Here is a 72,089-nt window from a genome sequence, read left to right as displayed (position 1 = left end):
AATTTGGAACAGCTTTGCTGTCATTGCATGAAGAATATCCCAGTACTCACTCTTGAATACCATCAGTTGTAATGGGGATATCATCCTGGCTCTTTCCAATTTGTCAACTACGACTTTTACAGCTGCAAACTTTTTCCAGTGAGATACAGAAGCATGAGAACAGATAATTTTATAGTGAAGCCAGTGGAAGAATTGATTATTATAATAAAAAAGAAGCGCTAAACCTACAAGGGTCATACAGCGCAGCAAGGCAGGGAAGGGTGCAGGGGTATTGGGTAGCAAGAGGGAGAGGGATTATTATTAGGTCATGCAGTGCAGCGGGGCAGGGGATAGTGCAGAAGTAGAGGGTAGCAAGAGGGAGAGGTAGAAAGGGCTGTGAGGAGTGTTAGAGGCATCATCAAAGTTTGTGTAGTAAATCAATCAAAAAGTCAACGAGAGTGTCTGGGTTAAAGAAGGGTCCATCAGCAAGAAGGGAAGATAAAATAAGGGCATTAGAGCGGTGACGACGTCGGAGGTAAATTCTGCGTGCTCGTCGATAGAGTGGGCAGTCCAACAGAATATGGTTAATAGAAACTGGAACCTGACAATTCTCACGAAGTGGAAAAGGGCGCCTCTCCATGAGATACCTGCGAGTAAGACGAGTGTGGGCCAATGCGAAGACGGGAGAGTGTAGTCTCCCAACCTCGACATTGATGACAAGAAGACAGCCAGAAACCTATACTTGGTTTAATAGAATGCAATTTGTTATGTAGCAGATCAGACCAACGTTGTTACGAACGGTTGCGAAGGTGGGTAGAAATCACAGCAAAATAGTCTGTGAATGGAAAACCTCCATATGAAACTGGAAGGTTATACTGCTGATCGCACACCAGTATTTGCCTGTTCATTGACCTGTACGTCAACATGACCGGGGACCCAGAAAAAAAAATATCTTTGTGCTTGCTAGAGATACGGCGTAACCAAAGTTGGATACAAAGAACCAGGGGATGAGATGACTCAAATTTTCGTATAGCCTACAAAGCACTAAGGGAGTCTGAAACTTTACCACAAATGGCGACACAGGCATAGACGCAATACGGATAAGTGCTACGAGAATTGCGTACAATTCAGCTGTAAAAATGCTAGCCGAGGCCGAGGCTAATAAATGCCCTCGTACCACGCTGTCTGGAAACAACGCTGCAAATCCGAAACTGTCAGAAGACTTGGAATCATTGGTGTACACTGCCATGGCATGAGAATGAGACTGTTGGTGATTAAGAAAAAGAGAGTGAGAAGTAACGGTAGGTATTTGGGCTTTTGCGCACGGCGGTGGGAAAGAACAGACACGAGCCGTCAGAACTTCCGAAGGGAGAAGGGAAAAGTTAGATGCTACATGAACATAGAAAGGTGGCAACTGAAAAGAAGACAAAAACAAATTTAGACGAAGAAAAAAGGGACGGAGTAAACAGAGGCGGCGAACAAATAAGGAACTTCTACTAACATCCATTACCACCCTATATATGGAAGGACTGCGGAGGTCATGAGAGCGAACAAAATAGCGGAGGCAATGAGCATCAGGGCGATCGGTCAAGGATGGAATATTCGCTTCTGCATAGTGGCTCTCAACAGGTGAAGAGCGAAAAGTACCGAATCATAAACGTAATCAATAGTGATGAATGTGATCAAGGCTAGAAAGAGTTGCAGGAGAGGCCGCTGAATATATGTTTGCTATAATCTAGTTTCAATAAAATTAGGACAGAATGCAGTCGAAGGAGAGTCCTACGGTCAGCCCCCCTCCCCCCCATGAAAGATGAGTGAGGATTTTAAGGAGGTTCAGCCAGCTATGACAAGTTGCCTTCAAGGAGGTAATGTGAGGTTTCCAGGATAACCGACAGTCAAACAGAAGGCCGAGATACCTGACAGTATCACGTTCTGGGATACGCGAACCATACGGGTACAATGGATTATCAGGGATGATAGAACGTCTAGTGAAAGTAATTTCGTGTGTTTTAATACTAGAAAATTTAAACCCATGAGCAGTTGCCCAATTGGAAACACGGTTGGCCGCATGCTGGAAACTGCAGTGAGGCGACAGTCAGCGCCTGCACAAGCTATAGCAAAATCATCAACACAGAGTGATGACCAAATATTAAATGGAAGAATAGATGCCAGATCATTTATAGCAAGGAGAAAAAGTGTGGTGCTCAGGACACATTCCTGGGAGACACCTTCAGTTTGGACAAAGTCCGGGGAAAGCATATTATTAACCTGAATCGTTCAAGACACTGTACACCGTGTACGTCAGGCCCATATTGGAGTATGCAGCACCTGTTTGGAACCCTCACTTGATCAAGCACGTCAAGAAATTAGGGAAAGTGCAAAGGTTTGCGACAAGGTTAGTTCCAGAGCTAAGGGAAATGTCCTATGAAGAAAGATTAAGGGAAATCGGCCTGACGACACTGGAGTACAGGAAGGTTAGGGGAGACATGATAACGACATTCAAAATACTGCATGGAATAGACAAGGTGGACAGACAGAATGTTCCAAAGAGGGGGCACAGAAACAAGGGGTCACAATTGGAAGATGAAGACCCAGATGAGTCAAAGAGATGTTAGGAAGTATTTTTTCAGTCATAGTCAGGAAGTGGAATAGCCTAACAAGTGAGGTAGTGGAGGCAGGAACCATACATAGCTTTAAGATGAGGTATGATAAAGCTCATGGAGCAGGGAGAGAAAGGACCTAGTAGCACTCGGTGAAGAGGAGGGGCCAGGAGCTGAGTATCGACCCCTGCAACCACAATTAGGTGAGTATGGGAATGTCTCTCGGATACGATGTTCTTAAGAATAAATGGTAGACTGCCTCGGAGGCCTAATGAGTGAGCTTGGGTCAAGATGTTACATCTCCACGTTGTGTCATATGCCTTCTCAAGATCAAAAAAGATGGTGATAAGATAAGATAAGATAAGATTTCGTTCGGATTTTTAACCCCGGAGGGTTAGCCACCCAGGATAACCCAAGAAAGTCAGTGCGTCATCGAGGACTGTCTAACTTATTTCCATTGGGGTCCTTAATCTTGTCCCCCAGGATGCGACCCACACCAGTCGACTAACACCCAGGTACCTATTTGCTGCTAGGTGAACAGGACAACAGGTGTAAGGAAACGTGTCGAAATGTTCCCACCCGCCGGGAATCGAACCCGGGCCCTCCGTGTGTGAAGCGGGAGCTTTAGCCACCAGGCCACCGGGCCACAACCAGGCCACCAAGTGGTTACTGTCAAAGGCATTACGTACATATGTATCTAAACGGAGTAAGGAATCAATAGTAGAACAGCCCTTACGAAAGCCATACTGACTAGTGGAGAGACTACTGTGTGTCTCTAAACACCACACCAAACGTCTATTTAGCAGACGTTCCAACACCTTGTAAACCGCACTAGTGAGAGCAATGGGACGATGGTGGGAGGCACCAAATCCCGAAGTACCTGGTTTACAAAAAGGTAGTACAATTGCAGATTTCCACAGCTGGGGCAGAACTCCTTGCGACCAAACAAGATTAAAAAGACGTATGAGTACCGCAAGGGCTGAGAGATGTAAATGCTGGAGTATACAGATACGAATGCCGTCCGGCCCAGCTGCCGATGATCGGCAAGAGGGTGTTGACTAATTCTTGAAGCGTAAATGGCACATTGTAAGTCTTTTCTCCACTAGAAGAAAAGTCTAAGGGCTCAGACTTTCTAGCAAACTTGGTGGAAAGAAAGGAGGGGCAGAGATGGAGCCCCTGGGAGATGCGGACAAGATGATGACCAAGTTCAGTGGCAATGTTAAGAGGGTTAGCTATAGCGACACTGACAACCCGAAGAACTAGAGCTAGGTCGGGAGTGTATTTGCCACCCAGTTTCTGTACTTTTTTCCAGACTGCACTCATAGAGGAAGCCGAAGTGACGGTAGAGATATAACCCCGCCAACAAGTGCGTTTAGCTTCACAGATGTCATGGCGGACGGCTACTCTCATCCGCTTAAAATCAAGGAGGCGCTCTGTGGTACTACTGTACCGATATCTACCCCACGCAGTGCATTTCAAACGTACCTCACGAGCACAGGCAGGAGACCACCAAGGAACGTACCTGTGAGAATGCCTGCCTGAAGTTTGTGGTATAGAATGTGAAAGTACGGTTAAAACTGAGGTCGAGAAGAGATGTAACAGTTCATCAATGGAAGACGAAAAAGGATCCTCACTAAAAACAGTTTGACGCGAGTAAAGGTCCCAGTTCGCTCGGTCAAATTGCCAATGTGGACTGCGAGGTGGTGAGAACAAATGAGAAGGTCGACTGGAAAATGATCACTGTCATGCAAGTCCGGGAGGACAGATCAGGTAAAGTCTAGTGCAGTTGAGGAAGAGCAAACCTAGAGATCGATGCGAGAGAAATTGAGTACGAGGATCACAATGGGTGAAAGTACCCATATTTAAAACATGGAGGGAGAGAGAAGTAAGAAAAGCCTCCAACTGAATTCTGTGAGGGTCACAGCGAGACCCCCCCCCCCAGAGGAAATGGCGAGCATTAAAATCGCCAAATAACAGAAGGGGTGGCGGTAAGGAAGAAACCAGAAATGCAACATCTGGGATAGATAATGCCCGAGGAGAGAGATACAAAGAACAGATTGTATACTACTTATTCAAGTGGATGCAGGCTGCAGCGTAATACAGCGAAGTACGAACAAAGAGCTGATGGTATGGAATATCGGTACGTATAAGAAGTGCACTTTCATTAAAGGTTCCATCGGGAAAAGGATCCGAGGAATATAATAAAACATAACCCAAGACCAATGCATTCACAGCTTGCTCTTCCTGTTTTCTCCAGGTTCGTCCCACGAGCGCCTAGCAGCTTCGTTAAGCCCTGGCTCTTTTTCTTCGACTATGGACTCCTCTCCACCGCTATTCTTCGCATATCCGGTCTTCCCAGCTCACCCCAAATGGGGACTTACCTAAACTCTCTTGATCTTGATCTTGCAAAGAAAGGAGTTGTGCAGATGGAGAAGAGTGAAGAGGAGCGACAGGAGGTGGATCGGTGTCCATCAATGGTTTAGTCTCCGCAGACTTCAGTTTAATATCTTTATTATGCACCCCATACCCATCCTGTGGGCGGTAGTCAAAAGATTACAGAAGTACATAATGGGTCCAGGGACTGGGCCTCAAAGTTTTGATAGCTGAGGAAGTTACAAAGGTAATGAACTCACAATTTACAAAGGTAATGAAGTCACAATTTACGAAGGTAATGAACTCCAAGTAGGTCTGGTCACAATCATGACAAGTTACAAAGGTATTTAAAGATTACAGAGGTACGTAATGGGTCCAGGGACTGGGCCCCCAAAGTTTTGATAGCTGAACTAGGTACAAAGGTAATGAACTCAAGTTACAAAGGTAATGAATCCTGTAAGTAGCTTCAATTGTTTCAGAGGACAAGGACATTGTATGTGGGACGATATTGGAGACATGAGGAGGGTGAGTAAAGATAGGGGCGACGATTGAATTTACCAACGTTGGGGGGGGGGGACGAGAGGTTAGAGGTAGCTTGAGAAGCAGCTTGGGAAGGGACAAGAGAGGGAGGTACGGTACGAGGGGGGTGGATGGACTTCCACTCTCTCAACAGAACGAGTAAGAGGTAAAGATCCAGGTACTGAGACTGGAAATGAAAGAGATTTACCCTTAGGGGATTTGTTGGACTTTGAAGGAGTAGAGAGGCGAGGGAGAGTTGTGCGAGGTCTTGTAGACATAGAAGCTTGCGTGTGAGATGAAGATTGGAGAACAGTAGGAGGTGAAGAGGTAGGGACCAAGGAGTCCAGGACTGCAAAAAGTTAGATACAGATGTGACTGTGGAAGGTGTGTTTGCAGGAGAGACTGCAGGGAATCGGGACCCCAGAGGTTGGGGTCTCTTGGAAACTCGAGAATAAGAAATATGGGGAAGTCTCCCTTGGAGGCGGAGATGAGACTGCCATGGTGTAAAGCCCTCTCTGATTATTATAATCAAAAGGAAGCGCTAAACCTACCAGGGTCATACAGTCTCTCTGAAACAATGGATTTCACGTTCGTTCAAATAAACCTGGCAACGACGAGAGTAAGATGGACGAGTTTTATGATAATTAGGCAGGAGGGAGGTAGGGCACAAGATGCATTGGTATGGTCATCGGCACCACAGACTGGGCATTCAGCCACGGACCTGCAATATTTTACAGGATAGCCAAACCAAGAGCAATTTCTACACTGTTGTGGTGTAGGGGTCACCTGTTTGACTTGTAAACGGTGTCCCGCAATATACATCGATGATGGAAGCTCACGGCAGTCAAAAATTAAGCAAGCTACATTGCAGGGGTAGCGTCTCCGCCCGTGGGCAGGTAATATACATGTGTCTACTTTAAAGATCGGAAGGTCTTGGAGCTCAAGCTGTTCCAGAATGTCATCACCACATGTCTGGAAACTACGTTGAACAATGGTATGTGGTAGAATGACAGTACCACTGCAAGAATTGAGTGATGTTCTTCAATTGTCACAGGAATGGAATCTGTGGTTGCAAGGAGAGAAAGATCGTGAGCTTGGCTACCATTCTCTACTGTGACGATGCGTGCACAGCTCGAGAACATGAAACGGATTACGACCAACATGGCATAGGAGCGCCTTGCTGACACTATAATCAGAAAGTTATTATGAAGATTTCGGTTGTAGAGTGAAAAACTTCGTCCAATGTTTACTATAATGTGCAGTATGTAAAGGAAGTGATTGTCGTGTTGGTCTTTTCTGAGTAGAATGAGAATCAGTCGAAATAATGTCATCAGATAGTCGTGGTCGTTTAGATACAGGACTGGAGGTGGTCCATGATGAGGTGGTATAGGGAAGGGGGATTGCAGGGTAATTAGGTTCGGTCTGAGGAAGACCAAAATGTCTAATTCCTCAGACCGATAGCCTCTTCACCGCGCCAAGGAGCCCCTTGAAGAGGGGAAGAATTGGAGATGCAGTAATTGTAGACGTGATCACATATGGGCGGGGCCCAGGGATAGCTCAAAAGTTTTATATACAGGAGGGGCTTTGTAGGTGGCAATGTGGCTGTAAGAAGTGAGGCCTGGAGACTTGGCAAAAAGCACTGTTGTTGCTGTTATTGTTAATGTTGTAGTCATGATTATTGTTGCTGTCACTGTTGGTCTTGTGATCATTACTGCTATGTTGTCCTTGCTGTTATTGTTATTATTATTGGTATTATTGTAGCTGTTGTTGCTATTGTTGTTAGACTTTGGAGAGGTGATGTAATTTTGAGGAGGGCCTTCTTCACTGCTCCTGGCAGGGCCCACTAATGGAAGTAGATCGTGTCCATAGTGGGCCAGAACGGGTCATGGCGGCAGTGGTGGTGCCAAAGGAGGAGGGGAAGGCCCCCAAATTCCCTCAGTCCCTTAAACACCCTAAATAAAAATAACAATAATAATAACAATGTTGCTTCAAAATAGTCTCCTAACTCCTTCCAACCAACCCCTAAGTCCCTCTAGTACAGAAATTCTGGCACGAAAGCAACACGTGAAAAACTTGGGAATAATTATGTCAGCTGACCTTTCTTTCAAAGAACATAAGACAAAAATCACGACAGCCAGGAGGATGACGGGGTGGGTAATGAGAATCTTCAAAACAAGGGAAATAGTGCCAATGGTGACATTTATATCGCTCGTGGTCCTTCATTTGGAATATTGCTGTGTTGACGGCCCCTTACAGGGCAGGAGAAATATCAGAGCTGAAGCAAATACAGAGATCGTTTAAGGCCCAAATAGCGTCAATAAAGTATTTAAATTACTGGGAACGCCTCAGTCTTAAATATGTACTCATTGGGGTGAACGAGCGATAGATACATAATATATACTGGAAGGTGCTTGAGGGCCTTGTCCCAAATCTCCACACTGCCATAACATACTGGAGCGAGAGGTATAAGAGGAGGTGCAAGATAAGATAAGATTTTGTTCGGATTTTTAACCCCGGAGGGTTAGCCACCCAGGATAACCCAAGAAAGTCAGTGCGTCATCGAGGACTGTCTAACTTATTTCCATTGGGGTCCTTAATCTTGTCCCCCAGGATGCGACCCACACCAGTCGACTAACACCCAGGTACCTATTTGCTGCTAGGTGAACAGGACAATAGGTGTAAGGAAACGTGTCGGAATTTCCACCCGCCGGGAATCGAACCCGGGCCCTCCGTGTGTGAAGCGGGAGCTTTAGCCACCAGACCACCGGGCCAAGATAAACCCAGTGACAAGCAGGAGTGCAGTGAGCACAATAAGGAAACCCTATCAATATTCGTGGTCCCAGATTATTCAGCATCTTACCTGAAGATATCAAAAACACTGTTGGGACAAGTGTATTAGTCTTGAAGAGGAAACCGGACAAGTACCTTCACCAGGTGCTAGATCAATCAGTTTGAGATGGGTATGTGGGGCTGCAGGCCACCAACGGCAAGGGCCTCATTAACTAGGCAAGCACCAGACGAGCCTGGCCCATGGCTGGGCTCCGGAAAGAGAAAAACTCTGAGAACTCATCAAAGGTAAGGTAAGGGACTACCATTTTTAATGTATTTTTACACAAATTTAATGCAAATTTGCATATCCAAAAAGACGCAAGTAGCAACTAATAAAACAATGATAAACGATAATTGCGGAGACTTCGTTAAATAGAAGGAAAGTACGGGAGATAATCAACTTCAATCCAAGGTAAGGATAAGTGCACTTCCTTAAGGGTATTAAGAGCTACAATGAAATTTGTTCCATTCGCAGATAGAATGAGCTGCCACATCCAGCTAAAAAAATCTAACTAGTGACGCGCACAAAATTAAATGCCAGATATGATACCAAAGACTGATGTGTGTTTCCAGCAATAATGGATCTTCCTGGTACCCTATGTTGCACTCTGTCAATCCCGTCACCGGTTTCATCCTAGTCCCTAAGCTAATATCTTGGCAAAGATAATAATCTACACATAAGCAGTGGTCAGGGGCGGTTCCAAGGTGAGGCTTCAACCTCACAAATAAAAAAAAAAAACAGCGCTGCTTCAAGCTAGTTTAGTCCCATCCTCTGCAACCAGATAGAAATTCTGGTCCAGGCAACCCCTGGCAATAGTCCTGTAACCCTCCAATCCTGCGTGTGCCTTACCCTTCAGCACGAGGAGGGCCACCTCAGTAGCATCAAGTACATTAAGGAGAGGAACGCTAAACCTGTAGGGGTCGTATAGAGCCTGGGGAATAGGAGGCATTCAGTTTCGATGCAAGAGAGCAGGTCCCTTTCCTTTGATCAAGAGCTCCTCACTGCCTTCATGGAATTTCCTTTAATGGGTGGAGTCATCACGACCCAATCTACTCCCTTCTTTCTTAACATTCAACTTGACGAGGAAACACTTTAAAATACCCTCATGCGTTACATAAAATTCCACCAGCGACTCATTTTTCCCAGGCGCCTTCACCTTGCCTGAGCTATTAGTGACGTACCTCACTTCATGCTTTCTTCCCCATCGTTTTCCTTCCCCAATGCGCTCCGTATATAACAATGTATTTCAGTCGCTGCACGATATGAGAGGCATCCCTGTATTGTATAACCCCAGCCCCCTGTACTTCAATGAATTGGACTGGAACAGCGCAGCCTCCGACGCAAGCTTGCATTGCAGCTTAATATCAGCACCGAAAGTTTGAAGCGAATCAGAAGAGGCATTCAAAACTCATCGTATGGAAATTAATATCACAATTCCTTCAATAAAAATGTAGAATTAGGACACAGTCCAAAAATAATTCAAACCATCCATTATGAAATGCCAACTTTGAAGTTAAAGTGAAGAGGTATTCTCTCTTGAAACTATTATTATTATTATGAGCGCTAAACCCCTAGGAATTATACAGCGCTTGTGGGGAAGGGGGGGGGATGGAAGACATTCAGGGAATTGGTGGGAAGATCCAATTCCCTACATCAAGAGCCCCTCACCAGCATCAAGGAACCTCCCTTGAGGGGCCTGAAATTATGAAAATTTATCTTCATTCAGTCTAAAAATGTCTTAATGTTTTTTTTATTTACATTGTTTCAAATTCTCTACAGACCTACATGAACAAATATTAGATTTTATTTTTTTTTAATTCAGCTTGTTAAAACTGATGGAAAAAATCGCAAATCTGCACCGACGCCGCCCAAAATAAATACAAAAATACTTCCAATTAAGATACACCAACAGATAGGGTTTGAAGATGCTCAACAGAGGCGTTCGATACTTATTATATGAATAACAACTTAATAAAATTAACAAACTGAAATTTACACAGCTCAAAATTAATGCAAACTTCTAATGAAGCCCACCAACGATGAAAGTTTGAAGCCGATCATAGAAGTCATTCTCCAATAAATGATCAACTCCAACGATTTCCAGTTACAATAATTAAAAAAAAAATGTCAAATTTGCAGCTACTCAGACTAAACTTATGGAATATCCTTATTATAGAATGAGTCAATATTATTTTGAAGCCGATCAAAAGAACCATCTTTCGTTAGTGAAATAAATATTTAACAAAATTGGTAAATTAGGATATGGCACTAGCAGCACAAAGCTTGCGTTCCAGAAACTACACCTGTAGTAAAAATTTAAAAGCCTACCAAAAGAAACATTCTCCAGTTATGACATGGACTCCAACGATTAATTTTTTTTTAACTGTACGGACAAATTTTCACCACAAACAAAACTTAATAGGTACTATCCTAGCAGTATGAGGCAACAACAGTTAAATAAGTTAAATATTGAAAGCAATCAGAAGCAAATTGAAATTAAACATGATTTAACAGGAACAGTTTCACATTTTACACAATGGCTGTTAGAAATTATGTGGAGTATCTTCCACAAGTACACAATCTCGAATTAACCTTAAACTCACACACTGGGGAGAATCCTTGATACAAAAACAAATAGTAACTTACTGATGATGATGTATCTTGGAGACTTGTGGGAGTTTAGGAACATTATTGTCGCAAACAATATGTTCCTCTATAACTAACTTCAGGACCCTGGATTAGGAACATATGGTTCCTAAATATTTATGAAAACTTAAGCCAGTATAACTAGCTATTTAATGAACTGGATGATTATAAAAAGTGATATAGGCTTGACAGATTTAGGTACTTTGTTAGATCTAATTTTCTAATTATGAAACCACACAATTTACATAACAAATTAGTACACTTACCAATTTATTGCAGTTGGTATATCCTAACGTCTCTCAACAGGAAGGCAACATAATATTAGCCAGTACCTAGCTATCTTACCTGTTATGTGGGGTGTAATACACACTGGTAAGTGTACATTAATTACTGGATGATACATGGTGGCAGGCAATGTTGTGGCTCCAGATACCGCTCGTTTTTCACTTTAAGATCACGCTTCATTATATATCTGGACCCTTCTCGACGTATTTCTCCTTCAATTATCTTGTAGTGAAGGAATTACACTGGTACTATTTCTATCGGCCATGATACACTCAATAAATATTCACCACTCACTGGTCAAGTGTCCACGTTACGCCATATTTGAATCCTCCCCAAAACGTTATTTTGTACACATTTTTATTTAAATTCACTGACACTTCCACATGTATAATACATTTTTTTAATCAGAATATTAACGTTACGAATATTACAACAATTGCAATTTACTAAATTAATGTACTACAATAAATAAGGAAATTATAAGTGATGTTGATTGCCCTGTGGCTTACCACCTTCCAAAAGTCCCAACAACACCACGCACCTGCCTTATTATATAAGCATTACTTTCCTGTCACTTACCACACACAAATCCTAGGAAAATTATAAAAAAAATTACACAGTGGCCAAATCTGCATCTATACTTAGAATTTCACTTCGCCAACGCCAACGCTCGAGGGTTTTGGAGTTTATCGGAGCCATTCAAGGATGATGAGAATGAGTTCAACAATTATGGTCATCAGGCAAGTGTTGTGTTGTGTTGTGTGTGTGTGTACTCACCTATTTGTACTCACCTATTTGTGGTTGCAGGGGTCGATTCACAGCTCCTGGCCCCGCCTCTTCGCTGATTGTGTGTGTGTGTGTGTGTGTGTGTGTGTGTGTGTGTGTGTGTGTGTGTGTGTGTGTGTGTGTGTGTGTGTGTGTGTGTGTGCGTGCGTGCGTGTGTGTGTGTGTGTGTGCGTGTGCGTGTGACTCAACAATCAATATTTGCACCATTATTATTATATTATTATAATCAAGGGGGAAGCGCTAAACCTGGAGGATTATACAGCGCCTGCGGGGGGGGGGGATGTGGAAGGCATTCAGGCTTAATTCGGGGAACTGGAGCACAGATCCAATTCCCTAAATCAAGAGCCCCTCACCAACATCAAGGAACCTTCCTTGAGGGGAATATTTGCACCAATAACTCATTACAGTTGTGACCGGGTGTGGAAGTGTGAATTGCTCATTACTCTATAATTTGTTCATGATTGTAGCCATGTATAAACGTAAGTAACCATTCTTACAGTATTCTTTACCTTTGTAACTTGTGAGTTCATTACCTTGTACCTAGTTCAGCCATCCAAACTTTGGGGCCCAGTCCCTGGACCCATTACGTACCTCTGTAATCTGTAAATACCTTTGTAACTTGTCATGATTGTGACTAGACCTACCTGGAGTTCATTACCTTTGTAATTTGTAAGTTCATTACCTTTGTAGATTGTGAATTCATTACCTCTGTAACTTGCTCAGCTATCAAAACTTTGGAGTCCAGTCCCTGGACCAATTATGTACCTCTGTAATCTTTTGACTACCGCCCACAGGATGGGTATGGGGTGCATAATAAACATATTAAACTAACTAAAACTAACGGGCAAGTGAACAATTGCTCCAAAAATGACGGGCTACAATGCAAAACCACTGAAAATTTGAAGCCAATCTGATACGCGCTATAAAAGAAAATATAAAGCCTGAAGAAAAAGATTTCAGGCAAGGTCTTTCCTCTGGGATATTTGATTACGTAATTCAGCCTCCGCCTCTTCCCTATCAGTCCTTACTCTACTACTACCCCGAATGTTCTGAATCTATTTGCATATAACTCTATTGCTTCCAAAACCTGCCCCCTTTTGTACCCATCCAATATTATTATAATAATCAAGGGGGAAGCGCCTGTGGAGGGGGATGTGGAAGGTATTCAGGCTTAATTCAGGGAACTGCAGCACAGATCAAATTCCCTAGATCAAGAGCCCCTCACCAGCATCAAGGAACCTTCCTTGAGGGGTACCCATCCAACAAGGTGACTCGTAGCTCGTAATGGAAGGACCAGGTTCATCCCCGGCACGAATTGAAATGTTTTCCCTGTTCACCTAGCAGTCAGTATTATAATAATCAAAACTAAGCGCTAAACCCACCAGGGTCATGCAGCGTTATTAACAGTCAGTAGGCTTCTGGGGGTTAGCAGATTGTTGTAACTCATACCCGAAGGATGTTAATCTTGGGGCACTGCTAAACCCAACGGTCATACAATGCTGCTTTGATATAAGCAGGGCAATGATAACAGCTTTTCACTTAAATTAAAAAAAAAAGTCAAACCAAACCTATATACTGTATTCATGGGAAAAATGAACCTTAAATCAGCTCCAGGAAAAATGGGAGGCACTCGGTTCAATCCAAAGAGCAGCACAGGTTCAATTCCTTAAATCAGTAACGCCTTAGTCATCGACAACCTTCCTCGAGAAAATGGTCACATTAATATAATGAAATTAAGCGTTTAGAAAAGGCCATACAACGGCCAGAGAGATATGTGCAAAAATGGGGTGTGTGGAAGGGGAAGAGAAGAAAAATGTGTGCATAGGTAGATTATTATTATAATCAAGGGAAGCGCTAAACCCGTAGAATTATACAGCGCCTGGGGGGGGGGGATGTGGAAGGCATTCAGGCTTAATTCGGGGAACTGGAGCACAGATCCAATTCCCTAAATCAAGAGCCCCTCACCAACATCAAGGAACCTTCCCTGAGGGGTGTGCATAGGTAGAGGTTAGTGGCGGTAGGGAGAGTACAAGTGTAAAACCTACATTAAAGTCTGTGCAGGGGCTAGTTTGTTGGAGTCTCCCAAACACGACAGCAATGGTTAGATTGTCAGATACCAGGGATGGTCATAACACCTGAGGAAACGGTTGAGACTAATTCGAGCTAAGGAAGAGTCTGAAGAGAAGTTGCAAAAGTTGTTGGACGAAATTGCGAAATTAACAATAATGATGAAGGGAGAAAAGGTGGTTAGTGCACTGAGGCATCTGTGAAGACAATGTTATCCATGGAGGCAGATGGAAATGAGAGTACAGTGGTACCAACAGTGTGAAGCATGGGTTGCGAAGGTTGCAGCGGATGGAGGCAGTGACGAGTTTGAAGGCAATGTGGTAATTATCATGCAGATAATTCGTAGCTTAGTTACTATTGTTAACCAAGGGGGCTGGAGGACTTTAGTCAGTTTGGATACTCAGAGGATACCAGAAACACGGCTGGAACAAGTGTAGAAGCCTTCAAGAGGAAACTGGACAAGTATCTTCACCAGGTGCCAGTCAACCAGGCTGTGATGGATGTGGGGTAGTGGGCCTTCAGCAGCAACAGCCTAGTTGACCAGGCAAGCACCAGACGAGCCTGGCCCATGGCTGGGCTCCGATAGTAGTGAAACTCGAAACTTCAAAGGTATATCAAAGATAAGGTATAGAGCAAAATGGGACGATTTATGTACAAATAGGTAGTGGAGGGGTAGCACAGTAGGGGTCACCCTAGGAAAGATTGGAAGGGGTAAATTATGGGGGAGCGCTAAACTCGTAGGGATTATACAGCGCCTAAGGGAGGGGGGTACATGGCATTCAAGGAACCCCTTCGTCGAGGGTAAATTATAATCGTAACTAAGCGCTAAATCCTTAACGGTCATAAACCGAGGGGTGTGTGCATTATTATAATCAAGGGGAAGCGCTAAACCCGTAGGATTATACAGCGCCCAGGGGGGGGGGATGTGGAAGGCATTCAGGCTTAATTCGGGGAACTGGAGCACAGATCCAATTCCCTAAATCAAGAGCCCCTCACCAACATCAAGGAACCTTCCATGAGGGGACGGGTGTGTGCAGTGGGGTTTGATATCCAGCAGGCGTGAGCGTGTTCGTGGAGGCAAATGGTTTTTGGGAATTGAGCTGGCATGTGAGCAGGGTTAACTTTTTCATTCGGGAAAAACCGGTTAGCCGGACTCCAGCCCTTGAGGTGGGTAGTAGTGCCTGCATTCTACAGGGGTGGGGATATTTTGCGGTTTAGATGATAATGGGGAGCGCTAAACCCATAGGATTATACAGCACCTGTAGGATAAAGGCATTCAGGCTGAATTCAAGAAAGTTGGTCCCAGATACAATTCCCTAGAACAAAAGCCCCTCACCAGAATCAAGGAACCTCCCTTGAGGGGGGGGGGGGTTGCAGTTTTAAGAGGGGCATCTGAACTACAGTATTGGCATGCCTCTGGCAAAGCAGTGGAGTCGATGATTTGAGTGTCAACCTGCCTCAGTGGGAGGTTATAAATTTCCATCACTACTGTTCCTATTAGTGTATTATCAACTGCCAGCAGTATATTATGATCAGAACTAAGCACTAAACCCACCAGGGTCATACAGTACTCTACAAAGCACTATAGCATACTTATTGACCTATATCTGGTCTAACCCTTAAAATTTAAGCTCTTTAGAAAATAGCAGGACCCTTTTATCGAGATACCATTGCAAAAGTGTTTACAGCGAGGCTAGGCTCAATTCCTTTGATCAGTTATCAGCATTCTGGTAATCAAATTAAGCACTTAAACCGTAAAGGTCGGACTACACTGCAATGCAGGAAGAAATGTGCAAAGGTTAAGAACAGCGGAGGTACGAGTAAAATTAGAGGGTATTGGGGAAGGGCTAGTGCAATAAAAATTGGCAAAATAGGTTAGTTTAATTTGAAGTCAGTTTGGGCATCTAAGTTAGCTCTATCATTCAACATCAGAAACTTCAAACATAATAATAATGGGGGAGCACTAAATCCACAGGATTATACGTCTGTGCGTGCATGTGAGGGAGGGGGGGGGGGGAAGAAGAAATGTGTAAGGCATTCAGTTAACTAGAACAGATTCAATTTTAGATCAAAATCCCTCACCAACATCAAGGAACCTCCCTTGAGGGGCAAACTTCATGCAAAACTTCCACTCAAGGACTGCAATTTAGATTAGATTAGGGATAGTTTCAAAGAACTTCAACACTTCACCTCTGCAGTAATGACCCCTAGTAGAAAATTGTTTTTTTAATTTACGAACTGAAATTTCAAATAGGAAAATTAAAATAAATCATCAGTTATACTTTTTTTTTTTACTTTCTCCCACTTCATTGCAATCACAGTAACAGTAAATAAAACCTTAATATTATATATATCTGTGGTATGATGCTTCTGCGATTACAGTTTGTCCAGGTAATTAGAGAGATCAGGCAGGCCTTCCTTCAAGCCCTTCCTCTTCCTAGTTTCCATAACAATATTGTAGGGCTTGCTGTTGCTTGTGGCATCAGTAGGGCTACCTGGCATTTCTTGCCAGTGATCGAACACACATTGAGGGAATGCCTGACCACCAGTGTTTGAACGAAGATCAGCAGTGAATCCAAAGGACTCATTGACAGGTAGATGAGCCTTAACAACAAACATTGGTGTTCCTACCACTTGCATCTCCTCGAATACAACACCACGCCGCCTGTTGAGTACACCATAGATGCCACCAACAGCAGCCTCAGGGCACTGAATTTCACAGAGGTACACAGGTTCTTGGAGACGGGGTTCTGCAGTAAGGACTGAAGCATAAAGTACACGCCGAGTAGTAGGAATGATCTGGCCACCACCACGATGAATAGCATCAGCATGTAGAGTAACATCATGAAGGTTGAAGCGAACAGCTCTCATGTTCTCGTCACAAAGTACACCTTCCTTTGTGGCCCACTGGAAGCCAGCTACACAAGAATCTTTAATCTCGTTGAGATACTGCACTCCCTTGGTAACATCCACAAGAATATTTGCTCCAGTTGATTCTGGGCCAAATGTCCAGATCTTCATAGCATCTGTGGCATCAAAATGGTAGTTCTCGCAGAGGAATGTCTTCCTAGCCTTAGGATCATCACGTGGTGTAACCTTACCATCCTCAATATCAGCAGCCAAGCCATCAGGCATAGGCATGGCCTTCATATACAAACGGTTGTGCTTGTTAGGAGACTTTGACAAACACAGCTCTGTTGATTCTGCCCCAACAGTCTCCCTATATGAGACTACTGGATCAGTCTTCTTCAGTGGAATGCAAGCATGGTCTTCCTCAAGATCCTGCAAATATGCAAAGAGATCAGTCTACACATCAGGCAATACCATAAATGAAAACTTTTACACAACTAGGGTTACACTGTTTACTACTTAATTATGAAAATATTAAAAGTTCCCAAGTCGCAAAACTTAAATTGCTTCCATCAAGATATTAAAAACCTGCAATATTTTCTGACCTACAAGACGCCCCAATTTTGGCAGGCAATTTAAGTCCTCCCTGACCATCAGGTCATTTTAAAGCTTTTTATCTATTCAAATATATATTAAACCCAACTATTTTCCTGTTCATAATGCTCATGATATTTATTGCCACATCCTCAACCATGCATTCCTCTGGGTCATCAAGGATCTCACAGTCAGAGGTGTGTTTCCTAGTATAAAAGATCAAAGATCATTGTGCCATCAAGAGCACTGCTAATGCAACACTTTAAATGACAGTAAAACTGCAGCCATTTTAATTTCACTCCAAGCATTTTTGACCCACTGGCAAACCTGAGCTACTGTAGGCTTCATCTGACTTGTTGGTGCTAGCTCATGCTATGGGAATCATCCATTTGTTTCATGTACCCCTTAAAATGCTTGTTTATCAATAAATCCAGGGGTTGCAATTTACCTATTAATCCTCGAGGTATTATAGTTAGTAGTATTTTTGATGTTTACTCTTGGTGGCCTTCGTTAAGCTAGACTAACTGGTCCCACATGAGAAGAGACAGCTGCTTGCTGGCACTACATATCCAAGCAGCTGAACTGACAAAGTGCAACCCAAAACGTATCCTTGACCATGGCCTTGAGTATACAAAGCTCAGGGTGATTTTCGAAGACTTTTGGGGGGAAAATAAGGTGGGCTTTTTATGCCAGAAAATACAACACATGCACAAGATTAAACTATTCCTTGCGTTCTCATGAACCCATATCTGTAGTTCCAAATAAAACCAGAAATGATAAACTGACACCACCATCTTGTATTCAGGGAAGGGAAGTACCCGTTGACATTTACGAAGGATCACTGACTGCATATTCAGGAAGGAAAGGAGGGAGGTAAGGAGATGGGAAGAACTGCCCACAAAATCCACCCCTGCATTAATTGGTAATGGCAGGGAAATGAGTGGCATTGTGACAATTCAATGAACTAGCTTTATCATGCTAATGGCTCAACCCTTTCAGGGTTTCGGCCGTACTAGTACGGCTTACGCACCAGGGTTTTTGACGTACTAGTACGCCTAAATTCTAGCGCCCTCAAATCTAATGAGAGAAAGCTGGTAGGCCGACATATGAAAGAATGGGCCTATGTGGTCAGTGCGTGCGGTATAAAAAAATTCTGCAGCACAGTGCGTGATGAGAAAAAAAAAAAAACTGACTTTTTGGATTAAAACAGCGACTTTGCACTGTATTTTCGTATGGTATTCATTGTTGTATTCTAGTTTTCCTGGTCTCATTTTATAGAATGGAAGACATATTACAGAAATTGAGATGATTTTGACTGGTTTTACAAAGAGAAGTACCTTGAAATTGAACTCAAAGTAGCAGAATTGTTCGATTTTTACCAAAGTTCAAAAGTAAAATCATGCTATGCGTCCAATACACGTCAACTGGCAAGTCTAACATTCTTTCACAAGTGCTCTGATATTATTTATACCATTTCTACACTAATGCAGTAGTCTGCATAACAGTAAATCTTTTTTTTTGAGAGAATAAAAATTCAAAGTGGAAAGCAAAAGAATGTATGAGGGGCTTGGGGACATGACTAATGAACATAGGAAATGTTATTTTAGTGCCAGGAATGTGTCTTATTCTGGACCCTATTCAGAAATTGGCATCTTTTGAAATTTGTGTGAAATTGGCAAAATTGCTAAATTCTGACCAATGTACTGGATAGTTGTTGAAATCGGTAAGTGGGTGGTTTCTTGTACTTATTCTATAGAAAAAATGGAGTTGTAGCGAAATAGTTATGATTTTTGTCGACAAGTAGACTGGAATTGGCCAAAAATAGGGCTCAAAGTGGACAAAGTCGTCGATGCGTAAACATCGTTGAGACCACTAACTTCACGAGAGCATAATTCCGTAAGTTTTCCATCAAATTTCATACTTTTGGCGTCATTATGATCGGGAAAAAATTCTATCTTCTCAACGGATTTTTTTTTTTTTTTGAAATTTGAGTGACCCTGAGAACAAGTCTCTGAGAGGGCCTGTCGACCCTGAAAGGGTTAAAGGACCACATTAACGTAAGTCAGTCAAGTTCATCAACACAGACATTGTGCATATGCTATTATGATCCCTATTTCATTCATGTTAAGAAAGCACTTGGTTACACAGCACCTGCAAGAAAATATATGTATATGCTTTGTTTTAGCAAGATCAAGACTAGCAATCAAACTCGTGTGCAAATCCTTTAAACACACTTGGTACAATACTTTCATATATGGTTTACCAACCTACCACAAATTAAAAATACGATATTAAGTCTTACCTTTAGGCAAATCTCAAGATGGAGTTCACCAGCTCCTGCAACAATGTGTTCTCCAGACTCTTCAATGATACACTGCACCATGGGGTCAGACTTCGAAAGACTGTTAGAAAAAATAATAATTTAATTAACCTACAAATACTTTACAACCTTAATCTACCTCCATGATAAAGACTATCTTTTACAACATTCATAAAAATAGGCAAGATATGCCTCTTAAACTTATTGAAATACTATTAATTGACAAGACAATCCAATACTTGGAGAAAACTCACCAGGGGCAAGTAATTTCTTATCTTCCATAGGTAGCTTTTCAACAGGAAGACTCCACCCATTTAATTCCCAACCTTGGAAGGTAATGTACCTTCCAACTGCCAAGGAAGCCAAACTAATAACAGAGCCCGCTACATACACTTCTATGATCAAGAATAAATGCATCACACCTTGAAGCCCTGAGTTTGTCAATTCATACATCTTTTGAGTTTAAGCTTACATGCTCCAACAGCAATTCATATTTTTGAACACTTGTTAATTTTTTTTTTAATAAAAGAATAGCACTTACCAAACATTTCTTAATAACTTAACCCTGCCTGGGATATTGAACTTACTTCACTGGACTAAGATCCCACTCCTTTGTAAAATGCCCTTTTAAACTTTAAAAATGAATCCTCTCCCCTCTGGAACATTAAAATACTTATACACCTACTTCATTCAATTTCCTTTGCTGTGTGCCCGTTCAAGGCTTCAGCACTTACGACTTCAGTTCCTCCAAGTCTAATAAGTAATTGTTTAATTGCCTCAACTCTCCCATACTAATTTAACATTTCCCTCTTGCACCTTCATTCAAAAAGTTCTGCTACCAACTCTTACTTCTACAAAATGCTTACTCTCCAATTGTCTACCTCACTGACAACCAACTAACAGACGGTAACTGAGCATACTGCTCCTTTTGAACACCTCAAATTTCATGTACAATGAAGACGCTTATTTTCCATAATTAGTCAACCAAATGCCTTCACATTATCCCCTCTTTATACCAAATACACTTCCCATCCAGCTGAATTTGTCACTTTTTATTCACGCCAATCATTTTAATGAACCTATTCCCACAACACTTATAGTGCCCCTAAACCTAGCAATTAGCTTTTCAAAGTTTATATATTTAAACATCCAAGACTGAATTCAGTGAACTAATGACTAGCTGATCACAGGGAAAACAGTATGAACAAAATACTTTTAAAAGACTTTAGTAAAACAATGTCATAATTAAAACTTTCGGCAAAAAAAAAAAAAAAAAAAAAAAAAAAAAAAAAAAAAAAAAAAAAAAAATTACTGACCGTTTAAGACCTTCCACAAGCTTTGGCAAGTCCGATGGGTTCTTTGGCTCAACAGCCACACGCACAACTGGAGACACGCTGAACTTCATAACTTTCATGTTGTGAGCATCCTTACTAGTTGTGATCGTTCCCGTTTTCACCAGATATTGATCAACACCCACTAGTCCACAAATGTTTCCTGCAGGAACATCTTCAATGGCCTCCACAAAGCGACCCATCATCAAGATTGACCTCTGGATAGATTTCTCGTATAGATCTTCCTTCTTGCCAGGAACAAAATTAGGACCCAGAATTCGTACCTTTTGTCCACTACCAACCTTACCAGAAAAGACACGACCAAAAGCATAGAAACGTCCTTTGTCAGATGTAGGTACCATTTTAGATATGTACATCATGAGTGGGCCTTCAGCATCACAGTTTCTAATACCAGTGCAACAAGCATCATCAGATGGTCCCTCGTACAGCATCTCGGCACGGTATTTTTGTGCTGTTACTGGAGAAGGTAGGTGAATTGTGATCATGTGGAAGAGGGTATCACCAGCTGGAAGCCATGTGCGCATTACTACCTTAAGTAAAGGTTTTCCTTCTTTATCCCTGTCTTCACTCACCAGCTTAATTTTCAGGGTTTCCAGAAGCTTTTGAGTTTCATCTTTCTGCAAGAAACAAGTTTAAGGAATGAATTCAAACTGCTAGTGTACCTCCCTAAAGAAAATTAATTTTCTAGTGCCTAAACAAAAATTTATCCTTATATAAAGGACCAACTAGTATAGGGAGTTAGGTTTACAATTAAGAAAATGGCACAATATATATCTCATGAACTGATATTTGCCTATATTAAAAAGACACTGAACTAAATTGAAAATATACCTTAAAATTCATTATAGCATCAAACAACTTGAAGATGGGGTCAAGGATATAGGTGTTGAAGGCACGCTCATTGTCAGGACTCTTTGCTGTAGACCACTTCTTTGTTTTCTTGTTGAAGAAGTTCTCTCCCCACAGCCTTGAAGGAAATTTTAAAATTAAATGCTTGGCAATGAATGGGGGTAAAATAGTAATGAAAATTTTGGCCAAACAAGAATCCCCAAAATCCTAAGGTGAAGTTCAATATTTAATTATTTTGGCCAATAAAGATTTCAGTTCACATTTAAAGAACATACATGTCTAAATGTGGGAATGATTTTTTTTTTGGCTGCTGCTCCAACACTTACAGTTCAACAATAAAACTCCACCCTCACTTCTTACTTTTCAACTGTCATTGGCTACTGAGTAATTGGTCTTTTATGGAAGATTTATGGTTAGTTTGATTTTTGTGGCATTAACCCTTCAAGGGTTTCAGACTTACTAGTACAGCTTATGCACCAGGGTTATTCACGTACTAGAAAGCCTAAATTCTAGCGCCTTCAAATCTAGCGAGAGAAAGCTGGTAAGCCTACATATGAAAGAATGGGTCTGTGGTCAGTGTGCACAGGATTAAAAAAAATCCTGCAGCACACAGTGCGTAATGAGAAAAAAAAACTGACCATGTTTTTGGATTAAAACAGACTTTGCACTGTATTTTCGTATGGTATTTATGGTTGTATTCTAGTTTTCCTGGTCTCATTTTATAGAATGGAAGACATATTACAGAAATTGAGATGATTTTGATTGTTTCACAATGAAAGGTACCTTGAAATTGAGCTCAAAGTAGCAGAAATGTTAAGATTTTTACCAAAGTTCTAAAGTAAACAAATCATGGCAAGCGTCCAATACACGTCAACTGGCGAGTAATATTCTTTCACAAGTGTGCCGATATTATTTATACCATTTCTACACTAATGCAGTAGTCTGCATAACAGTAAATAATCTATTTTGTGTGAATAAAAATTCTAAGTGGAAAGCAAAAGAAATGTAAGAAGGGCCTGGGGACGTAACTAACAGAGAACTTAGTGCCAGGAATGTGTCTTGTTTATTCTGGACCCTATTTGGAAATTGGCATCTTCTGAAATTTGTGTGAAATTGGCAAAACTGCCAATTTCTGACCACTATTGAATAGCTGAAATTGGTAAATGGGTGGTTTCTTGTACTCATTCGATAGAAAAAATGGAGTTCTAGCAAAATATGATTTTTGTCGACTAGTACACTGGAATTGACCGGAAATAGGGCTCAAAGTGGGTGAAAGCGTCGATGCGTAAACATCGTCGAAATCACTAACTTCGTGAGAGCATAATTCCGTAAGTTTTCCATGAAATTTCATACTTTTCGTGTCATTATGATCGGGAAAAGATTCTCTATCATTTCATAAGAAAAAAAAAATCCGAAAAATTTTCGACCCTGAGAACGAGTTTAGGAGAGGGCCTCTCAACCCTGAAAGGGTTAATAAGATTACTTCACTAATGGATTTTCAAGTTTCAAGCCTACAGTACCTTGTGGTTGCTTACTTTTTTTTTTTTTGTGGCAGCATTACTCCAACAAAGACAATGTGCCTCTTCTGAATACAACTGTGGGTACCTTACTGCCGGCTGTGATTAACTCCTACTCATTACAAAAGAGGTTTGCTGCAATGAAGTCATGCATGCTCTTTGCAGTCCCAATGGTGTGGAGGAAACCCAAGTATCACACTTGTTACTAGTGTCGGTTCTTAAACTAAATCCCCAAACATAGGTAGAACCTCCTTTGACAGTCAAACCAGTGTAAAAGCATTCAAAGTATCTCCCTGTAAAGATGCATTTCCCTTGGATGATCAAGAAGCTACAAACACCAATTCAATTAGAACCAGTCAACAACCAGGAACCAGATCTAGTGACTAAATCATGCACAGAGCAATCAAAGCTGCTTGTTTCAGGATTGCAACAGTGAGATTTACTGTACCCAATCAGTGTTCAAGAAACAAAAGCCTATAAACTTACTCTAAATTGAAAAAATCAATGTTGCTATTGCAATGCTAATGGACATTTGAGGTTTAGGGAAAACATTATCCTGTAGCTCTGATATACCATTGATGAGTTATACTACTACCAGAGCCCAGCCCTAGGTCAGAACTAAACGGTGTTTAGTCAATCAGACTGTTGCTTCTGGTGGCTTCCTGGCCCACATCTATAACAGCCTGGTTGATCTGGTACTGGGATATGCTTGTCCAATTTCTACACTTGTCCACCAGTGTTTCTTGTAAATTCTGCTAAGATGCTAAATATGACACCATTGATGCTGATACAATATTCCCATAACAGCACCCTGCTTTTCACCTGGTTTATCTTGCTTCCTCCCATATATATATCACTCCTATATGTTATTGAAGTGTTGATTTGGCACCAGGCCCTCAATTACCTTCTGTGTAATTATAATCATACATATTTAAGACCAGCACCCACAATTTAAGATAAGAAATACTATTATTTGTTACATTTGTAGTCTTAAGCAGTAAAAACATAATACATCACAACAATGAATTACAATTACATATTCGCTTTTATTTTTCTAAGATGTGGAGGCCTAAAACAAGTCGTTTGGCTTTTTTGGGGCTCTCAGAAACCTAACCCTATTTTCCCCACAAGTTCTTCAGTTCATCTAACATGTTTTTTTTTACCTAACATGGTGTTTTCAGGAACGTAACTACCGTGTTAAATAACTGTCTACTGTACTAAGATAATTTTAACTAATGTGTACCTGTACCTAAGTAAACTTACACACTGTGCTAGTGTGCAGGTACACGAGCATCTTATTAGCCTCGAAGATGCCGTATTAATAATGATAGAACTATAATAACCAAGGTGCATTAAACGTTATTTCAGACTTTCATTAATCTTTATTTTTTTTCAAAATTACATAATAAACACGCTACATAAACACGATAAATACACCCCACAGTAGAATAAATTAACAAAAAAGATGTTTTTCCCCAGTCGTCTTGGCACAGTGTTGGAAAGAATAATGCTTTCTGTAGTTCAACACCAAAGAAAATGTGTACACAACACTACTACTAGGAGTAACTGTAGAAAATTATTTCTTTCGTATGCCTTCACCCAGAGCACCATTCCTTCTAAAAATGGCGTTACAACCATTCCTTCTAAAAATGGCGTTACAAGAGAATGGGAGTGTTGCTCTATTTATTCTACTATACCAACATGGAGACAACTTGTTTAACTTATTATGGTATAAGCCTCGCAAACATGGAAATGAACGTGTATGAACCATAACCAGATGTGTTTGTCTGCTTGTTTACATACTCTTTTGTCTCGTTTACTCGTTCCTTCTCGTTTGTTAAATCTAGTTTACTGACTTCTTGCCCTACATTAAGGCTACAGATACTTTAAGGCAAGTAATGAGTGCACTGTGTGTAATTTTACTTAACATTTTTTTTAATGCCTCGGTCTATTGCTAACTTAATACGTTAGGGTAAACTTGTTATCTGGCATTGATATAACTGGACAAAAATGGTGTTCTGCTTTCCAGTGGTAGCCTGGAACCTAACCTGCTGTATAAGTGGGACCCTACTGAATTTGTTTAATGATTCTGGGATTATCTTACACATGGCCCACTCACACCTTCAGGTGACTTCAATATAAATCTCCTGCAAGACCAGGACCCACACGTTACTGAATTCACAAACACAATGAGTAACTGTATGTTGCTACCAACAGTAACAAAACCTACAAGAGTTACAGAGACTAGTGTTTCCCTACTTGACCACATCTGGACCAACACCATATCCCCTTTAAAATCAGGCATAATTACAGATAATACCACAGACCACTACCCTACTTTCCTCATAACAACTCTTGGTAAATTACCCCAAGACACTACTAAAGTCACCTTCAGACTTCACAATGAGGCAGCCATTAATAACTTCACAACAGCATTAGCAAACATTGATTGGCACACTGAGCTAGAAATCAATACAGATATTGACGAATGTATTAATAATTTTCTAAAAAAGACTCAATACCTCTATAACAAGCACTGCCCTAAAAAAACTAAGCAGATGACAGCTAAGAGACTGAACAGTCCCTGGCTAACACCCAGCATTCTCAAATCCATAAATACAAAACACCAATATGAAAAACAGTACAGAATGGGTCACATAACCAGAGACCAAACAAAACGTTACTCGTCAATCCTAACCAGCCTGATAAGAAGGGCAAAAAAATTGTATTATGAGAACAGATTATCCAACTTACGAGGTGATATAAAAAAGACCTGGAAAACCCTATCAGAAATTCTGGGAACAAAAAAGATATCACGAAATAGCGAAATAAAATTAGCAAAATCAGATGAACCCCAACTCCCACCAACAGAAACAGCAAACAGACTCAATGATTTCTTCTCCACTATAGGACAAAACCTTGCCAATAAAATCCCAAGCTCAGATACCCCACCAAATGACTACCTCACCGGCAACTACCCGAACACACTGTTCCTAGCTCCGACTAACCCATACGAAGTCTCCCTTATTATCAACGCACTAAAAAACAAGACAGGAGATTTAAATACCTTACCACCCTTTATATACAAAAAAGTGTCACAAGTGCTATCACCAATCATTGCAACACTCTTTAACAAATCCATTGAATCCTCCACCTTCCCTACAGTACTCAAAATAGCAAGGGTCACCCCGATCCACAAAGGAGGAGACCAAACAGAGTTGAATAACTATAGGCCAATATCCAACTTACACCCTCTCTCAAAAATCTTCGAAAAATTAATTCATAAACGAATCTACTCCTACCTTATCTCCCAAAACATACTCAACCCCTGCCAATTTGGATTCAGGCCTAATAAAAATACTAATGATGCTATTATACACATGCTAGAACATATATACACTGCAATAGAGAAAAAAGAAGTCCCACTGGGGATCTTCATTGACTTACGTAAAGCTTTTGATACAGTTGACCATGACTTGCTCCACGTAAAATTATCACACTATGGTATAAGAGGGCACTCCCTCAACTACCTCAAGTCATACCTCAGCAACAGAAGCCAATATGTGTACGCAAATGGGGCAAACTCTTCTGCACAACCAATTACAGTTGGTGTCCCACAGGGAAGTGTCCTTGGCCCTCTTCTCTTTCTCCTATACATAAATGACCTACCAAATGCTTCTCAATTACTCAAACCCACACTATTTGCTGATGACACAACATACGTCTTCTCCCACCCGAGCCCAGTCAAGCTAGCCAATACTGTAAATACCGAATTACAGAAAATATCTACCTGGATGAGTACTAACAAACTTACACTAAACATTGACAAAACCTACTTCATTCAGTTTGGTAACAGAGCTACAGATGTCCCTCTTAACATAATGATAAACGGATCACCTATCACAAAGCTAACAGAGGGAAAATTCTTAGGAATCCACCTTGATAATAGACTCAAATTTCATACACATATACAACAAATTTCTAAGAAAATTTCCAAGACTGTAGGCATACTATCGAAGATACGGTACTATGCTCCACAGTCAGCCCTCCTGGCCCTATATCACTCTCTTATTTACCCCTATCTCACCTATGGAATTTGTGCATGGGGCTCAACAACAAGTAACCATCTCAGACCACTAATTACCCAACAAAAGGCTGCAGTTAGAATGATAACAAATTCTCACTACAGGCAGCACACTCCACCAATATTCAATACACTCAACCTACTCACCATACAAAACATCCATACTTATTACTGCACCTATTACATACATAGAACACTCAACTCTGATATTAACCCTCCCCTCAAACATCTCCTTGCCAACCTCAACAGAACACATGACCATAACACAAGGCACAGATCACTCTTTGATATTCCTCGTGTCCATCTCACGCTATGCAAAAACTCAATGCACATAAAAGGCCCTAAAATCTGGAATTCATTACCTGTTAATATAAAAGAAACACTACCTGTTTATAAATTCAAGTCTCTTCTCAAAGATCACTTACTCACCCAAAACCAAATAAATACTGAATAACTGAACCTTATAAATTGTATATCTTAAATGTTTCTCACAATTATATCACATAAATGTTAAACCTAAAACCCAATCTAACTTTATTATTTTTTAAATTCACTACCTAACAGAATACTCCATTCTACTGAATTTACAACAATGCATGCAACCATATGACCTGTCTTTGTAATACTCACTTGTGCTTTATAGTAATCAGTTTACATTAATGTTTTTCACTGATTTCATCATTGCTTAGTTAATCTTAAGTTAATTTTAAGCCAGCCCGTAATGCTATGCATAGTATAAGTGGCTTTGGCATGCTGCTCTTATCTGTATTTTTTTTTGTACCTCTGTAAGTGTGCTCAAATTATAAATAAATAAATAAATAAATAGACAGCTTTTTAACATGGCATTAAGGATAACTTAATTATTAGAAGAATAGTCTATTGTACTGTTATGATTTAAAACTAAATTAATGTTTAGTAATTATAGTTACTGTTAGATATGACTCGGGTAATAGGATACACCCATGTAATGAGGAAAAACTGGCTACTATGAGTTGAGCCACAAAAATCCCACATTATATACACAAACCTCATTTATTTTTGTGATAATCCCCATGAAATCAGTCATTGCAACCCTAGATGAAAATTGCATACCAGTACTGTTTAACTCGAGAACAATATTTGAACGCACATGTATGTCCATTTTCCTCACCCAGGTACACACGCCCGACAAAAATTCTTACACTCATTGTCTTGCCAAACGAGTTCCAACACGAGAGTTTGCACAACCCTCCAAACCACAACATCCCCACCACTTGTTCAGACTGCAAGCAATGTACTACATATCCAGGTCATCCATTTAGCCTGTTCCCCTGAATCCCTCTATAAATGTTGCCCCCCTCACTCCAACAGCCTATCAATCAAAAACTATTTGCATCCACTCGTAAAACAAGCCTGCTGGATGTAGCCCTTGATACTCAAAACCTTTCTTACAATGACCCCTACCCCATTTTCACTACCCCATATTTGTATGACATCCTATTTTTCTCAACCTCTTACATCCAAACCACCTACCTCAGTACTGAATAATAATTAGGGTAATGATACATTAATTTCTCAATTGACTGGATAATATTCACCCCTAACACTGCTCTCACATCTCCACTGCCTCCAGCTGCAGCATTCAAAACCCATGCTTTAAACCTAATGTTGGTACCAGTATACTCTGGTACATTCTCCTTGTTGCCTCACAGTCATTACCCGAGATGCCTCAATGAACCAGCTACTCCCCCACCCCCCTTCAGCAATTCTAGTTCACCTTTAACCATCTGCTGGGAAGTCTCTCCCAAATATCTGAACACTTTACTTTTTCCGTACTCGCTCCACCCAATCCGATATCCCATCTCACTATTTTTTGATACTCCTCACCTTCCTCTATCCAAAGTTCACTTCTAATTTCCTTTCTACATCCCCTCCCAAACTCATTTACCAACTTTCAATTAAGTATCTCCCAAAAGCACCATGTTATCGGCAAAGGGGCAAGATCAAAAAGGTTAAGACTCCTTAATTCTAGATATGGTATATCAGAAAAACTGAAGATAAAAAAAGGTAACTTACTTGTTCATAAGCTTGGCAGCAGGAACTTTGAACATGCTTGCGTAGATGTCTGCAAATTCCTTTACAGAGAAAGCCCAACCATGAAGGCCAGAGCCAAAGCCAACAGAACCCTTACTTGGATCAACACGCATCTCACCCATAGGACCACTGTCGTCGTTGTAAGTAGCAATAATGACATTCACATTTTCCACAATGCGCTGAAAAGATTTAAAGTTACTAAATTAACAAATTACTAGATTTTTAATATTAAAACTTCTGTCACCAGTTACCTCTAATTTACATCAGCCACAAGAGCTTACTTATAATTTAATTACAAATCTTAATACTAAGAACATATTCAAGGTTTTAAAGAATTTTCCCATCATGGCTAATGCTTCTGGAGGTACCAGGAATATTAAAATCATGGGGAAGCACTGAACCCATAGGAGTATACAGCATTTCTGGGGTTGAGGGTTGTGGGCGAAGGGGGAGGGGAATGAAAGGTATTCAGGCTTAATTCAGGAACTGGAGCAAATCCAATTCCCTAGATCAAGAGCCCCTCACCAGAATCAAGAAACCTCCCTTGAAGGGGGGTACCAGGAATAAATTACCAGAAAATAGGATGCTTTGCAAGTGATGTAAGATTTTAATTTAACTTTTTTTAACCTCTCACTTTCATATAGATCTGATTTTGACACCAGCATCGCTAACAGATCTTTTTGAGCTCGGCTCACTTTGATAAGCTCTGAGAAGTAAACTTTGACCTAGACAAATTCATGGTATATATAAAAAAACTAACATGTAGTGCATGATGGGAAAAGCAAACTTCTGACCTCTCATTTGGTTTAAAATGGCAAACAAGGTACTTTTTAAGATAGTTGTGGTTTATTGGCAATTAATCATTTGATCAAACATAAGATATAGTAATGAAATATATTTCTGATTTTGATTGGTTACAGGAAATGTAGCCTGAAATCAATCCCAAAACAGAAATCTTTTCACTATTTACCCAAGGAAAGGTAAGCCCCTAAATGAAAACATTTTGCAGCAGTCATGTTTGGCAATGTAGCGTTGTGCTACTGGATCCCTCTCCAGTAGCACAACCATATTAACTATCCTTCAGTGGTACATCAACATACTCCCTACAAAATAATTTAATACAAATAAACACTAATGTCTTTGCACCAAGTTTCTAACAGTCACTAAGCCATTATTATACAGACCTGGAACGTCTGGTAAAGTTCTTCTTGCTCTAGTTGCAGTTCTAAAAGGGCACGGTCCATCTTGTTCATGAACAACACTGGCTTGATGCGTTCAGCAATAGCCTGACGGAGAACAGTTTCAGTCTGCACACAGACACCTGCCAAAGGAGCAATGCTATATACATGAAACAATAGTATAGTTTGCCCAAGTCAAGTGAAAACTTGCCAAATTATTTCAACTTTGTATATTTTCCATCAATTATTACTGGACCAGTCATTCATACTCTTTTCCAGGTTAAATTAACATTAGCAATTTCTTTAACACTAGGCTTCATAACTTTTCAGTTTAGTCTTCAACCATTGTAAACTACAGCTGGTAGTCTCCAAATTTATTAGAAATATTGGTATGGTGAATTTTTTTTTACAACAAGACTGGTGTGTTGATCAAGACATTTACCAAAGTAACACAAGCCACTGATGACTTCTTCATTCCTTGGTAAATTTATCAGTGTACCTTCATTAAAAATTAATTCACTAGCTTTTCTAAACTTAAAATCCTTTACACTACAGAAATTCAATACAGCGCTTGCAGTACCAACATTTAAGAAGCACCTTGATCACTAATACGTCACTAGATGAATACTAAAGTTTCGTGTTATACAAGCTTTCAGGTAAAGAATTATTTGGAGAGCATAATTACCATTATGATTATGTATGGTTTATTTATTAGTTAAATGTATCATACTGTCAAAAATAAAGCTTATGGCTCTCTAAATCATTTTCTGATCTTATGGACTATGAAGGCAACTTACCCGACACACAATCCACCACTACAAGAGCACCATCAGTAACGCGCAAGGCTGCCGTCACCTCTGATGAGAAGTCGACATGACCAGGCGAATCAATGAGGTTTATAAGGAAACCACTCTCCCCCTTCTCTTTTTGGTCAGGATGAGAAATCAGATTGATGTTCTCATCAGACAGTTTGAAGTACATAGAGATGGCACTGAAGGAAAAGAGCTTATTAACCTGTGTTTTAAAAAAGTTATCTAAATTTAAATCAAAGTGCATTCAGTTGTCTGAACACGAATCTCTGTGATTCTCTAACCACTCATACGAACGAGTTGATCATCACTTTTTCTGATACTTTTATTCACCAAAAGTATTATTACAAAATTTAACAAGAACTTCCAACATTGCCAGTTTAAAAACAAATAAAGACACTATGTACATGCATGAAGCAAAAATACATGAAACTGATACTTATACTACACTAAGACAATTACACACAATTCTTAATTTAGTAAGTTGCCTACTCTCCAGGAAATGGGCTGGAGGGAAAGTGTCCCCTTCCCTCCCAGAATAGACAAAACTGCAGATGAAATACCCATTCACAATTTTTTTTTTTTTTAAGACTACCAAATGACTATGGTAATATTCAACACTTGTTAACTACATGAGCTCAGGTTACTCGAGCTATAAGCAGTAAATTTTGGTCTAGGTACGAGATAATGGGTCTATGCGGTAAGGGTACGTCAAAAAATTATTCAGCATGCAATGCATAACGAGAAAAAAACTGCAACCATGATTTTGGGTTAAAACTGACTGGTGTATTTTTGTTTCGTTGTCTCATTGATAGAATGGAAGATATATTACAGAAAAGAGAAATAATTTTGATTGGTTTCAGAACTGAAAATTGCTTAAAATAAAGCTCCAAGAAGTGGAAATGTTCAATTCTTGCTGATATTCAAGAGTAAACGAATTATGTCACTTCTCCAAGGAACGTCCAACTGGTGGGTCAAATATGCATTCACGAATGCACTGATATTTATACCATTATTACAATATTGCATAACAGTAAATATTTTTTTTTGCACTAAGAAAAAATCAAAATGGAATTCACCTGTGAAGCCTGGGGAACATAATGAACAGAGGAAAATTAATTTTCGTGCCAGGAATGCCTGCACTGTTTATTCAGAACCCTATTTTGAAATTGGCCCAATTACCAATTTCTGATCACTTGGGTAGTGTCATATGCCATTCCAAGGGGAAGAAGTAAACCTCAGTGTATCACATGGCCCTACAATAGGAACTGATAGTGAAGATGATATTGTGACAATGGGGATGACTAATGTGTGTGTGGCGCAGCAGGTGGTGGTGTTACGCCTCATGGCACCAGGAGTGGGCCATGCTGGTACCCATGCTGCTGATTTGCCCTAGCCACAACAAATCCCACCTTCAACCACCCCCACACAATCACCTGTCAATATCCAGTATCCACCAGCAGACCACATCTGGGATTGGCAGCAAGGTGCCAATTTTGTTCCCAATCCCCATCACTTTGATGAAACAAAGTGGAATACGGCCATCGTGTACACTTGGGAACAATGCCACTGAACTGGAATGCTTTGTTATTCTTTGATGAACCCCTGATGGCCATTATTGTCAGACAAAGTAACACACTTTGAATACACCATGGCAAACAACTGTTTCACCAAGATCACGTTTACACAAGTGGAAGGACAACTGTGGCAGAGATCAATCTGTTTTTTGCCAAAATAATGCTTATGCCACATGTGTATAAGTACACGGTCACCACGTACTGGATGACAGACCACCTGATTTCAACCCCATCTTTCAGTGACATACTAGTGAATATTTCTGCTGCTGTTTCATATGCTACACTTCAGACAAAACAAGGCCTCACAGATCAGGAATATGCTTATGTACCTGAAACAAAATTTCTGTATGTAATTTTTATCCCTTCAGGAAGCTTGTTATTGACCAGTCTGATTTTGTTCAGACTCATTCTAGCAGCACATACCAAGCAAGAAGAAAAGCTTTGGTATAAAGTTATTTGTATTGTGCGATTGCAAAAGTCGTCTGGTTTTGGATATACAGTGGTCCCTCGATAATCGTAGGGCTAGAGTAGTAGATTTTGGAAATCATAGCGATATTTTTGTATAAACATGGGCTCGCTAATCATAGATTGACTCGCGAATAGTAGTTCGTCCGGGATAGGTACACACAGCCCCGAGCCACCTCACACTGCTTTCCCAGCCAGTGTGCCATTGTTTATCAGTGAGTGAGGATGATCCACGAGTTCATACGATACATTTCATAATATTCCATTCGTTTTAGTGTTTGCAACTGCTAAATAAGTCACCATGGCTCCAAAGAAAGCTTCTAGTGCCAGCCTTTTGGTAAAGGATGCGAGAAACACATAATTTAATAAAAAGTTTGTAGAAAAATATGAAGGTGGTGGTCGTGGTAGAGTGGAAGCAGTTGTGATAGTGGTTGATGGTGGTAGCAGTTGTAATAGTGTAATACTGGTTCTTATGTTATTGAGGCTAGGACTTTGGGTAGTTTCAAATTTAGGTTGGATAAATATACAAGTGAGGGGTTGGATTTAAGTGGGACTTGCAAATGAGTGGATTGAGTAATCAGATTATTTCTTGGGTAGCATTGAAAATTGGGTTGGGCAAATGTTTTGTTAGTGGGATGGATTGTAAAGGACCTGCCTAGTATGGGCAAACAGGCCTGCTGCAGTGATCCTCCTTTCTTATGTTCTTAACCCCTCTCACTTGTTTATTTATCCAACCTAAATTTGAAACTACCCAATGTTTTAGCTTCAATCACCCTACTAGGCAGACCATTCCACTCATCAACTACCTCTATTACCAATGTTCATTTATACATTTTATTAGTGTTTTACATTTATTTGGCATTCTTTTCTGCATGTAAATCTATATTTAAGCTAGGTAAGTGACCCCACCTCCAGGAACGGATTAAAAACGATAAACGAGGGACCACTGTAATTGTGTACATTGGCAGTAATACATTGCAAGATACCAGGAAGTTATTGGGTGTATCTGATGATGTGGTTAGAATAACGATGAAAGCACATCTTGGTAAGGATCATATATTATATACTGGTAAATGGTACACAAGCCCCTTACTTAGAGATTTCTTGCGAGTGAACATGACAGACGTATGTGGCACAGTGAGTGGAAATCTTAAGCACATGCCTAAGTTTGATGCAGGCACTCTCAGAGGTGAGGTGCAGGCGTTTGCTGCCAATGGCATTTCAGTGGCATGACAAACGTGATGTCGCATTGTTGACCTCGGTTCACCTAAACGTAATGGCAAACAGTGGCAGGCACAATAGACACCCCAACGAACCCATTCTAAAACCTGCAGCTGTGATGGACTACAACTTGAATATGCACTTAGTGGACAAATGTGACATGCAGACTGGGTTTGCTGATTGTGTTTGCAAGAGTTATAAGTGGTACATAAAACTTTCCAATTCTTGACATTTCCATGCTGACTGTTTATAATATATAGAAGTTGGAGACCAACAAAAAAATGAAATATGGTGAATTTTGTTTGTTAGTCATCAAACAAATAATATTCAAGTACCAAGCAACAACTGCAATAGACCAGCACCCATGAAATTATCAACACATACCCTCTTGTCTAAGGCCTGGTGATCACTACCCCATACAACTGCTTCCTAATATTTTCAAGGAAAGTGCTCAGAAGAGGTGTTATGTCTGTGTACATACCACAAAACGCACACAAAAATGCAAACACTCGTTTTATGTGCGAGGAGTGTAAAAGAATACTGCATAACATCGTTTCAAAGAATTCCACAAGCTGCAGCAGTTCTAGGAGTGTCCAGTGACTACATTTGTATACATATTATAGAACAATACTAGTAAAATTTTTTTGTTGGTTTGTGCAAACAAGTTTTATAAACAATGAAAAAATGTTTGTGCAGTTATTGTGTTGTATACAATGAGTGCATACACATGTACATTGCACCTTACTTTGGTCTCGCATGCCACAAAAGTTACTTAAAAAAAAAAATATATATAAATCTAAAAAGACAAGAAACCTTCGAATGGGAGTAAATATAAGAAAACCGGGTGACTGGCCTTTGACGCTGTTGCCATTATTGGCTCATTTTCTGCCAATTATATGCCTCTATATAGCGGTACATACTGATAGCATTTGGGAGGTGGGGGGCTTAAAACAATCAGCTAATTAATCTTGACATTTTGGCAAGAAAATTTTTTTCGAATATTTTGTGACATACAGACTTCAGGATTTGGGGTTGCAACAGTCAAAGGGTTAAAAATAAAGAATAAACAATTTGGACCTTCCTGTCACTTAAAAAAACATTCTTTGTTTATTAGTCACAGTTCCAGCCCCCTCCCATATTACACTTTCTATCCATTTTGAATTTTTCTTAAAAAAAAAAAAAAAAAAAAAAAAAAAAAAAAAAAAAAAAAAAAAAAGTGCATTCCTAAATGTGTATTAGACTGGTCAGTTTGACACACATTGGACTAATGTTATACGTATAGTACTCTAATATCAGCAAAAATCGAACATTTCAGCTACTTTGAGCTCAATTTTTAGCCACTTTCAGTCATGAAATTAGTCAAAATCATTTCTATTTCTCTAATATATCTTCCATGGTGGTTTCTTGGTCTTGCCGTTTTAAACCATTTTTTTCTCATGCACTACGTGCTGCAAGATTTTGTTTTTTAAATGAGGCACACTTACCACAGACCCATTCTCTCATCTAGGCTCAATTTCAACACTCAACTTATCTGAATGAGCAGAGCTCATGGCATAGTACTATGGGACTGACCCCTGGCTTTAAAGCCATAGTACAACGGGACAGACCAAAAGGGTTAAATATACAATACAGTGGACCCTCAGGTAATGGCGGCATTGGCTAACGCCAAAATCGGACAGCGGCACTTGCGTCAAAATATTGGATCGGCTAACGCCCAAGAACTCTGCTAAGGACATTCGTCCCAAACATGTCCGCACGGCCTGAGCCCATGTACAGGTAGTGTGCCATTGTTTACAAGCCAGTGAGGATGATTCCACACATACATGCAATATATTTTTTATTATTCCATTGCTTTTAGTGCTTTTAACTGCTAAATAAGCCACCATGGTCCCAAAGAAAGCTTTTAGCACCAGTCAGGTGGTAAAGAAGGAAAGAAGCACAATAGAATTCAAGAAAAAACTCTTAGCAAAGTACCAAAGTGGAGGAGGGAGAGAGGGGGAAGAATGTACCTTCTTCAGTGATTCTATATGTACGATACTAAAGCAGCAGGTATCAATAAAGGCTATAGTGCCAGCCAGCGATGAAGTGTAGAATTAACAGTGTAGCACGTTAGGCGAGTAGAGATAGAAAAACGATACGAAAGTAACTCTCCAACGTTGTTTGATGTGTATAGGGCCGCCGAACATAGGCCGGCCTGCTATCTACCACCGCCACCCTAAACCTCTGCCAGCATCTCCAGCAAACTAACTAATCAAACTAACATCTCTTCCAAGGTAAGTAAATATAAGTAATTATAAAAGGACCCCAATGGAAATATGTAGTTACCCTAGGTACTTTACACACATGCTGCTATGTATGATAATCTATGTACATAACTATTTGTGTATACCTGAATAAACTTATTTGTAAATTAAAATTTAAATATTTCTTATTTATAAATTACATATATTAAGTGTGGATAGTGGTGGTGGGTTCTGCTGCTGCCTCCACTACCACTATGCACGGCTTCTCTCAGTGGCCCTTATAAACCCACCACATGCTCCTCACATACATTATATTTTATTCATTCTAGAGTATACATCATGTTTCTATGTTATTAATATTGTTTATGTCATAGAAGATGAATTGTGATAGATAAATAAGCCGAAGAGATGATATTAGCGTCATATTGAAGCATAATAAACTTGCCTTCCTCTTACCTCCTACTTGTCTTCCATACACCAACGTAAGTCACTAAAGGTAAGTGTGATGTTAAATGTTCATTTATCCATTTTATTAGTGCTTTATATTTGTGTGTTATTGTTTTCTGTATGTATATCTATATTTCATCTTAAAAAAAATTTTTTTGCTAGTACTTTTGGCTGTATGAAACGGATTAATTGGATTTCCGTTATTTCTTATGGGGAAAATTAATTCGGCAAATGGCAAAATCGGTTGAAGGCAAGCTCTCTGGAACAGATTAATGCCGTCACCCGAGGGTCCACTGTATACATCTACAAAGACCTTCATTTAATTGTGTAATTGTAGTATACCAAGCCAAAGTGTTTTAACAAGTCTCAAACCCACCTAACCATGGGCGACAAAACCCCCAAGAAAAAGTAATGAATGCATGCACCCAAATAGGCAACTTAAAAAAACCCTGCTCACACTCCAACAGATCGTCAGGTCCCAAATACCATTCGTCTCCATTCACTCCTATCTAACACGCTCATGCACGCTTGCTGGAAGTCTAAACCCCTCGTCCACAAAACCTCCTTTACCCCCTCCCTCCAACCTTTTCGAGGACAACCCCTACAAACCTTCCTTCCCTACAGATTTATACGCTCTCCACCTCATTCTACTTTGATCAATTCTCTCTAAATGACCAAACCACCTCAACAACCCCTCTTCAGCCCTCTGACTAATACTTTTATTAACTCCACACCTTCTCCTAATTTCCACACTGAATTTTCTGCATAATATTTACACCACATATTGCCCTTAGACAGGATATCACCACTGCCTCCAACTGCCTCCTCGCTGCTGCATTTACAACCCAAGCTTCACACCCATAAGACTGTTGGTACTACTATACTTTCATACATTTCCTTCTTTGCCTCTATAGATAATGTTTTTTGTCTCCACATATACCTCAATGCACCACTTGCCTTTTTTCCCCTCATCAATTCTATGATTAACCTCATCCTTCATAAATCCATCTGCTGACATGTCAACTCCCAAGTATCTGAAAACACTCACTTCTTCCATACTACTCCTCCCCAATTTGATATCCAATTTTTCTTTATCTAAACCATTTGATATCCTCATCACCTTACTCTTTTCTATGTTCACTTTCAACTTTCTACCTTTACACACCCAATTTCATCCACTAACCTTCGCAATTTTTCTTTAGAATCTCCAATGAGCACAGTATCATCAGCAAAAAGCAACTGTCAATTCCCATTTTGTATTTGATTCCCCATAATTTAATCCCACCCCTTCCTCGAACACCCAAGCATTTACTTCTTTTACAACCCCATCTATAAATATATTGAACAACCATCGTGACATTACACATCCCTGTCTATGACCTACTTTTACTGGGAAGTAGTTTCCCTCTCTTCTACACACCCTAACCCAAGCCTCACTATCCTCATAAAAACTCTTTAAAGCATTTAGTAACTTACCACCTATTCCATATACTTGCAACATCTCCCACATTGCTCCCTTATCCACCATCATATACCTTTTCTAAACCCATAAATGCAATAAAAACTTCCCTACCTTTATCTAAATACTGTTCACATATATGCCTCAATGTAAACACAATCTACACATCCCCTACCCACTGAAACCTCCTTGCTCATCCACAATCCTACATTCCGTCTTTCCTCTAAATCTTTCAATTATAACCCTACCGTACAAGTTTCCTGGTAGTATACTCAGTAAACTTATTCCTCTTTAATTTTTACAATCTCTTTTGTCCCCCTTCCCTTTATATGAAGGGACTACATGCTCTGCCAATCCCTAGGTACCTTCCCCTCTTTCATACATTAAACAAAAATACCAACCACTCCAACACTATATCCCCCCCTGCTTTTAACATTTTTGTCACGATCCCGTCAGTTCCAGCTGCTTTAACCCCTTTCATTCTACGTAATGCCTCACGCACCTCCCACACTCACACCCTGTTGTTCTTCACTCCTAAAAGATGGTATACCTCCCTGGCCAGTGCATGAAATTACCACTTCCCTTTCTTCGTCTACATTTAAAAGCTCAAAATATTCTCGCCATCTACCCGAAACCTCCATCTCCCCATCTACTAACTCCTATACTCTGTTTTTAACTGACAAATCCATACTTTCCCTAGGCTTTCTTAAATTTAACTCGCTCCAAATTTTTTTTTTCTTATTTTCATTAAAATTTCTTGACAGTGCCTCTCCCACTATTATCTGCTCTCCTTTTTCACTCTCACGACTCTTCACCTTTCTTTTACTCTCCATATACTCTACTCTTCTTATAACACTTCTGCGTTGTAAAAACCACTCATAAGCTAACGTTTTCTCTTTTATCACACCCTTTACTTCATCATTCCACCAGTCACTCCTCATTCCTCCTGCACCCACTCTCCTATAACCACAAACTTCTGCCCCACATTCTAATACTGCATTTGTAAAACTATTCCAACCCTCTTCAAACCCCCCACTACTCATACTTGCACCAGCCCACCTTTCTGCCAATAGTTGCTTATATCTCATCCGAACTTCCTCCTCCCTTGGTTTATACACGTTCACCTCCCTCTTGCTTGTTGCCATTTTCCTCTTTTCCCATCTACCTCTTACTCGAACTGTAGCTACAACTAAATAATGATCCGATATATCAGTTGCCTCTATAAACCTGTACATCCTGGAGCCTACCCATCAACCTTTTATCCACCAATACATAATCTAAAACTACTTTCATTACGTGCTATATCATACCTTGTATATTTATTTATCCTCTTCTTCATAAAATATGTATTACTTATTACCAAACCTCTTTCTACACATAGCTCAATTGAAAGCTCCCCATTTTCAATTACCCCTGGCACCCGAAATTTACCTACTACTCCCTCCACAACATTTTTGCCCACTTTAGCACTGAAATCCCCAACCACCATTACTCTCACACTTTGTTCAAAATATATTAAAAAATAAACCTATTAAGAATAAAACACACTCACCTAGACAAGCCTGGCCATGGTAGCAAGACTAAACTCAAAGCTAAATCAAAGGTAAACCAAATTGGAAAGAAAAATCACATTTGCTATTTCATTTACAGTATTCTAGTAGACCAAATCACAAATGACTGGTACTTTACAGTATAGATCAAGGGCTCATGGCTAAATCAATGATGGAAGCCTTTCATGAAATTAAAATGTGTCCCCTTCTCTTATGAAATACTACTTGCATCCCTGGTCCATGGAAGCTGCACTAGACATTGCATCTAAACATTCTTCTGCGAACCGTAAAATAATTTTTTTCAAACATGCAATTAGAAACTTGTCACAATGATTCTGCATAAATTAAGAATCTTCATAATGGACAGGTAATACTTACGTTGATTTAATGGTAATGCAACGTTCTTGCTCATCTTTACGGGTATCTGTGAAACGAGTTTCTCCAGCACGGGAAGAAGCGATGATACCAGCTTTCGACACTAGAGAGTCTGTTAACGTAGATTTTCCATGATCAACGTGGGCAATAACCGACATATTCCGGATGTTCTTCTTTTTGTCCATCAGTTGCCTGATCTCTTCCACTGTGAAGTTCACCTGTTAGGAAAAAAAAAAAAAAATCAGCCAACCCTAGTTCATATAAAGTGCAGTACATTTCTAAACTAATTTAGGAAGCTTTCAAAATTTAAAGCATTCTGAAGTAATCCAAACTTTCAATTGCAGGCCATCTACAATGTCCATCTTTCTTTACCCATCTTTGCTCATACTCTGATACTCAGCAGTTCCAAACCATGTAAGGATCACCAGAAACCAATTTATCTACCCGTTTCTGAAAGTAATGTGGTAAACAAAATTGGTAGACATCTTAGCCTGTGTTGGATTGCTTTTCAGGCATGCAAGTCATCAACTGACTAAAGGGATTTGGGAAAATTAACCCTGGCCAGTAAAAGGTATCAGACAGGGCATGTGAGGATAGCTAATGTGATACCAATTTACAAACTATGTGACAGGCTTGTAAAAAGCAACCTATTATTTTTCAAGTCAAAACTGGGAAATATTAAGGAAAAACTTATTTAATACATCAACAATAACTCTCATGGCTGTTTTATGAGTCTTGGCTCACAAATATACAAACTCTTCACATGAAAGTATTTGAGACAGTGTGACCTCAGTTACTGCACTCAAAACTTATTATGTAAAAGTGAAACTACATTCTCTTATTACAGCATGGCCAATCCCGTAATTAAATATACACCAATGAGAAACTAGGCATGGGGCCAGTAGACCTATGCAGTGCTCTTTCTTATGTTCGTTTATGCAAGAAAAGATGGCTGAAGTGCTTCCACCCTGCCGAGAATCAAACCTGGACCCTCCGCATGTGAAGAGATCTTTGCCAGCCAGGCCACAGGACCCTGTATAATAATGTACGAGGCAGAGACGAAAGATAATGTACATGTGGAAAGTACTCTAGGGCCTGGTCCCAAATCTGCACACTTCCCAGTGAAAAGCGTAAGCACCATGGGCATAATATGAGAACAATATTAACATTAGTGGCTCAAATGTTCAATATACAGTATCAGAAAATATCTAAATGCTGGGACAAGTATAGAAACCTCAGAGAGGATACTGTGTCAGTAGTGTTACTGTGTAGTGTACTTAAATAAAACCAACTACCTTATAGATATGCTCCCTTGATAGCCATGATGTCAAGAGACCCATCACATGTGAGCAATAGGCCTGAGGGTGCACCCCCCCCCCCCAGTTCAATGCTAGGCTTTGACTCAACAGCAGGTCTGGGCTACTCTTCAAGACTCCCTTAATTATATGCCTCCAAGACATCCAATGTGTGTATTTCTTATTCCAATACCTCCTGCCAAGTGCCACAGCAATCAGGATGAGGGTTATGTGGGCAAGTGGGCCACCAGCAACATCAGTGCAGTTGAACAAGCAAGCCTGGTCAAGGCCAGGCTCTGAGAGTAGAAAAACTATCCTAAGATGAAGAGTCATTAACATTACGATCACTCATGCGAGTCATCAACTTTGGCCAAGACTTTAGAGAACAGGTCTGTGGTGATCTCAAAAGATGCTATTGTTCATCATAGTTACTAATAATAAAACAAATGAATTTATCAACAATCCAAGGTGTTTACAGCAACACCAGGAATATCAATATTCAACTACAAGATGCTCCTACATTCTTTAAAGAATATAAGAAAGAGCACTGCAGCAAGCCTACTGGCCCATGCTAGGCAGGTCACCTACTGGCCCAACAGTCAGGTCCAAGTCACAATCACCCACATCCACTTGTGTATTTGTGTAACCTATTTTTAAAACTACTCAGTTTTAGCTTCACTCTTACCTGGCTTACACATGACAACAGGTATCTTTACCTTACCTGGGTACACAGACATTCATCACTACAGGACTGAGCACATGGGGGAAGGGATTGCTATCTACTACTATAATATGTCGTAGCTACATTTATCAGTGATTTATTTACTACATTTATCAGTGATTTATTTACTACATTTACCAGTGATATATGTACTCATACTAATATTCACACCTTAAGAGACACCCTAAAGAACCTAATAACAAGAACATAGCTAAGATTTTGTGGACCCTCAAGTAGCTGGCTTCCTCATCAGCATGTACAATTCCTTTCATATACCATGCACAACCAAGCTCACAAGAATGAGACTGGTGCATCCACAATTTACCACAGATGGACTAATATAATAACCCCTCAAAACAGTGATTACACAATACTACCAACCACTACCTCACCTTCCTCATAACACATGTAAGCGACTACTAGATACTAGTATGATCTCTCGTCATCACGAGATACCTTTAAATAACTTTTCTACAGCAATAAGCAACATTGACTGGAACAGTTTACTTACGACGGGATTTGATGAATGGGTCAATATTTTTCATTAAAAAAAAAATCCTAGAGACAAATAGTCCATGGCAATCAAATAGTATCCTTCAGTTCACTGATAAGAAAACCATGAAAAATAGTAGAGAGCAGTAACTGAAGAAAAAGCTATGCATCAGTACTTACTACACTAATAAGGAAGCCTAAACTTACGCTACCAGGCTCAATCAAAAAGGCGATTTGAAGACCTGAAACACTCGAATAGTGGGCTCTCATTAAACTGGCCAAAGCCAAATATATTGTTTTAACTTCAGCCAATGAACCTTAGCCAGCCTGCTGCAACAACTAATACATTAAATATCTCTACCGAAGAATCAAGTCTCCCTAGCAAAATCCCAAGTACCAATGCTCGAGCGAGAATTTCCTAAGTCGCTCTATCTGGCCTCAACTAACTACTGAGGTCTCTTGATAAATTCACTGAAAAACCACATCTGATAACTTAGCTCACGTACTACCACTAATTGTTCAAAAGATCATCTCTTGTACTGTCACCCACCATAGTAATATTGGTTGTTAATAATTATTTTAACAACATACCCAAAAATGCTCACGATACCAAGGGTTACCTCAATAGAGCCAACCAACACAAATAACTAAGACCTACAGTGGAACCTCAAATTTTCAACATATCGCTTATCGAGCTCTTCGAAAATCGACCGCTTTTATCGAACCAACTGTCCCTATTTCCGAACAGTCGGGTACTGGACCTGTCCGCATCCCTGCGCAGGCACCGTGAGCCAGTCTGGCTTTCTTGATGCTTGAGTGAACACTAACCTGCTGTCTCATTCAAACATTTTACAATTAATTCATTGTGTTTAGTGCTTGTGGGACTGAAACTACCATGGGCCCAAATAAACTTGCTAGTGGTACCCCTGTGGTGAAGAAAGGGAGAAACACTATACAGTGGACCCCCGCATAACGATCACCTCCGAATGCGACCAATTATGTAAGTGTATTTATGTAAGTGCGTTTGTACGTGTATGTTTGGGGGTCTAAAATGGACTAATTTACTTCACAACATTCCTTATGGGAACAAATTCGGTCAGTACTGGCACCTGAACATACTTCTGGAGTGAAAAAATATCGTTAACCGGGGGTCCACTGTATATGTGAAGAAGGAAATAACACAAGTTTGAGAGTGGTGCGAGACTTTTTGAGCTTGCCAGGATGCATGGAAAAAAACAAGTCGACCAAGGTGCCTTCTTCAAAGACTAAGGAGATTTGTGCAAAGTGGAATGATGTTCAAATGTTTGTGGAGAAGTACCACCCTGAGCAAGCTGAAACAAGCCATCTTTGCAACAAGTTCAGTGACAAAACGATGTCCCATTTTAGGGAAACCTTAAAGAGGCGCCAGAAACAGAGGACTGTGCACAGCTATTTTGCGAGACAGGGGTCCAGTGACTCAAGCTGGTCCTAGTGGCATTAACCCATTGACTGTTTTGGTCGTATATATACGTCTTATGAGGTACAGTGTTTGACATATATATACTCAAATTCTACCGGCTTCAAATCGAGCAGGAGAAAGCTGGTAGGCCCACATGTGAGAGAATAGGTCTGTGTGGTCAGTGTGCACCATATAAAAAAAAAATGGAAAACATACTATAGGAATAGAGGTGATTTCGATTGGTTTTACTATAAAAAGAACCTGGAAATGGACCTCAAAGTAGGGAAAATGTTTGATTTTTGCCGATGTTCAAAAGTAAACAAATGATATTGTCCAATAAATGCCCAACTAGCCATTCTAATACGCAGTCATGAATGGGTTGACATTTGTACAATTAATACAATATTGCAGTAGTCTGCATAACAGTAAATCTTCTATTTTTTGTTTGAATAAAAATTCGAAGAAAGCAAGAGTAATATCAGAGGGGCCTGGAGATGTGACTGATGAACAAAGAAAATGTTACTTTAGAGCCAGGAATGTCTGCATTGTTCATTCTGGACCTTATTTTGAAACTCATATTTTTTAATTTTTGTGAAATTGGCCAAAATGCGAATTTCTGACCACGTTATTGGGTAGTTGAAATCGGTAAATGGGCAGTTTCTTGTACTCAATCGATAGAAAAAATGGAGTTCTAAAGAAATAGCTACGAGTCTGGTCGACTGGAACAATGGAATTAGCCGAAAATAGGGCTCAAAGGGCGAAATCGCCAATGTCGCTAACTTTGCGAGAGTGTAATTCCGCCAGTTTTCCATCAAATTTTGATTTTTTGGTGTCATTACAATCGGGAAAAGATTCTCTATCATTTCATAAGAATTTTTTTTTTGTTGAAATTTCGCAACACCAGGAGACACCTCAAGATTGGGGGTTGCAACAGTCAAGGGGTTAAAAGACAGAAGGGGAGTAATCCCAGAGAGGGCTTTGATACCTAAAGTCCTTATGGAGGGGGATTCCCCTTTCAAACACTAACCCCAACTCCCTCTCTCCTCCTTGTCTACCAGATGCCATCACCAATCTTCAATTAAGGTAAGTAAAAATGTTATTTTATATGTTATTTAAATTTATTAATAATTGTACGCTGTATTTCTTGTGTGCATGAAAAACTAATATCTATAGTGTGTATTTTTGTGAATATTTTTGGGTTTCTGGAATGGATTAATTGTATTTCCATTATTTCTTATGGGAAATATTGCTTCACCTTTCAAACTTTGACTTCAGAACTAGCTCCTGGAATGGATTAAGTTCGAAATTTGAGGTTCCACTGTACGTATATCTAACTTTCTATCGTTAAGCAAAATCTTCAAAAAAGGAGTCGCCCCATCCTAGACTCGTTCGTTATACTCAATCCCCCTGCCAGTTTGGTTTCAGGGCAAATTAAAAATGAAATTATAAAAACGCTCTACTTGCTAAATTTGTGCAGCTATTGAGAATAAGGTCTGTTCAAGACGAGATGCCAAGCCACTGATGATCCTTAAATCTTTTGTTCTCTCTCTAGGCTGGAATAGTGATGTACAGTGACATCTCCATTCCAGGTATGTGACACTGCATATCTAGAGAATGTACAGAGAACCTTTACTGCACATAAAAGTTCCATCAAACACCTTAACTACTGGGAATGCTTTGAAACAGTTGACTTGTACTCACTGGAGCGGAGGCAAGAGTTGCATCATAATCTAGACATGGAAAATCCTAGATGGACTGGTCCCTAATCTGCACACACAAATCGCTCCCTACGAAAGCAAGACGTAGCAGGTGATGCAACATATCCAATGAAATGTAGGGACACCATTAGTGCACTAAGAAAACATTAAGTGTCCAGGGTCCAAGACTTTTCAACAGCCTCCCACCAACCGCAAAGGGAATTACTAATAGACCCCTGGTTGTCTTCAAGATATCTAAACAGATATCTAAAGTCAGTAACAGATCAGCTGGGCTGGGGTTCATATGCTGGACTACATGCAGCCAGCAGCAACAGCTTCGTTGATCAGGCCCTGATCCACCATGAGGCTTGGCCATGGACCAGGCTGCAGGGGCATTGATCCTCCGAATACCCTCCAGGCAGACTACACTGGGCCTCTTTATAAACCTTAGGAAAGCTTTCAATACTTCAGACCACAATATGCTTTATTAACTGGATTATGTAATCAGGTCATGCACTTTCATACCTTTAGTCCTACCTTAAAACACCATCTCCAAATACTTAACCTCACTAATGCAACTTAACATAGGGGTATGAAGGCAGTGTTCTCTGCCCTCTGGTTTTCCCCTCATACTTCCAATTCCTTTCACTTCAGACCCTGTTCTGTTTGTAGACAGGTTTCGTCATCTCCCACCCAAATCCAAACTGTAACATAGGTCAATGGGTACATCTCTCCTACTGGTAGTCATGATAAATGGGTATGGGGTAGGAATACCCAGCTACACTACCAATACTCATACTTAACATCAGTATGGCCTATATGTTTGGGAACAGAGCTGCAAATTTTCAACCAAGCATTACCACCAGTTCTTCCACTGAAAGACAAAAGGGAGGAAAATTCTTAAGTCTGTACCTTGACAGCAACTTTAATTCGTCCCCCACATTTAGGAAGCAAAAACAGGTATCCTAATCAATTGGCATCCTCTCAGATACACTACTATGCTCCTCAAACATCACTACTTACATTATACTATCTAATCTATCTTTAACTCACCAATGCTGTGGGTGGGGTCCACCACAAGAACTTCCCTAAGTCAATATCAAACAGTAGCTGTATAAATAACCACCCAATCCAGTGCCAGGCAACACCCCCTATTCTTCAAAAGCTTAAACTTACCTACCAGCTTAAACCTACTTAGCACAAAATTCACCCTTGCTTCCATGCATACTACATGTGCAAGATAACTCTAATATTAATCCTACCCTAAAACTTTCTTGGTTGCAGCAAAAGGAACTCAGGCAGAATACTAGATGAAAATATCTAGCATTTCCAGTATCTGACAACCTGTGCAAGTCAAATATAATAGGACCTAAAGTAGGAACCCCTTGTCTCAAGATTACCCATTTCCTATCAGCCAGCAAAGTCACCTCATGGACAAGACCCAGGCCAGGACTAATCTGGCAAATCACACTGGAACCTATCAGCCAACCACATTAAAGTTACTGTTAAGAACCTTACCTTAATGTGACACTGGCAACAATTCTCATTTAGCATCACTTCATGTTATCAGCATCTAATGAATTGCAATTTGTACAAGAAATCCTTTTGAACTATTGAAGTACATTTTTGTAAGTATTCTTACTCTCATCTATGTACCTTGCTAGGAATTTATCTGCTCATATACAATCATTCTTACTGAATCAATTCAGTGAACATCAATATTTTATACACGCACACATTAAAATATTCCAATTCTGTAATTCATGCAACTACTTTCACCTATTGTAATTTTGTAGGATTTTATTTTTAATGGAATAACCTTAATGAATAACAGGGCGGCCATCAATGATCCGGCACTCACTAATTCAGTTTCATCACAAATTCTGACTAGCATTATTTCAAATTTTTCAGGTTGCCTCTGCCATCTGCTGCATAAACACCATTGGTGTCACTTGACAACACAAGCAAACCATTCCAATTTGTTTTTCTTATGTTGCAGTGTATTTTCATATGGTTGTATTATTTTTTCTCTTATTTGATATAAAGGAAGATATACAGTGGACTCCTGGACATTGGTCATTCGGATGTCGGCCAAATCAGATTTCAGCTGCTTTTTTGGACAAAACTATCCTGGATTTCGGCCAGCAACTGAAATCAGCCGTTTTGGACGCATCCACCCACTGCGTGCGCGAGTCAGTCTGGCTGGCTGTCTCTCTGAGTGAGCAACACTCGGCACATTCATCCTAACATTTCATTGCAATCCACTGCTTTTTGTGGTTGTTAAAGGAGCGCGATTGTGAAATAAGCCACCATGGGCCCAAAAAACGTTCCTAGTGCAAGCGAGGGGAGAATGTGCCTTCTTCGATGATTCTACGATATGTATGATACTAAAGCGCAGAAATCGATAAAGGCTATAGCGCCAGCCAACGATAAAGTTTAGCAATCAAGTTAAGCGATTAAGCGATTAGAAAAGGGACGACATTAACTAACTCTTCCAATGTTGGAGGTTTATAAGGCCACTGATAACATAAGCCACCCTGTGTATCATCCACCACCCTAAAATTGTGCCAGCATCTCAACTATTTTTTTTACATTCTCTTGTTTCTATACAATATTTCTTATTTATAAATTACGTACATTGTTTCAGTGTGACTAGTAATGTTTAGTGATGGTGGCTGCTAACACCTCCACCACACAGCTTATGCTGTCAGTGGCCCTAATAAACCCAACACCACCACCATTCTAGAGTATATATCACGTTTCTATGTTATTAATGTCGTATTAGATGAATTGCGATTGATAAATAAGCCGCAGAGTTTACATTAGTGCCAACAAGTCTCTCCAATAAAGGTAAAAGTGATGTTAAATGTTCATTTATCTATTTCATTAGTCATTTTATTTAGTTCTTGTTTTGTGTATGTAAAACTATAGTTAATCTTCAAAAAACATATTTTTTTGTCAATTTTGGGTGTCTGAAATGGATTAATTGTATGTACGTATTTGCATTAATTCTCACGGGAAATATTTCGGCTTTCAGCCTTCACCAATTTAGGCCGACCTTCTGGAAGGGATTATGGCCGATAACCGAGGGTCCACTGTATTACAGAAACATTTTTCTTGGTTTCAGGAAGGAAAGTACTTTAAAACTGAGCTCAAAGTAATGGAAACATTAAAGTTTTGCCTTAGTTGGAGAGTAAACAAATCATGTCACGTGTCCAATGTGTCCAACTATTCAGTACAATATGCAGTCACAAATGGGTTGACATTTATACAATTATTACAATAATGCAGTAGTCTGCATAAAAGTAAATTAATTTTTTGTTTGAATAAAAATTCAAATGGAATGATTAACCCTTTCAGGGTCCGTCCCGTCACGTTGAGTGTCCAAACCATAGATCTACGCCAAAATTCTAGCGCAGTCAAATTTAGCGCGAAAACGCTCATAGGCCTACATGTGAGAGAATGGGTCTGCGCCATAAGCAAAAAATCTAGGCGCCCGCATAGCATTGTGGGAACGCCGGCTCAGTTACCCTTGTTCACCATGCCTCGTCGCAAGTCAGCTCTCACTCCCCGGAAAATTGGGACTCTCCTCTTCCTATCTGATAGTTCTGACACTGATGGAAGTGGAAATGAAGACAAATTCTACGGCTTTGATCAGCTAGTGACCGAAAAGAATGACCAGGATATCGATAATAGTGCAGAAAACCCTGACGATCCTCAACCTTCTACCTCTGGTGTGGGCACTCGTGACTCACGGTCGGTTGTTCCTCAACGCAAGAGAAAACTAATATTCTCGCGTGGCCAGGCCTCTGACTTCAGTAATGATGATAGTGACGTTGATTGTGATTTTATTGCGCTCGACGATCATTCGAGTAGTGATAGTGAGGAATCATATTCACCAGTGAAGCGTTGGTATGTTCGCCGCCGCATGCGCTCGGGTAGTGTACCCTATGCTGTGCCCAGGGGACGGAGTACATCCCGTGGCCCTACACCAATTTTAGGTAGTGATAGTGAGGATGATGTGGCTACCCTTGGCATGGATAGACCACAGGCATCAGTGGATGGCGTTAGTGGTGATGGTAGTGGCACCGCCATGCGTGACTCACCAGGCCACGCTGGGACCCACGCTGCTGACTCGTCAGTTCAAGGACAAAGCGGAGCGCCAGCCACCAGCCCACCACAACCACAACCACCCGCACAACCAGCCTATGATGTCCAGTATCCACCAGCAAACCGTATGTGGGATTGGCAGCAAAATCCCAATTTTGTTCCCAAGCCTCACCACTTTGATGACTCTCAAAGTGGAATTCTACCTACTTGTCCCCTTGGAACCACGGCCAATGAACTGGAATTCTTTGAATTATTCTTTGACCAGCCATTGATGGAAATTATTGTCAGGGAAAGTAGTAAGTATTTTGAGTACACCATGGCAAATACGATCTTATCACCAGTCAAGACTACACAGGTGGAAAGAGACGACTGTTGCAGAAATGCATTTGCTTTTTGCAACAATAATGCTTATGCCTCACGTCTATAAGCATAATATAAAAGCATACTGGTCCAGAGATCGGCTAATTTCTACCCCGGTCTTCAGTGAGATCATACCAGTGAACAGGTTTATCTTACTCTTACGTATGTTGCACTTCTGACAAAACCAGGCCCGACAGAAGTGACAGGTTATACAAGATTAGAAATGTTTTCATGTATCTCAAACAAAAGTTCAGCATATACTTTTATCCATTCAAGAATCTTGTAATTGACGAGTCTTTGATTTTGTTCAAAGGTAGACTGTCATTCAAGCAGTATATACCGAGCAAGAGGAAACGCTTTGGTATAAAACTGTTTGTACTCTGTGATTGTGACAGTGGCCTGGTGTTGGATATTGTTCTATACACGGGTAGTAAAACATTGAAAGATACCAAGATGTTATTGGGTATCTCAGGTGACAGTGAGAAACATGATGGCACCTTATCTTGGTAAGGGGCATACATTATATACCGATAACTGGTACACAAGCCCATTACTCAGCGATTTCATGTGAGTGAACAAGACAGATGTGTGTGGCACAGTGCATTCTAATCGTAAACATATGCCCAGGCTCAACGCAGGTGCTCGTGGTGATGACGTGCAGGTGTTTACTGCCAATGACATCATGGCATTACGGTGACATGACAAACGAGATGTCACATTGTTGACAACCATTCACCGCAATGAAATGCAAGACAGTGGCAAAGTTGATCGAGTGACTAATGAATGTATTTGAAAACCAGTGACAGTGATTGATTATACACAAAACATGCGCTTGGTTGACAAATGTGACATGCAGATTGGTTTTGTTGACTGTTCGTTAGAGTTACAAGTGGTACATGAAACTTTTCTTCCATCTCATGGACATTTCAATGCTCAATGCATATAATATATACCAAATAAAGACTGGCAACAGACCACCGTACGGTGAATTTTGTTTGTCTGTTGTCAGACAACTCATAATGAAGTACCAGGTAAGAACACCTGCTATACAACACGGTCCTCGAATTCCTCAGGATATACCCAAGCGTTTGAGGAGGGAAGGTGATCATTTCATAATACAACTTCCTTCAACTCGGAAGAAATTTGCTCAGAAGAGATGCATCGTCTGTGCACAAACAAAACGACGGCAACAAAGACGCAAAGACACTTGGTTTATGTGTGAGGAATGTAAGGTGCCTCAGTGCATGGTGCCTTGTTTCAAGGAGTTCCACAAGCTCCAGCAGTTCTAAAACCATGTCCAGTGATTGTAAATATATGATAGAACATTAGTATTGTACAAGATTTGTGCATGTTTATTGTAATAAACAGTGGTAAACAATAATATGATAACTTTAGTGCGGTTATTGTGTTCAATACAGTGAGTTTATATATATACATCATTGGTCTCTCAGGCCCCAAATGTTATTAGGAATAGAAAAAATTGGAAAAGAAAACACAATAAAAACCGCAAAATAATGTAATGCGCCTATGTGGAATTCGTCGATGTTGCCGCCACCACATCATTTTTGACAAACTTCTTGGCACTGTATCTCGGTAAGTACTGATCAGAATTTTTTTTTTTGTCTTATTACCTTCACAAAAATATGCTCTTTAATTCTGTAAGAAAAAAATAATTTTTTTTTTTCAAAATTTCTTGGACACTGGAGCACCACTTCAGATTCTGGCCTTGGACCCTGAAGGGGTTAATATATGAGGGTCCTGGAGACTAAGTTATTTTAGTGCCAGGAATGTCTGCACTGTTTATTCTGGACTATTTTGAAATTGGCATCTCTTGAAATTTGTGTGAAATTTGCCAAATTACCAATTACTGATCACTTTATTGGGTAGTTGAAATAAGTAAATGGGTGGTGTCTTTTACTCAATCGACAGAAGGAATACTAACAAAAGTCAAGAGTCTGGTCGACTGCAACAACGGAGTAAGTAAAAAATAGGGTATAAAGTGGGTGAAATTGCTAATGTGTAAATATTGCAGAGATCACTAACTTTGCAGGAGCAAAGTTTTCCATCAAATTTCATACTTTTGGTTTCTTTACCTCCTGAAAATTACTTCAAAATTTTTTTTTATAAATTCAAGACAGGGAGGAAGTCTGCAAGTAGGGGTCACAACAGTTTAAGGGTTTAGCACCTTAAATGATTTATGGGGCATTTTAAAAGGTAATGCCAGGTGATTAGCTATCGGGTCAAGTGTATTCTAACTTCAACACACTGATCCAGCACCATCAGATTACTGATGGTCAACCTGTATAATCAGAGTACTTATTCCCAAATAACTTAATTTTATCTGATTCATGTACATCTGTTTAATATTCATGTAATTTTAGTGAAAATCATTATGGTCTTGTATATGTACATGTAAAATACTAGTCCTTCTAATTATTATTGTAATTATAACCAAGTGCTGAACCCAACTAGTTCTCCTAGACATGCACTGACTTGCTTGAAATGCTCTGCATAACGAAGGAGCTTTCCATGCAAGATTTAATGTCGTCCAATTTTGTACAAACTATGCATCACATGGAAATAAATTTACTGATCGAATTTTATATAACCTTAGTGAGCCCTCACATTTTGATTATACTGCATAGTTTGGCTCCCATATCACAATAGACAAGTGCTAGAGAACAGGAGGATAAAGTTGATACTATTTATCAAGTTCTAATCTTCATAATGTAGATCTCAATCTCTCACTGAATACTAAAAAAAAAAAAAAGACTTGGGATTTCTGGCCAGCAGTAATCTAAAGCATAGACAGACAGTGCTTAAGTGTTTGTAATAAAGCCAACATAATTCTCTACTTCAAAAGTAGTATAAATAACAGGAGCCCTCAGGATTTACAAAGTCATAACAACACGATTGCAAACAAACCACTAACAGACCTTACCACGGGTCATTACGTCATCATGTCATTACAATTTCGCGAGTCGTGTAAACCACTAACAGGTGGGGGTTTGAACCCATGGCAAGTGTTCTAAAACTCCAGGCCAGAGTGCAAGCCAATTGGCCAAGTGGATCATGCATGGGCTTGGAGTTATAGAACTTGCTTGCTGAGGGTTCAAACATCACTTTGTTCCTTCGTTTAACCCTTAAAATGTCCAAACATAGACCTACGTTCACGTGCGTAGCGCTCTGACCTTGATTTTCCCCATCTGAAAGCATGTAAAAAAAAAACGTAGATCTACGTTCGGAGCCTGCTGCACGTCAACGTATATCTACATGTGAACAGTTAAAGGATTAAGATCCTTCAGGTTATACTGCAACTATACATCACTTGTGAGGCCTCCTTTAGATTATGCTACACAGCTTTGGTCACCATACTATAGAATGGATATAAATGCACTGGAAAAATGTAGAAGGATGACAAAGCTGATGCCATGTATCAAATCTTTCCTACAAGGATAGACAGAGGTAATAATCTGAACTTTAGAAAGGCATAGAATTAGGGTAAATACACAGATCAAAATGGATTGTGAAAACTTGCAATTGCATCAAGTTTTATAACCTGCATGAACTATCACTGTAGGCAACAAGAGCATTTCACCCCTCCATGGAAGATGTTTTCATTTAATATTGTATACCTGCAAGTCCCTCGCAAAAAGCTCACTGCCAGTAATCCCTTCCTTAAATCACTTGTTAAAGCAACTGCTCAAGAAGAAATTTCTCGCCTAGCTGGTAGTAATAAGTTACCACAAGTTATATACACTGATGGATCTAAACAGGAGTCTTCTGGCAGACCTGCATCTGCTCTTGTTGCCACCTACCTAGTTAAGAACGATAATAAATTTGTGGAGTCAGGCGTAAGAATTAACAACTGGGCGTCTACATTACAAACTGAATTGTTTGCAATCCTAATGGTGCTAAAGCTAACCTATGACACTGAGCTTGACTATCACCATTAGTGATTCTATGTCACCAGTGAAGGCTCTTGACTCGTATAATGACCCCAACAACACGCTCATTGGAGAAGCCAGGTAGACACTCAAAAATCAGGGACAAAGGAATACGTACACTTGCTATGGATCCTATCAAACACTGGATTACTCCATGATAAAGTTCATATGTCAGCCAAGAAGAGTACCCAGAAGGAGAATGTAGAGTAAAACTTTGGTACATCTGTGTCTAGCATTAGGAATAATATTAGGAGAGGAGTAAATGAAAATGATTGTTATAGGAATGCAGTTAGAAGCCTGGGTAGATCTATAACCCACTAACATGAACGTAGGTAAGTATGTCTATGGAGCAACTTGCAATGTGAACACTGACTGATGTAGTGGCCAGGCTTAGGCTTGGTTACAAGTACTTCTGGCAGTTTGGGAAACACACACGTGTTCAAACTAAATGCAAATTATGTGATCAGGCATATGCTCAGTCTTGAACATTGTGCTTAATTGTCCACTTATTAAGGAATACAAAGACAGTATAATAACCTATGTGACATGTCACGATATCTTATTAATGAAAATAAGATAACAGATATACTAAGCAAATTTCCTAAATTTGCTTGTAACATAAGGGAACTGTAGATATGTAGATAAATAAAAACTAGTATGTACACCTGTTAACCCTTTTGGGGTCTAGTTCCTAGCCCTTTTGTTTATCCATATACTACTCTCGCGCTACCGTCCACAGGATGGATTTGGAGTGCACAATAAACTATACACTTCGGTGTATAGTTAATTGTGCACCCCATATCCATTAGGGGAGATATGACAGATGTACAAATGGAAGACAAATAAAGGTGATAAATATCATGCCAAAAATGCCAAAAGTATTTAGTCAAGACAGTAATCAGAGCATCAGTTTGAATTATTAATAAAGACTTAAAATTGTACTGTTGTGCCTTTAGCTACCTCCCATTTTGTACATTTAAGAAATCTTACAAACAGATCTATGCTCAGTTATTAACCCCTCGACTGTCGCAACCCCAAAACCTGAGGTGTCTCCTGGTGTCGCAAAATAAAAAAAAAAAAAATTTCTTTTGAAATGATCGAGAATCTTTTCCTGATTGTAATGACACCAAAAGAACAAAATTTGATGGAAAACTGACAATTACGCTCTCTCAAAGTTAGCGAACGCGGCGACATTTACGAATCGGTGATTTTGCCCACTTCGAGCCCTATTTTCGGCTAATTCCATTATTCCAGTCAACCAAACTCAGCTATTTCTTTAGAACTCCATTTTTTTCTATCGATCGAGTACAAGAAACTGCCCATTTACCGATTTCGACTACCCAATAACGTGGTCAGAAACTTGCAATTCGGCCAATTTCACGAAAATTAAAAAATACGAATTTCCAAAATAGGGTCCAGAATGAACAATGCAGGCATTCCTGGCTCTACAGTAACATTTTATTTGTTCATCAGTCACATCTCCAGGCCCCTCTGATATTACTCTTGCTTTCTATTTTGAATTTTTATTCAAACAAAAAATAGAAGATTTACTGTTATGCAGACTACTGCAATATTGTTATAATTTTATAAATAATGTCAACCCATTCATGACTGCATATCAGAATGGCTACTTGGACATTTATTGGAAAATGACATTTGTTTACTTTGGAACATCGGCAAAAATCAAACATTTCCCCTACTTTGAACTCCATTTCAAAGTTCTTTTCATAGTACAACCAATCAAAACCACCTCTATTTCTATAATATGTTTTCCATTCTATCAAATGAGACCAAGAAAACGAGAATACAACCATAAATACTATACGAAAATAGACCACAAAGTCGGCATTTTAATTAAAAAAAAAAACTGTTGGCGTTTTTTTCTCATCATGCACTGCATACTGCAAGATCTTTTTTATATGGTGCACACTGACCACACAGACCCATTCTCACATGTGGGCCTACCAGGTTTCTCCTGCTCGATTTGAAGCCGCTAAAATTTATGAGTATACATACATCAAAAACGGTGGCTTGTAAGACATATATACGACCAAAACAGTCAAGGGTTAAACAGACTAAGCATTAGGATTAGTTTGCCCAAGAACGACTGATCATGTGGACAGCAGGCAAGTGACCTAGGTAATCAGCTGGCCCATTGCTTAACCCTTTGAGGGTCCGTCCTATAGTTGTACAGCTTTGAAGCCATGGACCAAGCTGTAGTTCTACACCATGAGCTCAGCTCGTTCAGATAAGCTGTGAGCAGTAAATTTGGGCCTAGATACAAGAGAATGCATTTGTGTGGCAAGTGTGCAGAATATAAAAAATCCTGCAGCACACAATGCATAACAATGTACTCACAGTTTCTTGGTCTCATTTGATAGAGTGGAAGATATTACAGAAATAAGAGAATTTTCACTGGCTTTAATACTGAAAATGGCTTGAAACTGAGCTCAAGGTAGCAAAAATATCCAATTTTTGCAGATGTTCAAGAGTAAATAAGTGAAGTCATGAGTCCAATACATCATCTGGTGGGTGTAATGCGTGTTCATGAATTCACCGATATTATTTATACAATTATTACAATATTGCATAACAGTAAATATTTGTGTGAATAAAATTTCATTACATAAATAAAAAATAAAAATGGAATTCATTTGTAAAGCCTGGAAACAACTAATAAACAGAGGAAATGTTATTTTAGTGCCAGGAATGCCTGCACTGTTTATTGTCAACTATTCTGAAATTGAAATACTGCCTCTCCTCACTTAACAACGGAGTTCCATTCCTAAGACCACGTTGGTAAACGAATTCGTCGCTAAGCGAGGTGCATACTATAATGGTAGTGGGTTATTTCAACCATCTTCAATATTGTTTTAATGTCACCTTTTGCATCATTTATATTTTTACTATGTATATTTTTAAATGTTTATACAGTAGTGTATGGTATATTATAATAAATGGAACAGAGGAAATCAGCTCTGATATACATTATTTAGGTATGCATGCTGGTCAGAGCCTGTTGTAAGCTTGAGTTGTCTAAACGAGTAAGTTGCTAAGCAAGGAGAAGCCGTGTTTAGAATTGTGTGAAATTGGCCAAATAACCAATTTCTGATCACTTTATTGGGTAGTTGAAATAGTTGATTGGACAATTTCTTGTGCTCAATCAATGAAATAGAAGTAATACTAGCAAAATAGCTAATAATTTGTACACAAGAATGGGAGGACAACTGACATAGGGCCTAGCATGGGCCAGTAGGCCCATGCTAGGCAGGTCCAATTCTCACCCACTCATGCATGTCTTCTGCTGTAAGATGAAGAATGAACACACACTATTTAAGTGAAAAATGAATTATTATCAAAGGAGATAAGATCTTGAGGATATCCCTGAAATAATGTTTTCAAATTGGATAAGTTTAGATTTAGAAAGGTTATAAGAAAATATTTGTTTGGGAAGAGCAGATAAGTGAACAGTTTGCCCCAGTGCCCTGTGGCCTGATAGCTAAAGCTCTAGCTTCACACGGCGAGGGTTTGCATTTGATTCCCAGAGTGGGTAGAAACTTTGGGAGCGTTTCTTTACACCAGTTGTCTATGTTCACCCATCAGTAAAATGGGTACCTAGGAGTTAGTCGACTGGTGTGGGGTCGCATACTGGGGACAAAAACCTAATTTACCTGAAATGCTCTGCATAATGAGGGGCTTTCTATATAGTAGTACATCACTGATGTCAGCTAGGTTAAATAAGCGAGTGAGGGGTTGGACTTAAGTGGGACTTGCATACATGTTAACAGGGTTATCAAAGCTTATTCCTCAGGTAGAAATGAACATGGGTTGGGCAAATATTTTTAAGTGGGCATGGGTTTGATTATGACCTGCCTTGCATGGGCCAGTACAACTGCTGCAATGTTCCTCCAGTCTTATGAAAACTGAATTGCACAAGTGGCTTTTTGTGCCTAACAGTATTTTATTACTGTTCAAAATGGAGACACTCTAGGAAACTAATGAACAAAAGAAATGTGCTTCAGTGGCTAGAATGCCCTTCTTTTAATTTAAAATTTTTGTAAAATTAGCCAAATTACCAACTTGTGAACGTTATGGGTTAGTCCTGATAATTAAATGAGCAGTTACTTGTGTTGAATTAAATGAAAGGCATACTAGCCAAAACAATATGCTTTCCTATTCAGCTTAAAATGAGATTCAATGTCAGTGATAATACCAGTGTTAACTGCTCCCCGACTGCTAACTTTGCACCTACATAATTACATAAATTTTACATAAAATTTCCCGTTTAAGTGCAATTACCATTTCAGACCTGCCTCGCATGGGCCAGTAGGCCTGCTGCAGTGTTCCTTCTTATGTCCTCATATCACTTAATTTCAAGAGATGCAATAGTGAAAGGAGTTAATGTGCAGGAATACATAGCCTGAAAATGTTAATCCTGCATCAAACCTATCCTCAGATGGAATGAAAACCTAAAATGTGACTTCTCCAAAGACACAGTAAATAGGAATAAAGTGTACATATGGAAAACTGCAAAACATACATGCCAAGAATAGGTTTGCAACAATAAATTACTTCAAATTTCTATTTAGAAAGCCATAGGAAAGCGCTGGTTTTATGAGTAAAATGAACTCAACTACTTAATATCAAACTTTGTGTAGCTTAAAAATAAATAGTTTAGACAAGTACTAGAGTATATACACGGGCAATAGTTGGAAGAGTAGCATGGGTAAGTAGGCCGGGATTGCTTCACTTTATTTTTCTTATTTTTAAGTAACAACTGTCTCCCACCGAGGTAAGGTGGAAAAAAAAATCTTGCCAGAAATGTCAATACGTATGCATAAGCCAGTAGGCCTTCTGCAGTGCTCCTTATGTTTTCAATCATTATGCAGTTTAAGTTCTTCAAACTGCTAACTTAATCTGCCAAACAAGAAAATGGGATGCTATATACCTGTAGTAGTATACTTTCCTAAAACCTCTGGTGTAACCCATACTTGCAATCTTTTTATTTTTTTTCCCACTAACTTAAAACATTAAAAGACAATAGAATTCTAAGACAAAGTTGATGTTATGTGGTAGTGTGAAAGCTTCAGTAGGTGAGCCAGCTCCCCCACCCACCACCAGTGATCAATAAACAGCTGCAATCTCTTCCATTGCCTACCTTCATATATTACTCCCATCACACACCGGTAGCGATATTGCAATACTTAACCTCCAGGGAATTATTTAATTCCCCAGGATATGGGCATTAAATATTACTACGCACTTGCTGCCTACTCTTTCATAAAATACCAAAGAATTTTTGTTTAATGATTTAATATACCAATTTCGTATTCACAATTACCTAACCCATTAAATTAAAATGTTAATGCACTTTCTGTATCCATTAATTAAAATATTGATAAACTTTATCTAGGGCACTGGCGAAATTTAATTTTCACAGCCATGCGCAAATCTTGAACTTATTATCGTACAATTTAATGGTTCCACACAACTTTCGGGAAAATATACACTTATAGAACAGTGGTATGTCAAGGTCTACTTTAAAAAAAATCTTAAATCTGGAGTAGAGAGCCAACCAGATGGAGCAAAAGAAAAAATAATTAAGTCAGAGAAAAATTATAGTTGTCGCTAGTTTAACCTCTAGGATACACAAATTCAGTTACTTTTATTAGCAGAGACTTAGAAGCGATAAAAAAAAAAAAATCATGGCAAACATACACCGGTCGAGTAGGGTGCTGGCCACTGACAACACCGCCGCCCTACAAAGACATCTCACATTTAACAAGTCCTGAACAATAATCTTCAGCCAAATCCCTTAAATAATGCCTACAACACATGCCCAGATGAATAACGAACAAGTTGGTGATATTTAGAACAGGCTAGAACACTCACCATCTTGGATGTTTGTTGGTCGAATTCACAGATTATAGGACACAGTGGAGGCGTGTGCTGGTAACGCCAAAAAGGACCAACTGGTGGCGGAAGATGGCTGACGTCAGCCTCCTCAAGTATATATGTGGCCCGCTAGGTGGCTCCACGCACCACCCGCACTTTATGACACTACATAACTTTCTCTAACTATTTACCGTATTACAGTACATTTAATCCATCGTACTTACGAGATTCGATGTAGAAATGGTTTTTTACGTATTCGTGGATTTTATTTTTCTGAATCTGTGTAAGAGATGTTTGCAAAATAAATGTTGATAATATATTGTTGGGGCCCCGGGAGTGTGCAAGTTGCGCCAGGTTGGACGATGAGTTGAATATTTTACCACTGGGGAACATTTTTCAATACAAATTTGCGACATCCCAATGTTTATGTATCCATATACAGTATATAATTCTTATAGGTGCATGTAAACTCGCATAACATAGTTAATGGAGTTAATGGCTTCTACCCAGGGTCGAAACCACAGCTACTTACTTCCGTTATGTGCAGAAGAAATTCTACTTAATAGTCTATGTCTAAATCTTAAATATCTTTAAGCATCAGGATTAGTTTGCCTGAAATTCATTGCACACCTCTGGCTTTCTTTTGTGTCTACCAATGTTTTATTACACGTAAACCACATTATTTTGCGCCACATAAAGCAATGCAAAGAATGTTTTTATATTGGCGTAATTAATTTTGTAGTGCAATTATTGCGTCATATAAAGACATAGCTTAAATTTTACATGGTCATATATATATATATATATATATATATATATATATATATATATATATATATATATATATATATATATATATATATATATATATATATATATATATATATATATATATATATATATATGTCGTGCCGAATAGGCAGAACTTGGGATCTTGGCTTAAATAGCAACGCTCATCTTGCCATATAGGACAAGTGAAAATTTGTGTATGCAATAATTTCGCGAAAATCATTCTGAACCTAACTAAAAAAATATATTTCACTGTGTTTGTTTAATATTAAATTATTGTAAACAATTCTAAAATACATTTAGTTGGGTTAGGCTAAAATAAATTGTTCTTGTTATAATAAGGTTAGGTAAGTTTTCTAAGATTCTTTTGGTGCAAAATTAAAAATTTTTGCATTAACATTAATGAAAAAAATATATCTTTAAACGTATAAGAGAAAATTTTAGAAAGGACTTAATTTTAAATGAGTTCTTGCTAATTGACCAGTTTTACATATTCGGCACGACATATATATATATATATATATGTCGTGCCGAATAGGTAAAACTTGGATTTTGGCTTAAATAGCAACGCTCTTCTTGACGAATAAGGGAAGCGAAAATTTGTGTATGCAATAATTTCGCAAAAATCATTCTGAACTTAACGAAAAAAATATATGCCACTGTGTTTGTTTATTATTAAATTAGTGTAAACTTATCTTAAATATATTTAGTTGAATTAGGCTAAATTAAATTGAGCTTGTAATAAGGTTAGGTAAGTTTTCTAAGGTTCTTTTAATACAAAACTATTATATTTTACACTAACATAAATGAAAAAATATATCTTTCAACGTATAAGAAATTTTTTTGGAAAGGACTTATTTTTTAACGAGTTCTTGATAATTGACCAGTTTTACCTATTCGGCACGACACACACACACACACACACACACACACACACACACACACACAGGACAAGAGGGTTAGGGGAGACATGATAACGACATACAAAATACTGCGTGGAATAGACAAGGTGGACAGAGATAGGATGTTCCAGAAAGGGGACACAGAAACAAGGGGTCACACTTGGAAGTTGAAGACTCAGATGAGTCAAAGGGATGTTAGGAAGTATTTCTTCAGTCATAGAGTCGTCAGGAAGTGGAATAGTCCAGCAAGTGAGGTAGTGGAGGCAGGAACCATACATAGCTTTAAGATGAGGTATGATAAAGCTCATGGGGCAGGGAGAGAGAGGACCTAGTAGCGTTCAGTGAAGCGGCGGGGCCAGGAACTGAGCCTCAACCCCTGCAACCACAATTAGGTGAGTACACACACACACACACACACACACACACACACACACACACACACACACACACACACACACACACACACACATATATATATACCTGGAGGTTACCTGGAGGTTATTCCGGGGATCAACTCCCCCGCGGCCCGGTCCATGACCAGGCCTCCCGATGGATCAGGGCCTGATCAACTAGGCTGTTACTGCTGGCCGCATGCAGTCCAACGTACGAGCCACAGCCCGGCTGATCCGGCACTGACTTTAGGTATCTGTCCAGCTCTCTCTTCAAGGCAGCCAGGGGCTTATTGGCAATTCCCCTAATGCTTGATGGGAGGCTGTTGAACAGTCTTGGGCCCCGGACACTTATGGTGTTTTCCCTTAGTGTACCAATGGCACCCCTACTTTTTATTGGGGGCATTTTGCATCGCCTGCCCAGTCTTTTACTTTCGTAGGGAGCGATTTGTGTGTGCAGATTTGGGACCATTCCTTCCAGGATTTTCCAAGTGTAGATTATGATATATCTCTCCCTCCTGCGTTCCAACAAGTACAAGTCAAGTGCTTCCAAGCGTTCCCAGTAGTTAAGGTGCTTGACAGAACTTACACGTGCAGTAAAGGATCTCTGTACACTCTCTAGATCTGCGATTTCACCTGCTTTGAATGGAGATGTTAATGTACAGCAGTATTCCAGCCTAGAGAGAACAAGTAATTTGAAAAGGATCATCATTGGCTTGGCATCTCTCGTTTTGAAAGTTCTCATTATCCATCCTATCATTTTCTTTGCACGTGCGATCGTGGCACTGTTGTGATCCTTGAAAGTGAGATCCTCAGACATTACTACTCCCAGGTCCCTTACATTATTTTTCCGCTCTATTGTATGGCCAGAGTCTGTAGTATATATATATATATATATATATATATATATATATATATATATATATATATATATATATATATATATATATATATATATATATATATATATATATACATACATACATATATATATATATATGTCGTGCCGAATAGGCAGAACTTCCGATCTTGGCTTAAATAGCAACGTTCATCTTGCTATATAGGACAAGTGAAAATTGGTGTATGTAATAATTTCGCCAAAATCATTCTGAACCTAACGAAAAAAATATATTTCACTGTGTTTGTTTAGTATTAAATTATTGTAAACAAATCTAAAATATATTTAGTTGGATTAGGCTAAAATAAATTGCTCTTGTTATAATAAGGTTAGGTAAGTTTTCTAAGTTCCTTCTGGTGCAAAATTAAAATTTTTTACGTCAACATTAATGAAAAAACTATATCTTTAAACGTATAAGAGAAAATTTTAGAAAGGACTTAATTTTAAATGAGTTCTTGCTAATTGACCAGCTTTACATATTCGGCACGATATATATATATATATATATATATATATATATATATATATATATATATATATATATATATATATATATATATATATATATATATATATATATATATTTCATGTTTTGAAGTGAAAGACATGTCAGCCTAAAACCCCATTTTAAGAACACCAGAAAAATAATCTTTATTTAGCTTAAATAAAGGTGTTTTACTGAATGCTGTTTCTAACTTGTACAATAATTACCTTAATCTCATTATTATAATTACATGGTGGTGATGCATTATGAAAAATGAACCTCGGATAACCTAACAAAACTAAATAACATTGTTTCCATTGGAATTACACTTTCTTTGTATCTTGTATGGGTAAGTGTCCCATGTTTGTCTTAAACAAATAATATTACTTATGCTGCGGTATTTAAAATACTTTTAAGATACTAAGACGTAGCTATTAGCTATTGCTTGTGTATGCTTTAATAAATATAAGCCAAACTAGTGCAGTATTATGTTAGTATGCATGACATGGAACACACTTTCCTACCTGCAGATTTATGTCCCAAAGTGGGACCTTTAACTGGGTGCCATTTTTTTTTGTCCAATTTTTTTTTCTGTCGCTCATAACTCAAGAACGCCTCATCCGATCGGCTTAGAATTTTCAGTGCTTGTGTTTGGTAATGGGTATCAAATTCTTTCGAGAATTGGCATGTGCAGGTGCTCTATAACCAAAATTATTAAACAAATTTCCAGCATTCTTGTGGAGAATTTTGGATTTTCCTAAATTCAGCATGTGTAAATTTGAATAAAACAATAATTGCATAATAAAATATGATGGTGATTTGACCCATTCGAGAAATTTCGAGTGAGGGGGGTGTAGAACAGCTGCAGAGTGACGCAAACGGGGAGACGCCATTTATAATTTGTGGGCACTGGTTGTTATGGAAAATTCACCTAATAATCCTGCATCTTTATGGACAAACTGGGTATTTTTCGGCCTGAATTTGTAATAGGAACCCTTGTTAATGTTTCTCTTCTGAAGAATTGGTACAGGAAATTTGCGGGACCTCAAGAATTACGTGTTGATGGCGGAAGATAAGGGATATGACCGTCACAGGGAAGTGCACCATTAGCCCTTTCATTTAGATCTCTAACTAGCCAGTGTAGGGTCTAGGTGTCAATTAGGTGTACCCAGCAAGCCTAATCATATACAGTCCACAACTTTAATTTACCAGAGTAGCTGGTTTTAATATTGTAATTATTAATTTAATGTCAGGTCTAGCTTTTTGTGAGTGATAGGGAGTGGGCATCGAGGGGGTTACATTCCTGAGACCTACTTTTCTCACCTAAATCACTTACATGTAATAATTCAGGTAATACCCTGTAAACCTCATGCAGGTAATTTGCTTATATAATAATTCAAATAATTCTGGAATAGCTCTGTTAACTTTTTTTTATTCACGTTAAATCGCATTCAATTAATTTCATGTTACTTCTTCTGAACGTCTTCATTATCTAACAGCTGATGCAGCTTATGGCCAGCGTAGTACCTATTAAGTTTTGTTGATGTGCGGGCAAATATGTCAATATAGTAAAATAGATAAAAAATCGAATCGTTGGAATCCGTGCCATGACTGGAGAATGACTTCTGATCGGCTTCAAATTTTCACCATTGGTTCCTGAGCTCATGGTTCGTCCTGTTGTTGGCTACCATAAGTCCAAATTTGCCAGTTTTACTGAATAAATAGTGATATTTATATTTAACAACTAAAAAATTTTTCAGATCGGCTTTCTCTAAAACATGCCAATAATGTCAACTTAATCTGAATTAATTGTATCATGTACTTTGTAGCAAATGAAATTATTATTATAAAAAAGATACTTCATAAGTTTCATGTAAGTGCAACTCTGAAATTTTACTGAACGTGTTAAATTATTATTATTATAATCAAAAAGAAGCGCTAAGCCACAAGGGCCATACAGCGCTGCAGGGTAGGGGAGGAAGCGAGGGTATTGGGCGGCAGAAGGGAGGAGGGATGATCAGAAGGTTACAGAAAACAGCGGGGAAGGGGATAGTACAGGGGTAGAGGGTAGCAAGAGATTGAGGTAGAAAGGGCTGAAGGTATCAGAATTTGTGAAGTAAGTCGGTTGTTGTCAAAAAGTCAATGGGAGAGTCCGGATGAAAGGTGGGTCCATCAGCAAGAAGGGAAGGTAAAGTGAGAGCAGTGGAGTGAAGACGACAACGGAGGTAAATTCTGCGTGCTCCTTGATAAAGTGGGCAGTCCAACAGAATGTGGCTGACTGATAATGGAGCCTGGCAATTCTCACAGAGAGGAGCAGGGCGCCTCTCCATGAGATATCCATGAGTAAGACAAGTATGGCCAATGCGAAGACGGGAGAGAGTAGTCTCCCAACCTCGACACTGGTGATAAGAAGACGGCCAGTAACCTATACTCGGTTTAATAGATTGAAGTTTGTTGCTGAGCATAGTAGACCAACGTTGTTGCCAACGGGTGTGAAGGTGGGAAGATATTGCAGCAAAATAGTCCGTAAATGGAATACCTCTATATGAAACTGGTAGGTCATGTACTGCTGACCGCGCAGCAGTGTACGCCTGTTCATTGCCCTGTACATCAACATGACCAGGGACCCAACAAAAAACAATATCTTTATGCTTGGTAAAGATGCGGCGTAGCCAAAGTTGGATACGGAGGACTAAGGGGTGAGGTGTATCAAATGTCTGTATAGCCTGTAAAGCGCTAAGGGAGTCTGAGACAACCACAAATGATGACACAGGCATAGATGCAATACGGATAAGTGCTGTAAGGATGGCATACAATTCAGCAGTAAAAATACTAGCCGAAGATAGTAAATGCCCTCATACGATGCTGTCCGGAAACACTGCTGCGAATCCTATGCCATCAGAAGACTTAGAGCCATCTGTGTACACAGCAATGGCATGAGAATGAGAGTGGAAGTGGTCAAGAAAAAGAGAGCGGGAAGCGATCATAGACAGTTGGGCTTTCGAGCAAGGGAGGGAGAAAGAACAGACTCGAACAGCTGGAACTTCCCAGGGGGGTAGGGAAAAAGTGAGATGCTACATGAACATAGAAAGGTGGTAATTGAAGAGAAGACAAGAGCGAATGAAGGCGGAGAGAGAAGGGACGGAGTAAACAGGGGCGGCGAACAAATAATGTCTACTAATATCAGTGACCATTCTATAAATGGAAGGATTGCGGAGATCATGAGAGCATACATAGTAGCGAAGGCAATGGGCATCACGGTGATCGGATAAGGATGGAACGTTTGCTTCTGCATAGAGGCTCTCAACAGGGGAAGAGCGAAAAGCACCAAGGCATAAACATAATCCTTGGTGAGGAATGGGGTTAAGGCTAGAGAGAGTAGCAGGAGATGCCGCTGAATATTATTATTATTATTATAATCATAAAGAAGCGCTAAGCCACAAGGGCTATACAGCACTGCCGCTGAATAGATCTGGTCACCATAATCAAGTTTCGATAAAATGAGGGTGGAATGTAGGCGAAGGAGGGTTCGACGATCAGCTCCCCATGAAAGATGAGCAACGGTTTTAAGAAGGTTCAGCTGGCTGTGACAAGTTGCCTTCAGAGAGGTAATGTGAGGTTTCCACGATAACCTACGGTCAAAGAGGAGGCCCAGAAACTTGACTGTATCACGTTCAGGGATACGGGAGCCATAGAGGTACAAAGGACGATCGGAGACGACAGAGCGTCTAGTGAAAGTAATTTGGTGGGTTTTAGTGCTGGAAAATTTAAACCCATGTGTGGTGGCCCAATCGGAAACACGGTCGACCGCATGCTGGAGAGAAACTGTAATGAAGTGACAGTCAGCGCCTGCACAGGCAATAGCGAAGTCATCAACATAGAGTGATGACCAAATATTTGATGGAACACTAGAGGCCAAATCATTAATAGCAAGAAGAAAAAGTGTTGTGCTCAGAACACATCCCTGGGGGACACCTTCAGCTTGGATAAAGTCCGGGGAGAGCACATTATTAACCCGAACACAGAAATGTCTAAGTCCGGGGAGAGCACATTATTAACCCGAACACGGAAATGTCTATCAGTTAAAAAGTTCTTAAGGAAGGATGGTAGATTGCCTCGGAGGCCTAAGGAGTGGGCTTGGGCCAAAATATTATACCTCCAAGTTGTGTCATATGCCTTCTCAAGGTCAAAACATGGCAATAACTGAGTGGTTATTTGCAAAGGCATTACGAACATACGTATCCAAGCATAGTAAGGGGTCTATGGTAGAACGTCCCTTACGAAAACCATATTGACGAGTGGAGAGACTGTTGTGTATCTCTAAATACCATACTAAACGTCTATTTACCATGCGTTCCATCACTTTGCAAATTGCACTGGTAAGAGCAATGGGACGATAGTGGGAGGCTTCATGTCCCGTAGTGCCTGGTTTGCGGAAAGGGAGAACAATGGCAGATTTCCACAGCTGTGGAAGAACTCCTTGTGACCAAATAAGATTGAAAAGGCGTAATAGGACTGCAAGGGCTGACTGATGTAAATGTTGTAGCATACGAATATGAATGTCGTCGGGCCCAGCTGTCGATGATCGGCAAGCTGAGAGTGTTGCCTCCAGTTCTTGAAGTGTAAAAGGCACATTATACTGTTCTTCTCTGAGAGAAGAAAAGTCCAAGGGTGCTAACTCTCTGGCAGACTTTAAGGAAAAAAACGAGGGGCATAGATGGAGCCCCAGAGAAATACGGACCAGATGATTGCCAATTTCATTCTCAACATCTAGTGGGTTTGCTATATCAACACCGGCAACCCGCAGAACAGGAGCCGGGTCAGGAGAATATTTACCACTCAGTTTTCGTACTTTTTTCCAGACTGCACTCATAGAGGAAGCAGAGGTGATGGAGGAGACATAATCTCGCCAGCAAGTGCGTTTAGCATCACGGATGACACGGTGAGTGATCACACGCTTCTGCTTAAAATCAAGAAGTCTCTCTGTGGTTCTATTGTACCGGTACCTGCCCCATGCAGCACGTTTCAAACGTACTGCATAAGCACAAGCAGGAGACCACCAAGGCACGCATTTCTGAGAATGCCTGCCCGAAGTTTGGGGTATAGAATGAGAAGCTGCGGTTAAAATGGAGGACGAGGTGGAAAAGCTCATAAATTGAGGACGAAGAAGGAACCTCACTAAAAACAGTTAGTTGTGAGTAAAGGTTCCAATTTGCCTGATCAAATTGCCAGCGTGGGATACGAAGAGGTGGTGAATATGAAGGGGAAGTAAGAATGATTGGGAAATGATCGCTGTCATGTAAATCCGGGAGAACAGACCAGGTGAAGTCTAATGCGGCAGAGGAAGAGCAGACTGAGAGATCGATGCAACAGAGAGTGTGAGTCCGAGGATCAAAATGGGTGTGAGTACCTGTATTTAAAACATGGAGGGGGTGGGTGGCAAGAAAAAACTCTAACTGAATGCCACGGGAATCACAGTAAGACCCCCCAGAGGAAATGATGGGCATTAAAATCGCCAAGTAACAGAATCGGTGGTGGTAATGACGAAACAGGAAAGGCAATATCTGGAATAGATAATGCAAGAGGAGGAGAGAGATATAAAGAACAGAGCGTATACCACCTATGCAAGTGGATACGGGCTGCTGTGTAATGCAGCGAAGTACGAACAAATAGCTGATGGTACGGAATATCAGTGCGTAGAAGAGGGGCACTTTCATTAAAGGTCCCATCAGAAAAAGGATCTGAAGAATACAATAAATTATAGCCTGAGATGGGAGAGATAACAGCAGAGTGTAATTTTGGTTCCTGTAAGCAAACACCAACAGGGGAAAACTGGGAGAGTAACATCTGAAGCTCACCACGATTACCCCTGAGGCCGTGTATATTCCACTGTAAATAGGCCATGATTGGCAATGATAAAGATACTTGAAATCCGCAGGTAAGGGTTCCTATGGACTAGAGGGGCTAGAAAAGTCCACATGCGGAGGCAGCGGAAAACGTTCAACTCAGTGAAGGAATGGTGTGCTGTGAAGAAAGGAGTTGCTCAGATGGAGGAGAGGAGAGAGAAGGAACAGAGAGTGGATCAGTGTCCATTGATGGTTTGGTCTCTGCAATATATTCAGAGATTGCTTCAAGTGTTTCGGAATTCAGAGACGTCATATGGGAGACAATATTGGAGATGGCAGGGGGGGGATGAGTAAAGATTGGAACTGTAATGGACGGTACCAAGGTAGGGGGGGGCGAAAGGGTGGAGGGAACTGGAGAAGAAGCATGGAAGGGGACAGAAGAGGCAGAAACCTGGGAGGTGGCAGAAGAGGAAGAAACTTGGGAGGGAACAGGGGAGGTAGGTATAGTACGAGGAGGAGGGTGAACCTCTACACTTGTAACAGAGCCAGTGAGAGGGGAAGAACCCGGTACAGAGACAGGGAAGGTAAAATGAGGAGGTGGAAGAAGGGAAGGAGGGGTTAAAGGACCTTTTTTTGACTTCTGAGAAGTAGAGGGACGATTGGGAGGAGGTGTTATATGAGGTCTCTTCGATACTGAGGCTTGTGAGGGAGAACACGAAAAAGTGAGAACAGACTGAGGCATTGAGTAGGGACGTCTGAGCCTAGGACAGCAAAAGAATTAGATACAGGAGTGACTATGGGAGAGGTAACCACAGAGGAGGTTGCAGAAGATGAGACCCCAGAAGTGGGGGGACGTTTTGAAACACGGGAATAAGAAACACGAGGTAGTCTCCCTTGGAGGCAGAGATGAGAAACTGCCATGGCATAAGGGAGACCTTCTGCCTCTTTGAGGTAATGGATTTCCCGCTCATTTAAGTAGACTTGGCAACGGCGAGAGTACGAAAGGTGAGCCTCATGACAATTAAGACATGAGGGAGGTCGATTGCAAGACGTATTAGAATGGTCATCGGCACCACAGACTGGGAATTCGGCTATGGATCTGCAATATTTCGCTGGATGGCCAAATCGCCAGCAATTTCTACACTGTTGTGGTGTAGGGATCACCTTTTGAACTTGTAACCGATGTGTCCTGCTACATAAACAAGAGGATGGGAGTTCATGGCTTTCAAAAGTTAAACGAGCCACATTGCTAGGGTATCGTCTCCGCCTGCGGGCAGGAAGAACATAAGTGTCTACCTTGAGGATTGGGAGATCTTGGAGTTCCAGCTGTTCAAGAATGTCATTGCTACATGTCTGGAAATTTTGTTGAACTATGGTATGGGGCAGAATGATGGTACCACTACAAGAATTGAGGGAATGATGTTTTTCAATAGTGACAGGAACAGTATCTATATGGGAAAGAAGAGAAAGATAATGAGCTTGGGTTGCATTCTGTACAGTGATGATGCGCATACCGCTCTTAAGAGCATGAAAAGAAATATCTTTACCAACATGGCGTAGGAGTGCCTTGCCAATGCTGTGGTCAGAAAGATAGGCGGTAGAGGAAGTCGGTCGTAAAGTGAAGAATTTAGTTCATTGTGCAGTCTGAAACTGAGCGTGGAAAGGGAGTGCAGGACATGTCGATCTTTTCTGAGAAGAACGAGAAGGTGGAGAAGCATCATCAGCAGGTAATTGTCATTGGCGTTTAGGCGTGGGACCAGAGTTGGTCCGACGTGGAA

At 39.9% G+C, this 72,089-nt stretch overlaps 1 protein-coding gene across 1 annotated transcript; it reads right to left on the bottom strand.

Annotated features, from left to right (window-relative positions):
* Nucleotides 1-16,357: 16,357 nt before the first annotated feature.
* On the bottom strand, nucleotides 16,358-61,130 carry eEF2 (eukaryotic translation elongation factor 2). Its single transcript, XM_070086364.1, has 9 exons — nucleotides 61,001-61,130; nucleotides 41,052-41,266; nucleotides 31,700-31,893; nucleotides 30,909-31,045; nucleotides 29,707-29,903; nucleotides 22,033-22,168; nucleotides 21,166-21,818; nucleotides 19,832-19,931; nucleotides 16,358-17,367 (listed from the first exon to the last, which is right to left on the bottom strand). Exons 1-9 carry the CDS (start codon nucleotides 61,001-61,003, stop codon nucleotides 16,462-16,464), a joined length of 2,541 nt encoding a protein of 846 aa, XP_069942465.1. The 5' UTR covers nucleotides 61,004-61,130; the 3' UTR covers nucleotides 16,358-16,461.
* Nucleotides 61,131-72,089: the final 10,959 nt, after the last annotated feature.

Source organism: Cherax quadricarinatus, chromosome 18 (genome assembly GCF_038502225.1).
Source record: "Cherax quadricarinatus isolate ZL_2023a chromosome 18, ASM3850222v1, whole genome shotgun sequence".
NCBI lineage: Eukaryota > Metazoa > Arthropoda > Malacostraca > Decapoda > Parastacidae > Cherax > Cherax quadricarinatus.
Note: the sequence above shows the minus strand (reverse complement) of the source record. Positions and strands in the feature narration are given on the sequence as shown.

What these genes read in the sequence shown, in the direction of transcription:
- eEF2 (XM_070086364.1), bottom strand. An exon ending in ATGCTATAATGAATTTTAAG is followed by an intron (nt 21,819 to 22,032) that starts GTATATTTTCAA and finishes TGTTTCTTGCAG; the next exon opens with AAAGATGAAACTCAAAAGCT. An exon ending in ATCTTGAGATTTGCCTAAAG is followed by an intron (nt 17,368 to 19,831) that starts GTAAGACTTAAT and finishes GCATATTTGCAG; the next exon opens with GATCTTGAGGAAGACCATGC.